At 40.2% G+C, this 72,089-nt stretch overlaps 2 protein-coding genes and 2 long non-coding RNA genes across 5 annotated transcripts in view; 1 reads left to right on the top strand and 3 right to left on the bottom strand.

The window, feature by feature from the left end:
- Positions 1-3,785, bottom strand: part of LOC120103708 (remorin-like) — a 6,466-nt gene extending 2,681 nt beyond the window's left edge. Inside the window, exons 1-4 of one of the 2 annotated variants that reach the window (XM_039126792.1) lie at positions 3,442-3,775; positions 2,210-2,254; positions 1,332-1,382; positions 1,149-1,236 (exon numbers count right to left, since the gene is read on the bottom strand). In XM_039126792.1, coding sequence (XP_038982720.1) covers positions 1,149-1,236; positions 1,332-1,382; positions 2,210-2,254; positions 3,442-3,601 — 344 coding nt within the window. In that variant the 5' untranslated portion in view covers positions 3,602-3,775. Of the gene's footprint in view, positions 1-1,148; positions 1,237-1,331; positions 1,383-2,209; positions 2,255-3,441 lie in introns of both variants that reach the window. The other variant, XM_039126793.1, reaches the window with a different exon arrangement.
- A 23,719-nt stretch (positions 3,786-27,504) lies between these two features.
- LOC103710299 (ascorbate-specific transmembrane electron transporter 2-like) lies at positions 27,505-39,379 on the bottom strand. Its single transcript, XM_008795966.3, has 4 exons — positions 39,101-39,379; positions 35,289-35,337; positions 34,987-35,186; positions 27,505-28,051 (listed from the first exon to the last, which is right to left on the bottom strand). Exons 1-4 carry the CDS (start codon positions 39,248-39,250, stop codon positions 27,752-27,754), a joined length of 699 nt encoding a protein of 232 aa, XP_008794188.1. The 5' UTR covers positions 39,251-39,379; the 3' UTR covers positions 27,505-27,751.
- Positions 28,048-32,397, top strand: LOC113462934. Its single transcript, XR_003386290.2, has 2 exons — positions 28,048-29,570; positions 29,763-32,397. It is a non-coding gene; the product is annotated as an uncharacterized LOC113462934 (long non-coding RNA).
- Positions 39,380-41,029: 1,650 nt separating the features above from the next.
- Positions 41,030-52,853, bottom strand: LOC113462935. Its single transcript, XR_003386292.2, has 3 exons — positions 52,533-52,853; positions 43,621-45,455; positions 41,030-42,433 (listed from the first exon to the last, which is right to left on the bottom strand). It is a non-coding gene; the product is annotated as an uncharacterized LOC113462935 (long non-coding RNA).
- Positions 52,854-72,089: the final 19,236 nt, after the last annotated feature.

Here is a 72,089-nt window from a genome sequence, read left to right as displayed (position 1 = left end):
CCATAACTGGCTTGGCTTTAAAAAATCCTTCTTCACCAATTTATAAGGACCTCCTCCACCTAGCACAAACTTTTTCACATCCCTACTCATCTAGGTGGCATTAGGTTGTCCCTCCTCTTTAGGTATTTCAAGATTGATCCAAGTCCCTCTCCTAGTGAGAAATCCATATTTCTTGCAGAAGGCTGTACCATTTTAATAAGTTTTCCATCTCGGTTTACATTTTCCTGAACATTGCTCATATAAACTTGATTTCTAGTTTCAACATATTCAACTTAGCAAGATATTTTTTGTGATACTCACCTCAAATACTAGAACCCTCTATATTGCTGAACTATCTGATCCATTTAAATTTGTAGGGCTTTACAATTTTTATTTTCATTAGTTGCAAGGCATGCCAGAAGCATGGAACACCCTTAAGACACACTTCAGTATCGACCAACAAAATAAAACCTGCACTATACCACCTTTTTTGCCTGAAAAGAACCTGCAGTATATCATTTTCAATGATCATTGACCACACATCCTTGATGCCAGCGAAGATGATGTCCCTGACAAAACAAAGATGGCTAGCTTACAGGAAAGGTAGGCATAGCAAGAAATGGGATGGGTTGGTGGGGAGAGACAGGGTTTTCACAAGCATTTAGAGAGGGAGACAAAAAGGTACCAGGGCAATTTTTTGAAATTGGATGAATGTATTCCAGTTCATCTCAAGGATTATCCCCAAACCTGCTAGCCTTTTGGGAGGGGATTCTTACTCTCAAGTTCATCCAAACCGGCATGGCGCAGTTCCGAACCTAATATGACCAATTGGTCTATATCAAGACCCAGCCAATTTGACATAGTAACTTCCCAATATTTCATAATGCTATTTGAAAAAGCATTCAAGAGCCATTCATCTATTGGTTTAATAGGTAAGAAGTTAATGGAGCTACGCTGTAGCGATTATATAAAGCCTTAAAAGAAGAACCCATATATGTTATAGCTTTTCAGTTATCTGGATTTCCACTGCAAGATGCATCTTTTCTTTTCTTTTTTTTGGAAAAAGGGGGAGGGGGGCGGCGGTGAATGCAAGATGTATCTTTTTGATGCTGAATAAGTAAATGGAGAATAATTTATAACCACTTGAATGATAAGATATAGTAACTTACTTATTTTCAACTTTAACCTTTTCATTTTCCTCCCATGCCTTTATTAAAGATATTCTCTTCTCCGTTTCAAGCCTTGCAAGTATAGCAACTGGAAGTGCCAGAATCAGAAATCCTTTCATTTTTCAGGTAGACAATACAGAACAGTAAACTACCAATTCAATTTATCATTTTCCAAACAGTTACCTCTCTCTGTCGAACCCCCTGTGCTTTTCTCTGTTGGAGTATCCGCAACCACTGCAAAATGAAAAATCCATGAAAGGTTATATAGAAATGATCCTCACAACTTGATGCGAGTTATGAGTAGAGGGAACACTGGCATATTAGGTGATACTATTCAGGAGACTTGTATAGGTATGTTAGAGGCATCTTGAGGGAAATTAACCATTGGGATATAGGTAATCCAACACCTTCCAAGTATATCAAGAAAGATCATATGTGCAAAGAATGAGAGCACATAGAGACATGCATGGACAATGAATGTAAAAGTGTAGACCTAAACCATGTAAATTAAATGCATAAATCTAATGATTTGCACTATTCAATAGAGAAAACCCATACCTCTCTCTCTCTCTCTCTCAATATGGTGGAAAGCCCAACTTCTGGATTTGAAGTTTGAACCTAGGACCTCCCCAGATGTTATATGGGAAGGGATGCCAACTATTGAACCCAAGTCCCAAGACAGCTTGCCTTTCTTTCAGATTCTCAAAACATAGTGGTCATTTCCTCAATCACCGAAAGCCAATGCCTTCCAACATTTTTATATCAAAAAAATATAAAGTACAGGTAGTAATAAAAGTGACCCATTGTATTAACGTAGTGAGTAGACACTTTGTCATTTTACTGACCTTTCATCCTTTAATATTGTAGTCTCCTAACACTCTTTCTTGAATGAATGGTTCAAAGAAGAAAAGAGGGGAAAAAAAACATAATAGGCCTCAAAATCTAGACTGCAACTTTAAACCTGGACTCTTAATCACTTTTCATGATATTCCACTCTACTAAACACAGAGAATTCAGTTGTACTGCACTGTATATAACAAGCACAAGAAATTTTTTCCCACCTTCCAGTAATAAGATGCTACGTAGACTCCTGCGCAAAGAATTCTCTGCAGATGCCCATGGAAATGACTAAGAAAGAAGATCAACTAAAAATCTAGTTCAAAGATTCATTTAATCAGACAAATCTTAGAGGTGAATGACTTAGCATCTTCCAACTTAATGATTGACGACGGTATCACATTCTTTAGGTTGGGGAAAAGGTGAACCAGGAAACAAACTAAAATATTCTTATAGACCATGCACACGGTTTGGTAGGTGCGGTTCACGCCAAAACAGAAGGCTCTGAAGAAACTACAAAGCTATAAAGCAAACATAATCATAATAATTTGCACTACCCCTCAAAATATCCCATTTATAATCATAAAAAAGGAAAAGGTACGGACCATATGATTGTTTTATTCCATGTAAAGGTAGTGCAATCCGTGAAAGCCGCAGGAGAGAACTTCCCTTTGACTATGATAGAAATTATCAGAAAAAAAACTTCTTTTTTATTAAATTAAAAGGTGAAGTTTGCATCAAATTAAACAGACTCTATAAATTTACACATATAAAGTAGTGAATTCCCAAACAAGCTTTGCAGGAGGAATCCAGCTCCAAATCTCAACAAAAAATATCATCAAGAATGAATAACAGTAGTAGTAGTAATAATAATACGAGATACTCGAGTCAGGCATGAAAGTGCACCAGAAACTACCAGTTGTCGGCAAGAAGGGGATAAGATAAGTCTGAATTAAAAATCAATATTTTATGATTCTATTGCAGATCTAAACGGTTAGATTAAGAGATAAAAATGCCAAAATTATCCTCTGGATGAAATGGAAACTTATGTTTAAATTTTATTCCAAAAGGAAAAGGAAAAGTGATTCAATTCGTACGTTTGTAAATAAGAAGTTTTTATCCAATATATAGAAGAACACCTTTTGAAGAAAAAGAAAGCAATTTTTTTTGGCAAAGTTACAGAAAAAGAAAAAGCAAATTATTCCAGGAAAAGGTAATTCCGTAAACTACATCATCTCCATGAGAAAAGAAAAGACAGATTAATAAACATCTTCTTCAAATTGTTACCAGAAACTAGACAAATAATTAAACAACGTTTACTTAAACCGCAGAAAAAGACTCTTTAAATCCTAAAATTTCACCCAAATTCACATAATCTTTCCAACTCTTCATCCAAAGCTAAAATTTAACTCGCGAAAACACAAGCAAACAGACAGACAGAGAGCAGAGGTCGTACTCTCGACGACAGCCAGAGCTTTGGAATCGTCGGCCTTCTCCTCTGAAGGCGGCGGGATCACCGCCTTCTCCTCAGAAACGTCCTTCGTGGGCTCCGTCGGAGGCGGTGCGGTCTCCGACGAGCCCTGCACCTCCACCTTCTTCGACTCCTCTTCCGCCATCCTCTCTTCTTCCTCCTCTAATTCCACCAACTAAAACGAGAGCTCGCTCCGACTCCACCAAACCAAGCAAGCACGCGAGCAGAATCACCGAGGCAGCTCCAACTCCCGCTAATTAGAGAGAGAAGGGGGCGTTGGCTCTCCTGTCCAAAGATTTACCAGATTCTGACGCTTTCTATAAATTAATTATTATCATAATTATATATTAGACCGGGAGGGAGGGTGGGAGAATTTTTAAAAAAGTGAAAAGAAATAGATTGTAGAATAAAATTATGCGGCCGTCTGCATGGGGCCATGAGGACCACATTGGAGCTTGCTGTTTGTGGCATCACATGCGGGCGCCACCAAATGTTCATCTGGACCACTCAATCGACAGACCGTTGGAGCGGTGATATTTTGAACGTTTTTTTTTTTTTTTTTTGAATCTGGTGGCGTTCCCGGTGAGCCAAACTGTACCGATGGATGGACCTGATGTTCCATCGAGATGGTGGAGTTTTCGAGCCGTCTGATGTTGATCAGAAGGTGGTATTAGATTGATGACGCACCTGGAAGCTGTCCCTTTATCCGAATTATCGCTGATATTTGAACGTCACCATCAGCGCTGAAATTGTTGAGGCAAAACTCTCCTTATTCTACCACGAGGCGGGAGGCAACGTACCAAGAAAGCCACTCAAGGGCATTTTGGTAACAAACTCGAAAGACGGAGAATGATTTTGATGAAGGAGATGATTGTGCCAGGGTGATTTTATGTGATAGTGATTCCAAGTCACTTCCATATTTTAAATTACAGTCCAACCCAGTGATAGAACATCTGTCTTTAAGATCCAGAATTCAAAATCATCCTAAAACATTGATCTTAAGTTAAAAATTGAAAACAAAAATACATCTCAATCTTATAGAGAAATTAGTATATCAATATACTATTAATATATTATAATAATATTATATATAATTATATTTATGATATAATATATTATTAATGATATTACTACCATATTATCATTCAATGATAATTATAGTAGACATATATTATTGTACTTTATATTTATATAATAAAAGTATTTAATATCTTACTTTAATTTGCCTTAATTTTCTAATCAAAATAATTATTGGTATTAAAATAAATATTATAAGTATAAATAAAAATATTATTTCTATAATAATAATTAATATATTTTGTAGGATTAATAATTTATAGGACTAATAAATATATTTTTATAGAATATATTAATAATTAGTATATAAATAAATATATTAATATTTTATTATAATATATTTTATATGATTAATAGATATATTTTTTAGAGAATATATTGAGGGTAATTTTGGTATTATATCATGAATGATCTTGAATCTCTATAAAATACCAAATAGGTTACTTGTAGATATTTAAGAAAATTTAATTATTAAAAATTAAATTATTTTGAAATAAAAATTATTGACAATTTAAGATCACCGCGATGGTCCTATTTAAGCCATCAAATGCTACCTAAACGTTGTGGTGGTTCAGTTTGGAGTTGAACCAAGGTGCGAAGAGAGAAAGTAAGTGCGGGGGCGGTGAGTTAGACGTAGGTCGACCGGCGGTGAGCGTTAAAGAGGCAACTACCTATGGGAGTGGGACCTCCTCCGACCAACGGGGGTGGTGGGACCGTTTGCATGCCATGCGATGGGTTGACGGCTCACCTTTCCGTGAGGCTGGAGATAACTGACGGATCCGTTGGCGCTGGTGGTTTTGGGATCCGGACAGCTTGTAAGGAGTTTACTTACAGGCAATCCGCTTTGATGGACGTGGGAGCCAGGGTCTGTCACCCACGTCAGCCGGAGAAAAGTAAAAGAAAAGGAAGGGTCAGCTGTCCTGTCGAATGCTCAGCTTCCGTGGTGAAATTGTTTTTTGCGGGCAATGTATTAACATCAAAGGTAGCACCTGTGCTCTTTCACTGATTTAAAAATTTAATGTATTATTATAATTTTATTTTTTTCTAAAAATAATTTTAGAATAGATAGAATACATATAATTATCAGGCACGCAAGTAGAAGTAGCTACCTTAGAATTTTGGAAAAATTGCTTAACCGCTCCCACCTCATTCTAATATCAGTTTCGCTGGGTGTCCTTTAAGTTTAAAAATATTTCAAACTAGTTCTTAAATTTAGTTAATTAGTTGAATATGATCCTGTTGTCATGTTCGTTTATTTAGACTCACGAGATTTCATCATATAATGATTTCCTAAGATTTAAAACTGAAATAGCTTTGTAAAAATTAGTTTATATGAAGAGGACGGGGTGCTGGAAGAGGAGGAGATAGTAAGAGTGTGTGGGGCCCGAGTAGATTAGATAGAGAGAAGCGATAGGGACGAAAGCGATGTTTAGAGAGAAGAAGAAGGAGATATACGAAAAGAAGGAGATGGTAAAAGTGCATGAGGCTTAGAACCAGATTAGATGGATAAGAGGGATAGGATCGACGGTAGGGTTTAGAAAAAAGAAGGACGTGGCGGAAGTGGGTGGAACTCATGCGAGGCTCAAGACTAGGTTAAAAAGGAGGAGGACGTGTTGGAAGAATAGATGGGTTCAAGTTAAGTGACCGTAAATCGAGGAGACAAGAGTTATTAGTCCAGGACAAGATCTTAGAGGACTAGAATTCAAGGATGGTGGTTGACCAGTAATTACCACTATCTATGGATAGGAGAGATGGTCGAACTACCTACAATACATGACAATAGCAGCCTATATGTCACACATTAGCAAGGACAAATGACAAAACTAATTAATAGCACCCATCTTACAAGTACTTAAGATGTGAGTGGAGGGGTAGCATGTTGTCGCACTTTCCGTCCTGATCTAGATGATTTAGAGAACAAGAGATTTCAAGAAACTCGGTTCATTATCAAAAACCATATCACCAAGCTTGTTTGGGCAAGAGATAGATACACACATGGGTGCGTCATCGCATAGGACTAGGCAAAAAGATTTTAATTGAAGGAACGTTAGAGAATAGTGTGGATCTAGATACCTTGATCTTCATGGACTTTCGCCACCGTCATACTATCATTTGAAGAAGATGGACTTAAATAAGGGTATAGTTTTAGTCTATGGTAGAGATGTACGGCCGGGCTACATTAAGGGTGTAGCACTGTGCTACAGAAATGGTGTAGCGTTGGGCTATAGTAAAGTTGTAGCACTGGGCTATAGTAGAAAATTTAAGTTACACCTACTCCTAGGGTACAAAAATAGGATAAAGTAATGTGATTGAATTGATTATCAAAGGAGAATCTTTTACAGAGTACAATTCCACTATTTTTACTAATGCATAATAACTACTCTCAAATACAATAATTGTCCACTCCGACAATTGCTTCACCCATCTAGCCTCCACTCCTTGTGGTTCTAGTAATCGATGCCAATTACCTTCTAACCAGTAAATGATCATCAAGATCTATCAACTACTAAAGTGATACTCATATTTATTAACCTTGGTTTATCCTTCACTATCTTTAGTCAATTTTTGCATAGCTTGTGTTGACCATTTCCTTGATCACCCTAAGCAAAGTCTTTAGTGTCTTGGAACTAGAGGTGGGCATTGGGCCGAGCCGCCCATGGCCCGGCACGGCCCGGCACGAAGCAGGTGCTACAGTAACGGGCCGTGCTAGGCACGACTCATAAAAGGGGGCCAGGCTGGGTTAAGAATTTCTGGCCCGCGGACCGAGCCCGGCACGACCCATAAGGGCCTAGGCTGGCACGATTCGTGGGCCAAGCACGGCACGGCCCACGACGAGCGCGGTTCCGTCCGGAGGACCAAAAAGGAGGAGGAAAGCCGAGACTTCTCCTCCGGTTATCCTTGCCTTCCGTTTCTCCAATCCCCAGAGAGAAGCAAGTAGAAGGAGACCGAGTTAAAGAAGACCCCACCAAATGAACCCTGCTTTCTCCTTCCTCCTCCTCCTTTGCAACACCCATCGATAGCCAAACCCTAACCCTCACCCTAAACCTAATCCCCAAACAAAAGGAAAAGGAATAGAAGAAGGAGAAGAAGAAGAAAAGGACGATGTTTAGGAGACGAGGAGATGCCTTCTAGGTCCTCAGCGAACCTTCTGAACTTGGTCGCCGCCGACTCGGACTTCCTGTCATTGCCCCGCCACCCGTCCCGCCTCCCTCGTGTCATGGCGGATCCGTGCATACTCTCCACCATCGGCGCCGCCGACTCCCCGCCGGCCTCGCCGTCGCTGCGGCCGCCGCAGCGCCGGATCATTGTTTCGCACCACCTCCCCATCTGCGCGACCCTCGACTCTGCCGCTCCCTCCGACTGGTCCTTTTCCTACGATCCCGACGCCCTCGTCCTCCAGTTCCACTTCGGCCTCCCCGCCGGCGTCGAGGTCCTCCACGTCGGCACCCTCTGCGGCCTCCCCGATGGCCTCGACCCCGCCCACCATGACGCCGTCGCCGCCCGCCTCCGCCGCGACTTCCGCTGCGTCCCCGTCCTCCTCCCCCTCGACCTCCACGACCGCTTCTACCACGGCACGGCATGGCCCGTCTCGTGCCGGGCACGGCCCGTGCTGGGCCCGGCATGGCCCGCCACCCCACGGGCCTAGGGCCGTGCCAGGCATGGCCCATTTAGTAACAGACCAGGCCAAGCATGGCCCGTTTGGTCTGTGGCCTAGTGGGCCTGATCCATCCTCCCTTATGTTATGGCTCCTCACGATTGTCTTGATCATTTGGCCTACGCATCCATATTATAGGCAAATTTTTCTCCTTTAGCCCATCTCATTATACTTGGTAGAATTTATCGTAGTTGAATCCAATCAACTACAGCAAGGATCTTGCAACTCTTACCCATGTAGCGCTTGCTTATTTGCTACTTTCTAGATTGTTGAGACGTGGTATAAATATAATACTACCTATTTGTACCCTATTTGAACAATCTAATTAGTGGCCATGAGCGAGCATCACATGGAGTCCTGCTAGACTAAATAGGGTATAGCTGTAATAAATCACACTAAGTATAGAGGCATAGGCTGAATAGTTAGAATTTGGCCATGACATGAATAGGAATGCCAAAAGATTAGGACCTACTTGTGATCAACTATGATGCACTAGTATAAGTCACTAGTCAAACAATATTGGATAGTGATCTATTTCGTGGTTATGCTACATGTGGGATCATAGGAGTGAACCTTCGAAACCGCTAAGGATAGTGGCAATGTGGGCAGTTACAGGGACCATCAGTTATGTTATAGTTATTTGGTTTCTTAGTATAAATAAGTGTACTTGTCCTATGTGATAGACCTTTCAACATCCAACTCATCAATATATTCAATTTTATCTTATATTACATTCCTAGTATATTTTTACCTTAGGAGTAGCTACGCTAAATCCATCTTCCCTGAATAGTGCTATAATGGTGGTGAAAGTCCATTAAGATCAAGACACATGGACCAACTTTACTCTTGCATCCTCCTTTTAATCACCATTTTTCTGACTATTTTAACACCGATAGCATGCCTGCCCACCTATCTATCTATCTTGGCATTGACTTGTCAAACAAGCTTTCTAGCACACCTATCCATAGGCAGCGAGAAAATCCTTGGTGTACAAAAAAGTTCTTTAGCATGCCCTATGGGATGACTAAATATCTCTCGTTATGTTACAATAGAAAGAGATCAACGAAGCAACTGCAGTAAAAGTGGCTATTGTGCTAAGGCCACTACTGAAACAATACACAACATTTTCAATTGTAGTGCTAGAATGGATAGAAAGAGTTGTTTTAATTATGGAGAGCTGGTATTACAAGCCACAGTGCATTTTGAGATATACTGTGGTGAAATTAGCCGTTCCTATTTTCGTAGCTGATGAATTGATCTCATCGGTTATTACATCTTGGAAATGTCAGAATTTGCAAGAAGCCTGACTATCAAGTTTTGGCCTATCAAAATGAAAAGGCCAAACCTTATCTTGTGAAGCTCCTAGAATCTACAAACTAAGGTGTTGGCCCAGAGTGGAAAACTCAAGAGGAGGGGTAAATTGGGTTTTATGAAATTTTGCAAAAATAAAATCAAATCTTCTCAAGTTTTTAAATCTACTGAAATAAACTAGATGCAACAAGTATAGCAAGTAATAATCACAAATACACAACTAAGTATAGAAAAGTAAAGAGTGAAAGGAAGAAAAGTGTTACACGACGATTTATAGTGGTTCGGTCTCCTGGTGAGCCTACATCCACTCTCCGGGACTCATTTACTAGATTTAATCTACTATGTTTATCCAAAATTTTATAAAATGCTTGTCTTTCGGGTACAAGTAATCTTTACACTTAGTGATATCTGAGCTAATCCTTAGTTAATCTACTCTCTCAAACACTTTCTTGTTTATCTAAAGTATGATCATTCCAAGCAATCGTCTCTATCACTCAAGCTAACAAGAGCTCAACAACTTTCTTACAATACTTAATCAAAATAGCAAGAATGAAAGCACTACACTTAACTTCTCAACAAGAAAGGCTTTTTACTTGTAAGCATAATATTCTCTTGATTTCTCTTCAATTCTCCTTGTGAATGTTGATAAAGATACTCCTATTTATAGGCTTCAAGAGTTCATAGCCATTGGTGTTGATAAAATACCAAAATATCCTTGAACTGGGCTTCAAAATTTGAATTTCAAATTTGAAAATTCTGAGTTTTAACTTTCTAATTTGATATGACAGATTGGAGCCTCTATTTCTCCCTTCAAATGATTTTTTCTGCATAGTCCACAGAAGGATGAAAAGTAGATCTATGAGTTTTCTACTTGCTATATTTGTTTCAGATTTTTTCTCCATGTGGTTTGAGAGATGTAGTCCAAATACCAAAGCTAGTTCTAAAAAGCTGTCTGCTGAAATTACTCCATTTCTAGCCTCTATTTACTCCTTCAAATAATTTTTTTTGCACAGGCCATAGTAGGATGAAAAGTAGATCTATGAGTTGTCTACTTTTTATATTTGTTTCAAATTTTTCCTCCATGTGGTTTGGGAGATGTAGTCTAGATACTAAAGCTGGTTTTGAAAAGCTATCTGGTGCAATTACTCCATTTGCAGCCTCTGTTTACCCATTCAAACGATTTTTTCTGCATAGGCCATAGCAAGATAAAAAGTAGATCTTTGAGTTGTCTACTTGCTGTATTTATTTCAAAGGGCGTTTGGTAACACCAACAGGATCACCATGGTGATCTAAGATCCTCGGTGATCCGAATGCTAGGATGATTTGATCTTCAATAATTTAAGATCAATATGTTTGGTAGGCCATGGTCTAGTAATTAAATATTTTCGGGTATCCATAAGTAACTTGTTTGGTATGGTATGGAGATCCAAGATTACCAACCACATAATACCACAAATATCCCTGATATATCTTAGATGGATTTTTTATGTATTTTTAATTCTCATGAATCAAAAATGTAAGTCAATATGCTAATTTCTATAATAACGCCATAATTTTGTCACATATTCTACTTTTAGTAGGCCTTATTATATATTAAGTAATCATATAAAATATATTATAATAAAATATTAATATATTTATTAATATATTCTATAAAAATATATTTATTACTCCTATAAATTATTAATCTTATAAAAATATGTTATTTGTCATTATAGAGTTAATATTTTTTATTTATACCTATAATAGAATTTTTAATACTAATAATTATTTTGATTAGGAAAATAAGGTAAATAGGAGTAATATATTAAATATTTTTATTATATAAATATAAAATATAATAATATATTTCTACTATAATTTAAAATTATCCTTTAATAATAATAGGATAATAATATGATTAGTAATATATTATAATATAGTATATATATCATTAATATAATATATAATATCAACATAATATTATATATATATATATAACATTGACATAATATATTGATGGTATATTGATATATTAATTTTTCTGCTAAATTGAGTGGTATTTTTGTCTTTAATTTTCAACCCAGGATCACTGCCCTAGGATGATCTTGGATTTTCGACCTCAAAGACGAGTATCCCATCACCGAGTTGGATGGTGATTTGAGGAGTGGAAGTGATTTAGGATCACCACCACATAGGATCACCGTGGTGCAACCAAATATGGTGATCTCATCACCTCCACCCATATCACCCTTGATCGTGGGACGATCACCCCATACCAAACGCCCCCTCAGAGTTTTCCTCTACGTGGTTTGGGAGATGTAGTCCAAATACCAAAGCTGGTTTTGAAAAGTTGTCTGCCGCAATTACTCCATTTGTAGCTCTTATTTCACCTACTAGAAGTTAGATCTAAAAAGTTTGCAAAACATAAAACTTATAGATATATGAGTCTAGTATAACATAATCAAATTTCATAGTAATTTAATTGGTACATCTCGAGATATACCAAAAATACTAAGATAATATCCAAGAGTGTATGTAACAATCATGTTACTAAGAATGATTCATTTATTTGAATGTATACCACTTTTATTTATACAAAAAGTAATATTTTAAAAAGTATAAATAACTGCTAAAATATTATTATTAATTATTAATCCAATTCAATATTAATAACCAACTTTATGAAGTGCAATGCCAAGATATTTATGTATGCATATAAAACAAGGTAATATGCAACATACTAACAATAATTTAAAAATTTTCTTAATAAATATTCACATAATGTTTGTTATCATCAAAATCAACCTTATAAAAACTTAGTCTAACATAAGGAAATAATGAAGATATCTTGCAAGCGAATATAGGAGCAGATCAAACCAAATATGCGTTCGCTCATATTTTGATCAGCATTAGGCCAACATTCAAGCACAATGTAGCCTTTGGCCATCTCGATCCATGGATGGATGTCGAAAGAAATATTGGTGGAATCACGCTGACACAATTTTCTACTATTGGAGACGGTTATCTCCTAAAGGTAATGGATGGTGTGTAATAATTCAACTAACCTACAGCAAAACTTGCCTCTATTCCAAGAATTTGAGGGCAACAACCTTATAGTCCATGACCTGCTCTTTATTAGTAGCCATATATAGCAATTTTCTATACTAGGGGCAACTTTCTCGATGGAGGTCCCTAAGGATATGCAAATTGATGCATATATTGAGTCTCTATGTTGGTGGGTAAACATGATGATGGATCTTATCTCCACCAGATCCTCTATAGTTTCTACAACTGCTCAAGTTTTTCATCTCTACCAGATCCCTGTGGTTTACACCTGTTGCTCATGTTCACCTCTCCTAAGAGACCAATGGATGAGGTGTCAAGTATATCCCATCACCCTCTTGATTGTTGACTGATGGGATACGTAGGGGGCATTGTTTATAGCATATTCAGACCAATGTCTGTGATTCAAAGACCAATCAACAGCAAGTCTTAAAACACCATCCAATATAGACAAAGCAAAGCAAGTCTTCAATAAGGATATCTTAGACAGGTCGAAATATCAAGGGTGTAGGCCCATTAAGAATTGATCAGTAGATGAAGCATTTGGCCAGTAAGCTGAAATTATACTTAGTTGAATGATAAAGCAAGCTAAAACACCGAGGTTTCAGGATGAAATACCAAGGTGCTAGCCGTGGTGACTGTAAATCGAGGAGGAAAGACTTATCAACTTAGGATGAGGCTTTAGTGGACCAGAGTCTAAGGATGGTAGTTGGCTAGCAGCTACCACTACCTATACATGAGAGAAGTGGTCGAACTACCTGCTATGCATGGCAATGATGACCTATGTGCCACACACTAGTAAGGACAAGTGGCATAACTAATTAATAGCACCCATCTTAATATTATTCAGGGCATGAGTGGAGTGGTAGCACTATCTATTTACACTTTATCTCAATACTCTAGTTGCCGGCCATGAGCGAGTGCCACATGGTTCAAGCTAGATGGAGTTAGGAAAAATGAATATCACATAACCCATGTTGGGTTGGATAGGATTCAACTATAATGAATTATACTAAGTGTGGAAGCATAGGTTAAAATGGTAAATTTCGACTATGACATAAATAGATAGGCTAAAAGATTGGAACTTGACCGTGATTAACTGTGATGCACTGGCATGAATCACAAGCAGAAAAACACTGGATAGTGATTTGATTTATGGTTATGCTACACGTGGGATCATGGGGACTAAGCTTCAAAACCAATAAGGACAATGGCGACATGGGCAGTCATAAGGAGTAGCAGTCATGATACAGTTATTTTGTAATTGTAGCTTATGTTGGATCTTTCGACATTCAACTTATCAATGAATTTTATTTTATCTTAGATTATCTTATCAATAGATTTCTATCTTAAGAGTTATGTTAATTTAGATTTCTACTACCGTAGCTTAGCCTATCCTTCTATCGTTACCAAATTCATCTTTTTTGAATAATGGTGTGATGGTGATGAAAGTTCTTGAAAATCAAAGCATCTGAACTCACGCGATTAGTATCCTCCCTTTGGTCACAATCTTTCTAGATGCTCTAATACCGTTGGCACACTTGCGCACTTATCTCTTGTCTTGCATTGACTTGTCAAATAATTTTTCTAAAACATCCATCTCTAGGTAGCAGGGAAAGCCTTATGTGCACCAAACAGGTAGGAGGAGATTATGTAGAGAGGAGGGATGAGGATGATGGTGGGGTTTAGAAAGCAGGAGGAGGTAGAGTAAAGATAGATGCAAAGAGGAGAAGAAAAGATATTTTTCTAATCAATAAGCCATTTTGCTGAGAGCAAAATTATTCTTTAGGATAGTACCTTAATGGCATTGGATGCTAGATAGGACTCGGAACTATACAGAACCACTTAAATAACTTCAGAGTACTTTGAAATTTTTTAAACTCGGGAGGTATTAAATCAAAATAGCCTTAAGTTGAGAGGATGTTAAGTAATTTTTTCTAGAATTTTTATGCATCAATCGTTTTTTTTTTTCCTCTAAAGATTAGGTGGAACTAATATCCACCTATTATCCTATATCCACCTCACCCATCCCAATGGGACCCTACTCTCTGAGATAAATTGGGTCAAAGCTCATGGATTTGGGATTTTGTTAATCAAGATCAAAACAAGAATTGATGTCATGTGGAATTGAACCCTTATCTCTTTGGGGTGGCAAGGGATGGTACCATCCATACAAATACTTAATGATTAAAAAATATTAATAATAATATCAAAATAATAAATAATAATAATTTAAATATTAAATTGCACGTGAGTACTAAACGTTGTGGAGATTGTGCAGCACGTGCGAGTGACCCCTTGCTCTCTTGCTTTACATGGCTGGGGAGGCTTTCGCTTTGCTTTAGGTTTTGACATGCTTTTGGTGGAGGGTTTGTGGGAGGTCTCTTAATCGTTGTCAGTCCGGCTACTTGGCTGGTAGTCTCCTATTTTTTTTTCTTTTTTTCGTTGACTCCGGAAAAAAAAAGTGAATAACTTATACATTTTCTGAAATGACCTATAAATTTAAACTTTGATATTTTAATATAGTATAGATTTCGTGTGTTGGATACTTGGATGTGAATGATATTTTAATATAATATAGATTTCTCATTGCAACAAGCCACCAACCACATGAGAAATTCCACTACTAATTGCTAGCATTGGGTTGTTGTGAATTAATTGCTTCAGGAAGCAATTATATGGATGACTGTGTACTATGCAATTTTTTTATGACTTAATTGGTTTTCATAGTTTCTTTACACTCTATTATCGGTTGATATGATAGTTTCTTTAGTATTATTCATCAATGAAGTGGGGCCATGCGATTCAAAAGCCCCTTTCATACAGGTGATTTGGCAAAACTAGGTTGGCTTTTATGACTACTCGTAAAGTGGATTGAATTAAACTGTAGATAAGTGTTGCATCACTCTTTTTAATGTACTCCTCGCATCTAATGCAACGCAAGTACCCATAAAAGCAAGGAGGATTTTGTTTGTTCAAGGTTCATCTATGAAACATCTAAAATGAAAGTTTGGTATATTTTGAGAGAAAAGCATTTTAAGGATTTTGCCACAGGAACTCATCCTCAATTGTCATATTTCTAAGCTAGTATTACATATACGTGATCCTAGCACATACATAGATATGTTATGCATGTGATAATTTTATAGTATTTGCAGCATTGGAGATGCGCACGGGAGACAATGGATTGTTTGTGATCTTCTAGTGTATTAATTTTGTTTATATAATTTGATATATATATTCTTCTAATTTTGAGAGGTAAATTTATCTTCTTTCCCTCTCTTAAGAGTTAAGAGTAAGAATTAGTTTGTATTTAATATAAAAGTAATTATAACAAAATGGAGATATTAAACCAATGAATACACGATAATTAATTAGGGGTTTTGGTTTTATGATATAATTTATATTTAGATATTATAATGAAAATATTAAAATATCGTTATTTGCTTAGTTCCTATATGACTAAGTAGTTTAAAAGTAAACAATGATGAACTATAACAATTATTGTTAGTGATTATAATAGAACCTAATTAAGGAGTAAAATGATGGCTATATTTGACACCACTATTCAAACATCATAATGTTAAATTTTTATTAGTGCCCCTCTCTTTGTACACACACCGGGTAGACAAATATAACTTAAATAATTATTTATTTTAAATATCATGAAAAAAATTAATTGACCACTATCACTGCCCTTGAGTAATGGCTAGTTTAACATAATAGTAGTTAATAATGGAAACTATTATAATATCCACTATATGTCTGTTTCTCATAGAAAGAGGCTTTCTAAATTTTAACAGCCGCTATTGTGATATTGCAATTTGAAGGCAGGCATTGGTGCAAACTATGAGACTGCTTCATTCTGACTTGGATGTCATAGATTTGAAATATGAAAATAACCTCTTCACATAAAAGAGTAAAATTGTGTATATCTCATTTTCAATGACCTTACCGTTGTGAGAGCCTTGTAAACTAAGATGGTCATTTTTTTTATTCTGATGCTACAATGATATTTATTTTAAACAATCAGGACCCATGTGGCTAGAGAAAGGTCACATGGTGGGGTTTTGAGACAACTGGACAAATAAAACACTTTTATGTATTCTAATGTTACAAGGACTTTATTTGTGAAAAATCAGGATGTGTCTATAGAAAGGTCCCATGGTTGGGTTTTGAGATAACTAGATAAATATTTTCAAAAAATAAAATAAGAAAATAAATAGCTAATGTCTAGCTTTTCCTAGGTTCTTTGTAAATTTGTCTAAAAATTATCTATATTTATGTATTCCTTATAAATTATTTAAAAATTATCGTAAAGTCCTTTATTTGTATAAATTGATTCTTTTGCTAGTTTTCATTAATCAAATATTAGTTAAGATTAATTAGAATTACCAAATGACAAAAATGCCAATTTACGAATGGTGATCTTATCGCTGGGGAGCTAGCAGCTTAGCGACCAACTATGGAGGGAAATGGTTAGCTAAGTTGGAGGACTGGGACAAATATATTCAGAATATATGAATTAATATTGTTAAGAGAATATAAGTAGAATATTTCATTATCATAAACTAACCTAACGTAAGGAATTAACATACAAATAATAAGTTGAAAGATTTTAAGAATTAAAATACAAACATACAAAAAATAGAAATTAAAATATAAGTAAGAAAAAAGGATTCATCTATAACAATTTTTTTCGTTTCCAAGAAAGAAGAGAAAAAAGATAAACAAAGAAACCAACATATAGACATCAACTATCTGATTCTCCTGCGAATGTTGGCCCTACCACTGTCAGAAAACAGCGCCCTTGCCTTCGCTTTGCCGTTTCCAGGGCTCAGCTTTGCAACTAGATTGGGAATACAGGATCCAATAGTTTTTTATGTGGGTAACCCACCTTTATCTTTTGTTCTCTTTCTCCTCCCATCCTTCTCTTTGCTTCAGTTTTCTTTGCCATCTCCATCCCGGATTAGGTGAGTTGTCTTGGGAGCTAAATTTGAGCTAGGAGTCCTTGTCAAATTATATTCAAGCTGGGACCACGGTCTTTGGTGGCTTAAGGATGCTCAACCGCTGTATCTGTCTGTTGTTATTATTATCATCACCCTCACCTTGCCCCGTCCTTTTGTTTGCCAAACAAGAGTTAGGTTTAAGATTTCACCAACTAAAATTAATAAACCACAATCCCTTCCAAAGATTAGATGAAGAGAAGCCATCTCTGTCTGAGTTTGAAGATATTTGATATTAGATAGTGGCAGGTGATAGAAACCTATACACAAACTCGACTTGGTAGTGGATCCTGACCGGAAAATATAGCAGCGGGAGACCAGCAGCCTGCGATATATGGCGTTATTCTTCAGTGGGACCATGAAAGTTACTCTTTAAGTCAGAATGGTAACTTTAATTCAAGTCTCAATTGAAACAAGGAAAGCAACTTACAATTATATGTATGAAGCAAACTTCATCTTTTCTTCTTTTTTGTTCAGACAAATCATCTACTTTGGATATAAACCCATACCAGAGGTCGTAACAAGTTATCTCCAAACTCCCTAAAGAACTGTTTCTATGTCAACATTAGTTGCTTCCAATGTTAACTTGCTCAACCTTGCCAACAAAACAACAGCTGAATTGGCTTTTTGAAACACATATATAAGAAATATTATTGATTTCTGAAACGCGCCAATAAAATACATAGAGGAAACGACACTTGAAGCATCGCCATGTGCATTGAGCCTTTTGATTGTTGAAACAAAACTGGGCATACGTTACACCTTCGTTGCATATCGGATACATGGCCTAGCGTACGTACATCCATCTCATGTTAGCCATGCATCTCGTGTTTCTTGTTACGGAAGGGTGCCAACGCTGCACTCCATGTACCAATATTTATTAATTGGACAATGGTGGATAAGAGGGAGGAAGCCTTTGCCTCTTCGAAATTTATCTAAATTTTAAAAATAGAGAAAAAAATCAAGTCCCATTTAGTGTCGATATTATTTTTTCCAATGTCCTATTAAATTTAGATAAATTAAAGAAATGGTAGGATTTCTAGTTGTCGGCACTATCTTCATCTCAACCACATCTCAAGGATCCATAATTTGAGGAAGTTTAAATTTTGAATTTTAAATTTTGAATAACACTTACTCCATTTTACTTCACCTTGGAAAAAATTGTTTAATAAAAAGGCAGATTATATTTTTCTTGGTGTTTTTAACTCCTTATATGTTTCTTATCTTCATTCCTATATTAAAAAATTAATTAAAATATCGTTCTCATTTATGCATCTTTTCTGGTTATCCTACAAGTTTTCATGGCTATTGGTGCTATTATCATTTTGAGCGTATTTTTGTATCTCACGACACTATAGAAAAAATGGTAATTTCCGACTTTGATATGCCAATGTTAGAAAGAAGCATCGGTAATTTGACTCAGGTGCCAAAATTTGCCAACGTTTTTTCACAGCGTCATGATATTAAAGGCTATGCCGACCTTTTTTGCTAAGCGTCGTCGGAAGCCAATACAAGACGACGCTTATAAGCGTCGTCAGGCTCCATATTTACTTCCAAATCTCCGACCGACCCACTCCATTGTCTCAGCCCCAAATCCCTTTCAGCCCTAAATCAATCACTGCCGATCGAGCATCGCCTCTGCCTCTTTCCGCTGGTTTCCTTCTCCTCCTCCCCTCTCCATCGGCCTTCTTCTCCTTCGCCAACTTCTACCTCCTTCTCCTCCTCCTAGCTGCCCGTACCCACCACCAATCTGCGGTCTTCCTCGAAGCTCCAGCCAACCACCCTCCTTCGGCCGACTGCCCTCCTCCGATTGCAGATCTCAACTGTCCTACCTCCATGCTGGTGATTTTCTATTTTCAGAATATTCTCCTTTTGAGCTATTGCGTCATGCCCTAATATTCTGTTCTCCTAAGATTAGTGAAAATCCTATAAGAAAACAGTTATTTCATATTTGCTATTGTATCAATTTGATTAAGAGGAACATGAGACTGTTTTCTTAAAAAACTAGTTATTTTTTCTTTTGAGCAAATATTATTTTCATATATTGGATGTAACTGGCCAGCGGGACCTAGAGTTTGTATCCTTTATTCATGAAAACAATACTTAATATTAGTTCACAAAGGTACACAGTATGTTTACACTGTTCACCATTATGGAGGCGGGATTTGATGAAGCATCAAATGGTTTACCCTATGTAGATCTCACCCAAATAATGTCAACTCCATTATGACAATATTAGCATTTTGCTAGATTGGTTTTACTTTTCCTATATATATTGATTTCTGTATACATCGCTGCCTCATTTGTGGTTTCTTTATATTCAAAAATTAGGTTTACTTGAGTGAAATTATTTGATCACATATAGAAGTATGAACTTTAAAGCTATGTCTGAAACTTGAAAGAAAGTATTTTGAGTGAAAGTTTCCATTGGTTCACGATGATTTCAAAAATTTGTGTGTAATAACTGGACCTTTTCATGTGTTAATTGTTGAAGAGTATTTTAATTTGAGATAGATTGTAAGACAAAAAACATAACATCAAAAATAGATCAAAAAGAAAAGAATAGATCAGTGTCCTGCATGGCTAGTGTAGGAAATAGTCTTATTTTTTTAAGTATCAATTTTCATAATTTGGAATTTATAAGCATACAACTTCAAGATCATTATTTCAATGGTTTAAGCCACCATGTATGTTCCTAGAGTGTTAGCCAACAATTACCATTATAATGCTACAATTATGAAAGATTAAAAAGAGCAGTTTGATATTTTTAATCAATCACGATCAATTATAATGTTAGAATGATTAAGTCATCGCCATGAAGCATCTGACATGAAGTTGGCTTCAGATAACTTGATACATAGAACTGCAATTGTTAACAACTTGGTGAATTTATATATTTCTGTTCCTCTACTTTCTTACTTAATATCTAATTTTGTTTATCTTTTGTAGATAAGTTACAATTCAGTCAGTATTTTAATATAATGGACAAAAGTTAGATAAATAAGTCGAGATCCAGCAAAGCATATTTGAATGGAGTTTAGAATTTCATATATTAATTCCTCTTTCAATCTAAATATTTTAATTCATTTGCCTTTAAATTTTTAATGCATATTTATTACATTTTCATGGATGGATAGGGAAGAGTGACGACGAGACAGAGACCTACTCGAGCAAGGGATGTGTGGCAACTTCATGAGGGTGAGAAGATCGTTATCGGATGCAATGAACTTGGACAATCCAAAGCCTTTTAACAGGTTTTCTAGGATCAGTTGCACGGAAATATCAGTTGTGTCCACTCAACTATGCAAAGTGGAATGATAAGATTGAGCTTCTTAGAGTTATACAGATAAAGAATTGCACTTGATATTATATGTTAATTTGCTTACTATCATGATTATAATTTTTGATTTAATATTGTTATAATATTCTTTACTTTGGTATAGAATAAGTTTATGCCCCTACAAAGAGCCATAACTAGGTGCTAAAGTTCCTTAACCGCAAATGAAAAGAATATAAGGAAAAGTTGAAGACGGACTACAAGAGTGAAGGTATGATAGAGCAGGAGATTGCTCGTAATTGTCCTCCTGATGTATACCCTCATCAGTGGAGGGAGCATGTTCACTACTAGTTTTTCGAGAGAGGAAGTTGTGTATACTCTTTCAATACATTATATTATATTTATTATTAATATAGATTGCAAATATATATATATATATCAAATATATTACATTGTTTACTTTTTTTGGCAGATATATTCTGACATTCGTAGAGTTGCACGAGCATCTCAGAAAGTTTCTTAAACATCAGGCTCGAAGAGTTATGCAAGGCGTAGAGATAAATTTGTAAGTTTCTTTGAAACTCGTTGATACTCTTCCATCATATATCATATATCATGGATAATATATAGCTTGCCAATATACTTTTTGTTTTAGATGGAAAAGCATGGGAGAGAGCCTAGTAAAGTGGAGTTCTACAAGATGACTCACATCCATCGAAATAGCAGCTTTATCCGAAAGGAATCGAGAGATATAGTTGTATGTATTCATCTTTAATTTGTGCAATAATTTTTTATTAGTTTCATATTTTCAAACATTAATATGTGACCATTTTTTCTAAAATATAGGACAAGGCTACATCTATTATTTTAGAGTGTGTCAGGGAGTCATCATCATCCAACGAGACCTATTGTGTTGAAGCTCAGGTGTTCGCCGAGTTCATGGGCCTAGAGCATTATGGTTGAGTGAGGGGTTATGGCATTAGAGTTACCCCTACTCAGTTATCTATAGTGAGCAAATATACCCAAGATGCCAGACAAAGTGGTAAGACTGTAGTAGATGTTTGTAGTCTGAAAGCAGTGATGGAGGAGATGAGGTAGAGCCATCATACAGAAATGAAGGATATGAAGCAGAGCCATCAAATAGAGATACAATCTTTGAGGGCTCAATTTGACTAAATTGCATCTATGTTGCATAGGTTTGTCCCTCCTCAAGCAAATAACTACATTCATTTGAATATTTTACATAATTATCATGTATTTTTGTATGAGTATAATGATTTTCGCATTCTTAACTTATAAAGTTTCTATTTTTCTTTTGTAGGTTCCTCATAGCTCTTAGACTATTTATTTAGGAGTTTTATATGTATATTTTTTATGTTTTTCGAAATACATTGTAAATGTAAATAGACAATATAAATGTAATTATATTTGCTAATATGAATATTTTGAATGATCTGTTTGATTGTAATATATGTTATTATATAACTTTTGTTGTGTATGTGCTTGGTAAATGTATACAGAGTTTTTAAAAAATTTAAATATTTTTTTTTTAAAAAAATAACTCTTACGACGCTTTAAAATGTCATTAAAAGATATCTTAGCGACACTTATTGGCATCGTTAATTAGAGATGCTTCATAACCGACACTTATAAGCGTCAACAATTAGCAACGCTTTCAAAAAACGTCCAAGTTGATTTTCGATGGTCACATTGCCGACGTTGTTGCGATGCTTTAGAAAGCATCGGAATAAAACTACTGATGCTTATTTGCATCGATATATAATTAAGAAGCATCGGCAATGCCTGATTTTCTTGTAGTGTGATATTATCTTCGATGAGATAGTATTTACTTATGCACATAACTCTTTTAGTGACACTCCCAAGTGAACCAGTAGCCCTTCCAATGTCTCTTTTTTATCATGGCTTGCACCCAAGCCTAATGATCAATTAACATCAACCCACATCGATCCACTTATATCGTTAGCCCCAAGTTCTCAAACTCAGCCTAGTTTTTTAAAAACACATGACAATGACCTAACTACAACATGCGACCAACATTCTATGGTCACTATTGAACCCGTTGCTCATAAACTGATGATTTCTTCTTCTAACATCGGTGGTCATCATATGGTCACATGCTCCAAGGATGGCACATTCAAGCTCAACGTGACCACTTGCTCCAAGGAATGACATGTGATCAACGCTCATCGGTTTAGCACAAAATACCTTTTGCATTTATGGCTTCCACTGCTAAGACTACTTGCTTCACTCAAGCTCAACGTGACCCTTAATAGCATGAAGTGATGGCTGATGAGTATAATGCCTTGCTCTTTAATAGTTCCTGATTTTAATTCCCCCCCTCTCCTTACAATATATTATTAGCTACAAATGGGTGTTTAAAATCAAAAGGCAATCTGATGGCTCTATCAAGCAACATAAAGCCCGTCTGGTTGCTAAGAGCTTCAATTAATAAAAGGGTGTTAATTATGATGAGACGTTCAACCCAATTATTAGGCTCATCATAATTCATACTATTCTTTCCTGTAGTTTTCGAACATCGGCCCATTTGGCATCTAATGTCAGAAATGCATTCCTCCATGGACATCTCACTGAGAATGTTTATATAAAACAACCTCCTAGTTTCACTGATACAGACCATCTCACTTATGCTTGCAAGCTACAATGTCCTCTCTATTGTCATAAATAGGTGTCACGTGCTTGGTTATAGTGGTTAAGCTCTTATTTATATACTCTTAGCTTTCATGAGTCTAAGGCTGATATATCACTTTTTATCAAGCGCATCCAAGAATATGCAATACTCTTTCTTATTTATATTGATAATATTAGTCTTATTGGTACTCTTACTACTTCATTGGATGCCCTTATTGCTTCTTTACAAACTGAATTTACTATGAAGGATCTAGGCTCTCTTCACTATTTTTTGAGTATTGAGGCTAAGACCACTACTTCTGGACTTTATTTGACCCAATCAAGGTATATTTTTGATCTTATTTTCAAAACCAATATGGATGGTTCTAACCCTGTTTTGACATCTATATCTACTGGCTCCCAACTCTTATTTTGATGGTTTGTCACTTCCTTATCTAGTTCAATATTAGAGTGTGGTGGGTGCATTTCAATACCTTACTTTTATGCATCCTGCTATTGCTTTTGCAATTAACCAAGTATGTTCATTTATGAATAGGCCCACTTACATACACTATTTTGCAGTCAAGCATATTCTTTACTACTTGAAGCATACTATTGAACTATAAACTTTACTTAACCAAAGGCCCAAATGCTTATTCAAACACCAATTGGATTGGTGATCCTGATTTTTACTGGCATTCTATAAGTGGCTTCGATATTTTTCTTAGCCCTAATCTCATATCCTAAAGTGCTAAAAATCAACACATTATGATATGTTCAAGTACTGAATCCAAATACAAATGGCTTGTCAATGTTACTGCCAAACTAATTTGGATTCAATCTTTACTACAAGAATCGGATATCTTACTTTCTCAACCCCCTATACTTTGATGTGATAACTTATCTGCCATATATCTCATGCCAAGTCTGTGTTTCATGCTCATGCCAAGCATAGCAAGTGGCTCGTCGTCAGCTTCATATCCGATTCATCTTCTCTAACGACCAAATAGCTATAATATATCCACAAAAGAACTTGCCTCCCAACACTTTCAATAGTTGCATTCAAGTTCTTGAGGGTACCCACTACCTCAGCTTGCAAGTGGGGGGGTGTTAGTAGTATCTTCATTAAGGCTGCAAATGGGTCAGGTTGACCCGTGACCCAACCCGATTCGACCCACTTAGATCCGATCTACCGAACACCAGAACAACAACGAACTTATTTTGAAGTAAAATGGAGCATTAAAAATTTGATAAGCCACTTTTTCGACCAAACCTAAAGTAAACTATTTCACCATATAAGATTAGTTTATTCTAAAATACAATGGGTTAAAAACTAATCCATTGGCTTTAGGTTAACTTATTCTATAACCAAATGCATCCCTAGTAGCACTTTAGTCACAATTGCTTCCTGCCATGTCTATTCCTCCATTGAGTGCCTCCTCCTCCCCCTCAAATTATAGCCAAAATTACTTGATTTTCACTATTTTCCCAAAACTTGCTACCTCTATTGACTCCTTGAGCATGATTTACCGAAGCCATGGTTGCCACCCACTATATATGATTGACATCTTTAGGTAATTCATCTCAACTGCTTTATCCTTGCTGAAATTTTCGGCTCTAAGTTCACAGGAATTCACTAACCTGCATCTTGAGTTGATTACATGTAGGTAGAATCTCACACTATTTTGCTTAAAATAATTTAACAAGCTGTAGACGACAATGTTATCCTTCATCCATTGGATTGGTGTAGCAACGTTTGGAATGCTCTTAACGTAAATAAAAGGCATGCCCTAATTGGAAAGATTTAAATGGAAATTCTAACTTAATGCATGGCATCGTGATTATTTAAAAAGTCGCGTGCAGGAACGTAGCAAAAGCAAAAACATTTAATCTCTATATCTTGAAATATGATGATAAATTTTGGTTGATCAACAGACGCCATTGTCTGTCCAGTTATGAAGTAAATAGTTTTTTTTTAAGCTAGCAGCTCGAATTTCTTAACACCAAGATACACATCAATGCAAGCCTCCGTCTTAGAATGGCTAATTTGCAAGAGAAAACCAAAGCACTTAGAACATGGATGTACTTATAGTTTTCTTTAAAATTTCAAAAATACTAAATGATGCATGATAAGGTAAGCTTGCCCCATCAATCTCTCGAACAAAAATTGCTATAGATGAACAAATATATTGCTTAAGGCACCATCTCTAATATCAGTATATTGACATGTTAGGATTTATATGGTAATTGGTTATAGAATTCAAATTCCTTTATTAACAAGCATTTTGAAATTTTATAAAACATATTTTAAATTAATATGAAGTAAATTCATGGGTGGAGCACATGAATAGACTAGTTTGTTATTATATCTTTCTCCTTTTAGTAAATTTAAGCAATTTAGAAATACTAAATTCACAATAAAGCATTTCAAAATTTCATAAATAACATATTCTTTACACTAATTAATAGTAAATTCAAGTGCAAAGCGCGTGCCTAGGCTAGTTTGTTATAATATCTTTCTGCTTTTAGGAAATATCATGTGCAGCACCTATCCCTATTTTGCAACATAAAGAAATCCATGATTGCAATTATTTGATTTGTTCATTTTTCTGAAGTTATTTGATAAGTGCATCAAACTGCTAATACTTAGAGCATTGAAATTTGAGCAATTTAGAATACCCAAATTGCAAAGTTCCGCCTTTATTGTTTATTCTTGGAAATGCCCTTTCCAGTCCAAAGGCCAAGGGAACGAACAGCAAATGTTGTCTCATAACAGAAAAGGCTCCATATTTATTCTTCATTAATATGATGGTGGAGTCAACTGAGATAGAAACGAGTTTACTAATAGAATAGTCATTAATAGTTTGCATATCATTCCTGAATTCAAATTCACTCTTTCCAAATACTTCGAAATATTTGCCAAGTACTCCTATTTAGGACCATCTTCGATGTTATGGTAAGCTTCTCCATATTAATATGCTAAATGGTTTCATCTCACACTAATATCAATCCTAGAGGTTAATATCTAATCCTCATACAATCAGAATATTACACAACCTCACTTTGCTTGTGTAAAAAATACTTCTCACAAGCTAGAGGACCAAAGTCTTGTCTTCTTGTATATGAAAGAACGGTTCTCTGTAGTGGGAATTCAAATAAACATAATCTTGGTCTTTCTTTGAACTTTTTAACTACCAAATCCATGACTATCAAGCCTTGTCCCTGCCACTCGGCTTTACCTTTATGGGCCTTCATTCACCATGCATTTTGGGCTTCCTTCTGATATCATCTCAACAATTTTTCTTAAATTTTCTCATAATTTTCATCCACATATTTTAGATCTTCTCCCTCCTTTTTGTACTTCCTTCAACAACTATGAAAGTACCATTCCTTAAATATGTCTATTCCATCTCAATCAATTGTCCATCCCTTAGTTCTTAATTGTTACAACTCCTCTAATAATACGTATTTTTTTCTATATTTATCCTTGTTTTACCATATATCCACCTCAAAATCCTTGTCTCTGCTACGTTCACCTTAGACCCTCTTTATTACACAACATTTTAAACTCTACAATATTTTCATTTAAGCTATGAAGATATAATATTAATCACAATACCAAAAAAGCATTTCTCCACTTGATCCAACCATCTCTAGTTCCATTACATCTTCATATCCTAGGATATTAAATCTATAGAATCTATCGTGCATCATTTATATTTTTACTGACATTTCATTTTTTTAGTAATTTGTTTTTGTTTTGCTGATTTTTAAGCCATATCCATTAAAGAAGTCTTCCATAACTCATTAAATTTTTATCTGAAAAATCAAATTAGTGTGGGAGCAAAAGAAAAATAAATTTCCACAACCAAGAAACTTACATGGTATAGCATGCAGTCATAAATACTAATACCGCTAGAAAAGAAGTTGCAATGCTCAAAATATTGTACTTATGAGCCAAGTATGCAAGCATTTCCCAAATAAAGGTCAATTCGAAGAAAAATATAACTGACAGAAGACAACACAGATTGCACCAGCAAATCATTTAGTTAGATATTTGTTATTCTCAGCAGGATAGAAACTTTATACATATAAAAGAGCCTATACAAATCCCTCTTTCAAAAAACCGTTCAACCAGAAAATACTTAAGAGGGTGCCATAAAAGACTAGTACAGCAAGATACGCAGACTATAAAGTATATGTGCAGAGAAGTGATGACATTTCAATACCACAGAATAATGGTTATAGGAGAACTGGTAATATATACAGATTTTCTTATATTGCAGAATAACTAAGGGAATCTTCAGTGTGGGCAGGAGTAGCAGCAGATATCACAACAGTGACTCCCAACAATATCACAACAAGAGCTGTAAAATTTACCAGAAAGGCTTCTGGACCATACTTGGGAAGACCTGTGCTCTCTAGGAAAGTCAGCTTCTCCAGAAAGCCTAATTCTGCATTGGCTATGGCCAAAATGTAGACAAAGAGCCCAAAAAATACATGCAAAGGAAGAACATTACGTCTGACACTTGGCTGAGCACCAGGAAAGAAATATGTGACAAACCCAAAAATCCACTGGAAAAAAAGAAAGCCGAAATGAATGCCAGATATAGGTGCAGCAAAGCTTCATGAATAGAGTGCATTAGGAGAAACAACAAAAATACCATGACAATATGCATGTGTCTGTGGAAAATTATTTACTGATGCAACTACGCTGCTCCTTTTCGTGCAAAAAAAAAAAAAAGAAATAAAAATTCTATGCCCTTGACTGCTGATCTATAGTTATGGCTCCAAAAATACTTGTGCTATTCCAATAGCATGATGAAATTCTACATTTTTCACTTGTCTTATTCAAAATATTACGTCTTCACCAATTTATTTAAATTTTCCTTTAAGTTCTTGATGGAGGACCATATAATAAGATGTCTAGGTGCACTTCTGCTAGATGCAGATATTGAAATTTAAAAAATATATTTTATTTAAAAATTAAATATATATATATATATATATATATATATATATATATATATATTTATATGGACTATTGGGCTAGAATTTTATGAGAATTTTAGTATTTTATTTCTATGTGGACAGTTAGTAGAATTTTTGGTTGTCTATATAAATCTATTGTTGTGTTAATTAAGAATATAGTTTGCATTATTGAGATTTGAGAATATAGAACATTGAGTTGCTCTCACTCTCTACCTTCTTCCACTCTTTTCTTTCCTCTTCTTCTCCTCTTCCTATCCTACATCACTTTGGTATCAGAGCTTATTCTATCCTACGTCAATTTGATTTCAGAGCCATTCCTAACCCACCACCACTACCGCATCCTTGTCTCTCCATCAATGCCAGCCCTAGCAACCTCTCAAACCACCCTCCCGAGATCCACCATCCACACCGCACCACAACGACATTGGAAATAAAACAAAAAAGGAAGAAAAAAGGGGAAGAAAAAGGGAGAAAAAATAAAGAAAATAAAGGGAAAAAACAAGAGAGAAAAAAAAGAAGAAAAGGGAAAGGAAAGAAAAAGAGAAAAAAAATGGAGCTCGATCTCTTCCATAATCTTTTATTGCTCCCACCTCCATCATAGCCACTGGTGGCCTGCTGCCCTTTTGCGCGAGTCTTCTCTCACTCACAACCATACCGGACTCCCACACCAATCAGACACCCGAACATGTCGCCTTATCTGTTGGAACCGGCTTATTATCCCTCGAACCCATCTCCATCACCTACTTGAGCTTGTACACTGAGAACCATGCCTTTTGCTACCTCCCACTGGCTTCCCATGAGAACATCGACTCCATGCAATGTCACCGTCTCCTTATGCCTCTACTTTGGCTATCGTTGTCGTGGCTAGAAGCTTTGAAGGTCTCCCTTTCACTGTTTCAAGTCGTCACTGTCCTAGGCTAATTGCTATTCCTAGCTCAATCTCCACCGCTGAGAGGCCTCCACTACCATCCTCACATAATTTCACCACCACCTGCTCGGGCACCGCATCCCCATGATTAGGGATTTGGACTTGAAGCCTCACAATTCAGGTTCAAACCCATCAGATCCAACCCGTTTCAACTTGATCCGACATGTGGATTCAGTAGCTTTATCTTCTCTGGGGGAGGAATAAATAGGTAGATCAATAAGTAGAGTCTTACCCGAACCCACTCACTGAACTATTCGCCAGTAGGTATGCGTAGGACTTATTCCGAAGGCTACCGACACACTCCTCAGTAGAGGGTGATGATATGAGAGATTTCTCTTTTGATATGACAACCTGAAGGAAGCTCAGATATAATCCGATCCAGGCCGTTTTGGCCCTAATTAGACCCATCGTTACCAATTAGATCAGGATCCAGTCAGTGCTATGTCAATTTCCTGCTAGTGGTACTACGTCAGCATCCACTCAACACCATGTCAGCACTCAGTGCCACACCAGCATCCACTTAGCACTATGTCAGCAGCTGCAGAATTTTCTAGAAGCTTATCCCTAGCTAATTTTGATGTGTCGATTTCGATTTTGGTGTCTATTTCTGCAAATTCTACCTTTATAATAGTTTTCTTTGCTATAAATTGAAGTAGTGATTTAAAGTGCTATTTGTGAGGTAAGAACTTTCCCTTTGAAAACTTGATTGATATTTATTTGATTCAGTGATTAGTAAATTGCTTTAGTTCTGGGTTTAATTTAATCTCTTTTCTTCCACAAAAGAAAACCCTATAATCTGGTTCGTTGCGCCTAACCCTTTTTGCATCCAACTTTCTAATTTATTGCATCTACCCTAGTTTCTGGAGTTTGGCATATCATTTGCATTAAACATACTAGTCTTGTGTGTGTTCATCGTCGTGGTTTATGATTTATACTTATTGCAACTTTTAGTCTATCTCTATATACTTTCATTGCCCTACATTTGAGTACATCACACTATGACCAAGAACAAGTAGAGTGACTATGCATCCACAATGGACAAAACTACCACAAATGTTGTTCCCTCCACTTGTACACTATAAGTTGACCCTCAAGCCTTTATGAACTCTCTAGACCAGAATTTGAGCGAATGAGTCAACAATATGAGCAATTAAGTTAGCAGGTAGCTCAAGCACTAAGAGGTCTAGAGGTAGACGAGTCTGTTATGCAATACGATGGATCCCCTCATTCAGTTAGGTCAGTCCAGGGTAACCTCCACACTTCCGGATTAGTAGCAGCTACTGATTGGAAGAGTTTTGCCCCTAGACATGCTACTAGAGTCTTACCTAGTGATCCTCATTATAATATAGAGTCTAGGTTTGATGAGGATGTAAATAAGGAGTATGATTTTATAGAAGAACAGAAGATCCCTAGGCATCCGCAAAGACAGGACCATAGGCAGCCAGTCCATGACTGTCCAGGAGGAGTCTATCATAGGCCAGTTGATCAGTGTGCTAGATATCCTAATAGGTTAATAGGCATTTCCCTCTATCTCATATATATAACCAGGAGGGCATTGATGGCATTAGTAGGTTGGTTAAGGTAGATATGTGATCTTATGATGGTAAACTAGACCTTGACACCTTGCTAGATTAGTTTGATGAGCTTGAGGATTATTTTCATTGGTTGATATGACTAATAGAGAGAGTTTGTTTTACTAAGATGAAGTTGGTAGGAGTTGCTAAAAAATGTTGGAAGAGTGTATAACAAAACCTTCAACGTCTAGATGAACCACTTATCACCCAATAGGCAAGTCATGAGATAGAAGTTAATGGAGAAATATTTACCTTCCTACTATAGGAATCAATTGTTTGATCAGCTTCTAAACCATAGGCAAACCTCAATTATGTCCAAATATATGGAAAGATTTGATGAGCTTATGCTTAGGACCAGAATACAGGAAGATCCATTTCATGCAATTAGGAGGTTTATCAATGGGTTTAGGGAAGATATAAAGAAGAAAATAGAGTTATATGCTTTTAAATTCTTTAGAGGAGGCCTATCAAAAGACAATCACTATAGAGAAGTATCTTAAGACTCCTCCTCAGCATAGGTTCATCAGTCTATACCTATTTCCTCATCGAGATCTGCTACCTAGTCTAGGGTTGCTTCTTAAATAGCTTCTAGGGATAGTATTGCTAGAAATAGGGAACCTCGATCTGTTACTTATCCTATTGGCTCCATAGGTGATCCCCGTCCTAGTGGTTCTTTAGTGCAGTGTGATCACTATTATAATAGAGGTTACAAGACTATACATCCTTAGCAAGCTTTAGCTTTTGAGCAAAAGTCTAATAATCTACAAGAGGTTGAGGACTAGGAAGTGGATCCCGTAAGATATTTAGAGGTAGAGGACCACCATTGTAATGTTGTGACGCCCACTATTGCGGATAGTGATACCAGAAAGCATACTAGTATCTTTCACCCCTTCATTAGATGCAATGAGAGATCTGGTAAGTTGGTCATTGATGGGGGAAGTTCCATGAATCTGGTTTCTATGGTTGCTATAGCTAAATTCAACCTTGAGGTAGAGCCACACCCTAAGCTTTTTAAGGTAGCCTAGGTTAAGACAACCTTGCCTATAACTAAGAGATGTCTAGTGCCTATTAAAATGAAAAATTATGAAAATGAGGTGTTCCATGATGTGTTACCTATTGATGTAGCATATATTTGTTAAGATGCCTAGGGCCTTAATGACTTAGATGTGACTAACCATGGTAGGGAGAACACCTATATGTTAAGAGCAAGAATATCATCTTGATCCCGCCGAAGCCTCACATAGAGAGTCTAGACTTAAGAATAAGCCACTGCCTTGGGTTCCAGTTAGAAAGAGTATCTATATCTTCAACCATAAATTTAAGCGCAAAATTTGATTACAAATTTGCTATTGATGTTCATCATAGGACTGAGGAATTTAATATAGAAGATAATGTTATGGTTCGCGTTCATTCAGAACGTGTCTAATTCCTTCAAAAAACAAGCTCGAGCCATTGCCCTATGTTCCATATTAAAATACTTGAACCTAATGCATATTTACTTGCCCAATCATTTGAATATTAGTCCTATTTTCAATATGGAGAATTTATTACCTACTGAGGCACCTTTGAGCTTCTTGCTTTGCTATCTAGGGTTCTTGGAGGTACTTCCTAAGGCACCACATTTTGCTCAGAGGAGAGAAAAGATTGAAGCTGTTTTGGATGATGAGATTGTTAATTCTTCCAATGATGGCTTCCATGGAATGCCGTACCGGTCCGGTCCTAGACCGGTACTGGAACGACAAAAAAACCGGTATTTCCCGATTTTTTATCTGAACCGGCCGGTACGGGCCCGTACCGGCCGGTACCGGCCTCGTACCGGTGCGAACCGGCCGGTTCGCACCGGTACGTTTTTTTTTTAGAACCACAGCGCCGCGCGCTGTGGTTTTTGAAACCACCGCGTACCGGCCGGTACGTACCGGACCGGACCGATACCGTACCGGTCCGGCCGGCCACCGGTACGCCGACCGGTACCGTTACGGCGGACCTTGATAGCTTCTATTACTATCTTGTCCAATGAAAAGGCTATAATTTATTCGATACTTCTTGGATTATAGAGGATGAGTTTCACTCCTTGGATTTTGAACTTTTCAAGTGGTACTTGCACTTAAAACTCTCAAGAGTCAAATTTTTTCCAACCGAGGAAGTATGACGGAGGGACCGTCTAACAAGAAATCTACACGCACTTCTATTAGATGCAAAAATCGAAATTAGAAAAATTAATTTCATTTGAAAATTAGAGAATTTTATTTTTACGTAAACTTTAGAACTAGAAGTTTATGAGGACTCTGGTATTTTATTTTTATACAAATTCTTATTAGGATACCCTTTACTATGTTAATTGAGAATATAATTTATATTATTGAGATTTGAGAATACAAAATATTGAGGTGCCCTCTCTCTCTACCTTCTCCTCCTTCCTCTCTTCTTTTTCCTCTTATTCTTCCTCTTCCTCCTCCTATCCTACGTCCGCTTAGTATCAGAGCCTGTCCTATCTTGCGTCAGTTCCATCTTTTCAAAGCTGCCATCTATAGTTCCAGGTCACCCCTCAGTTTATACCGCTCAATGGATTTAATCTAACCCTCTTTTATTTGAGCCTTCTCGGCCGTCAAAGCTAATAATCAAAAACAGCCAAGACAGTTCTTCATATTCTTTACTACAGGTATCAAAAATTTCAGTCTTCTACATGTGAAAGTTCAAGTTCTGTTTTTAATTTTACAACACCCTCCTTGACTTAATAACCAAAACTCCAAACTGCTCTAGGAGCATTAAAATTTATGTGTTGTCAAGAAATGAAAATTATACTAGTAGTGAGTACTAATAGACAACGATGTTTTGATGAAAATATATAGTTATACATGTTATGACGATAAGATAGGATGAACACAATACATGAGGAGCACCAGGACACCTGCTGTTTGTGTTGCTTAAAATGCCTCTCGTGAGTCATGCTGGTATAAGTGTCGCCAGTTTGAACATTATTTTACAGCAAGAAGCACAGCAATATCAGCAATAGTTGCCACTTCTATCAATATGATCTCTGCCGCTTGTCTTGCTATTTCACACTGCTACTGGTACTTATTATAAGCAAGGTTTCTATTTATTCTAGTTGTAATCATAAACCCATGTCTATGGAGCGTGACTATGTTACAGGATAGGGACAAGGAAACAAAAGAATACCAAGGTTTTAAGTATCAATGCCAGCGAACAGGCGAGATACCCTCAAACATGGTATGTGCCATGCCATGCTCAGCTCCATGATGTGCTTAAAAAAACTTTTTTTAATTAAAAATATTAAAAGAGTTAGGTGGTTGCTGTGCCGACCAATGCTAGGTGCCAGTACTAGCTTGGCACACAATGTGTCGACCAGCAGAGCCAGCACTTGAAATCATGCACAATACAGCTACACCAATATGAAAAATTTTGGAAAAAATGGATATGATACAATTAGGATATGACAATAATAAATTAATGTTTTATATAATGCAGAAAGTTTCAGATACCATAATGGCTCATCACCATAACATAGTTGATACTCAACACAGCAGCATCAACAAGGTCCATGACCATACTCCATATATATTCATCATTCAAATCCATCAACCATAGTCCATATTCCATATAATCACATCAGCATTGCAAGCTCTAATACTAATAATCTGTAATATTCATCACATTCATCCAAAAGGAAGAAAACAGCAGCCATCCATGTCACACCAAAACATTCAATAAGTATCCTAAATGTATGGAGCCTTTTTCTTAATTTTAATAAAAAGAGGATGCATAGGATAAGTATCTAACTAAAATATCCTAGCCATATCAAAAACCATAATTGCGATCTGATAGATATTGAGCATGCAGTTCGCAGCATCTGCGTATCATAGATTCATGTGCTAATGAAGTAGGAGTCCATGTCTTACAAATGCACCACCAGTATTCTCATCTGGATTCAAATCTAATATGCATAATAATTTAAAATATTTTGTCACAGGACTAAAATGTAGGTTATTGTAATTTACCTGAATGCCATATAAGCATATTGTACCAAGCCCAACCCAGGAATGCAAGCTGTACAAATTAGCAATTCCACTTTCATTGTGATTCTTGAAAGCAAAATATATTCCAAAAGCTCCAAGCACCAGTGCAATCGCATGAAGAATCAGATGAACCATTTTATTTACTTCACGACTCCAAGGAAAAGATTTATAACTCATTATAGCTGCAAATCAGTTTGAAAAAAAAACAGAAGAGATTCATCCATTGCAAAACGTATTCAAACTAAACTAAAGGCTAATGACTGATATATTTTAAGCTTGCTTACCTTCACTTCCCATGATAATGAAGCCAATTATCATAAGAACTGGATGAACCTGCAAAGATAAAAATATAACAAAAGCCAATGATCAATCTTTAAGCAATAAGAAAATATTCCATATTTCCTTGTTTTATTAAATCAGTTTGGTCTGACAAATAAAACAACACCATAGTTCTACAGAAAATGGAAGAAACAAATTCCAATCAACATCATAGAACTGCACACTATATGGAGAAGATGATAATTGTAGTTGGAATGAAGTTTCCTAATACCATCTGATATATCTTGGAATGGACCTGTGCTGACAAAGCGAACTGATCAATGAAAATTTGCCACCTAGCCGCTAGCTGACCATTCAAAGCTTGCCCCATGTTTCACCCAAAGGGCGCATGGAGAGTCCTCTGCAGCTCAAACTCTCTTCATAGATGGCAACAACTCAACCATATCACTGGTTGTTTCCTAACAGACATGGTATCCAAGTAAATCCCACTATCAAGAAACACTAGCGCAGCTTTGTTGCCTTATCGACCAGCATATCTCCCTAAAACTACACGGCGATTGGGTCCAGCCCTCATCTCTATATATTGCATTCCCGAAAGTTCTCTAAGTAAGCTCTCTTTTGACTCTCTCGTGCTCTCTCTGCTCCTTTTAGGCTTCCGTCTGTTCACTAAGAGTTATATCTGACGTAGGCATCGAAGGGTCCCCGCCGGACATGCTTCGATGGGTAGACTTCTTTATTTTCTGATGTTTCAAGTCGGAGCTAGGCATTGGATTACCGCCCAAAGATGCTCCGCCATCCAACTCCACCAGAGCATCGACACGGAGGTGTGCAGCAATCCTATTCGATCTCTTCGATCCAGACAACAAACAAACCGAGAACTCCAGCAACCACTACCAACTCGGTGCCCGAGTCAGACCAATTTCCAGCAACAAATAGACGCTAAAAGAAGGGTCCTAATCCCATCTCTAGAGGTTTGGTGGATCAAGTGGATGACCTACAACCATGAAAACAAAAACTCAAGTGGCAACTACAGCCTCCCAACAGGACGCAACCATGGAGTTCGATGGCTCTCTATAGAGCCCCCAGAGGGCTCCTCTCCAGCAAGAGCCACCCATCGATCACCGCTAAGCAATTCCATCTACTTATGTAGCAGATCCAGATGCTTACTGCCGCCGTCCAAAACCTACAGCAGATGGCTACCAAACAGCAGCAACAACCGAAGTCGCAGCAACCATCACTGCCTACTCTACACCGAGAGATCAGGACCAGTGCAGCCGAATGTCATTCCCATCCTCGAGGTCCAGGATAAGCCCGACGTTCGCTATTCTCACCCATGGAGTACAAGGTGAGGGGGATGGCGTCAATCCCCAAGTGTAGTCTCAAAAGGAATCGATGTGAGGGCATTCATCCCACCATCATTCGAAGAGGATCTCCAGGAGGAAGGTCGACCTCGACCATAGATTTGAGAAGATGGATCGATGTCTTGAGGCCTTAAGAGGTTGCAATGCCAAGCTCGAGGACAAAGTTGATTTCACAACTGCCCCTCCATGCTTGCAAAAACCATGGAGGAACCCCTTTCTCCTTGGTTCAAGATACTCCAGCTAGAGATATATGATAGGACTACTGATCTCCTGGACGTTCTAAAAAATTTTAGAGCCCTCATAATACTCTAGGAAGCCACCAACATAGTGCTTTATCAAGCCTTTAGCTCGATTGTGGTACACCGGGCTACGACCGAACTCGATTCATTCCTTTTAATAGTTCGGCCAATTATTCATGATGCACTTCGTCAGCAGCCATCGGTACAAAAAAGAATTGAAGTACTTGTTAACCATCAAGCAACAGGATAGAGAGTCTCTTCGTGACTACACTGCTTTAATGTGGCAACTTTGGAAATGAGCGATCTGGATCATTCGGTCGTGGTGTCCGCATTGAAGCACAAGCTAAAGACCTCTCCGTTCCTCTTTGCCCTTAAGAAGTTTCTGAGAAGCCGTTCGGAACTTCTTGCCTAAGCTGAAAAGTATAAAAATGCAGAAGAAGCTATGATAGCTTGGCGAGAGTCGGACGAGAACAAGTCCAGGAAGAAGAAAAATAAGTAGGCTCTGGAGAACAAAACTAAGTGTAGGAAGAAGCAAAGGATGGGTAATCGAGGTTCCCATCGATCGAAAGGCCCGCCTCGATAGTTTGAGAGATACACCCCTCTTAATAACCCTCAAATGTAGATCCTGATGGAGATCGAAAATCGAGATTATGTTACGTGACCCCTAAAGATGAAGGAAGCTGCCAAGAAGGATTAGAGAAAATTCTGCAAATTCCATCGAGATTTCGGTTATGATATCGAAGATTGCCAGCAACTCAAGAACAAGATCGAGGCCCTCATCTAGCGACAGTACCTTGGACGTTTCATCGACAAGCCGTAAGACTGGAGCAATACTAGACGGGAGCTACCTTCTTCTGAGTAGGACACTAACAACTGGTCTACTGCGGGCATCATCAAAATTATCTCAGGTGGTCCAGCGGTAGGTGGAACGAGCTCATCTGCATGAAGGAATTGTGTGCACTCTTTCCAAGTAGGAAGCTCGAATCCGAAGAGGAAGAAAACAGACGAGGTCATTTCTTTTCTAGATGCTAACATAGAAGTAGTACAGACTCTACATGATGATATTGTTGTAGTTTCCTTAACTATTGCTAATTGTGATGTAAAACATATTTTATTAGATAATGAAAGCTCAATGGATGTATTATTATGAGGCTTTTTGCAAGATGAACATGCCTACTAACCGATTAAAGAGGGTAAACTTCTCTCTAATTGAATTCTCGAGGGATCCCATCTCCACACAAGGGATCCCATTTCGTTCTCGCCTTCCAATCAACAATTTTTTGGTGAGACTAGGTGTCAACCTAGTGTGAGGACCGTAAATATGAACTCGAGATAGACTGTTGGTCAGAACCCACCAAGCAAAACGCATGGGCCATTTAATATGATCAATATTCTTTAGGTAGAAAACTTATTTAAAAGGACTTTTTAAGCTGAAAACAGAAAGGATGGGAAAACAAGAAAAGGAAAACAGAGAAAAACTTGTCTTTGGACACAGAATAAGTTCTTTGAATATCAAACTTATTTAAAAGGACTTTCTAAGCCGAAAACCAAGAGGATGGATGGGGAAAACAAAGGAAAATAGAGCAAAACTTGTCAATGGACAAAGAATAAGTTCTTTGAATATCAAACTTATTTAACAAAGCTATTTTGAGTTGAAAAACAGAGCAAGCATATCCTTAGCAACAACATTCATACTGTCATGTTCGGTGTATATGCCATAATTATACTCTTCTAAGAAAGGAAAATTAATTCAATTGGCCTTGGAATTCAGCTACTCACCGGAGGTCCATCCATGCCCATACAGCATTGTCTAAAAGTACTTATAAAAGCATAAAAAATTACAGAAAATATGCAAAATAACATAAACGCCCATAAAGTAAACAAAGACTAGAGAGCATCAATTATCTCCAATCAAGTAATACAGACAAAAACAAACACCACAACTCCCTCCAGAAATAAGCACCTGCGACCAGCAGACAAAATTGCAAATTTCTTTTACCACTTTCCCTGCTTAACAAATAAACAAACAATCGCAATACATGAAACCCCGAATCAAAACAACGAGAGAAACTACACGAATACGTCGCACCACCAATTTACAACTACATGAAACACTGTTTGGGACAGCCCTCCCCGGTAATTTTCTCTCATGGAATACTTAAAAAACCTAGATAGAACGCAAGCAAGCAAAGAAAAGACAAATCAAAGACAACGTACATTAAAGATGAGGTTTTTGTTGCTGGACTCGAAGGCGAGCCCTCCCCGGAAATGGATGTTCCACACGAGCACCATCACTGCCGCCGCCGCCGCCAGCACGTGCGCCGCGAAAGTAAACGGCAGAGGTCTGACCCCTACCGACCCTCCCATCTCCGCTTCCCCTTCTCCTCTTCTTCTCTTCTTCTTTCTCCGCACGGACGACGAGCACGCGATACCAGTAGCCGGCCTTCTTCTTTTGGCGATACTGGAGTATTATAACCTGGGAACCGGATGCCGCCAGATCTGGACCGTCCGATTTCCATCAGTCCAGGAGCAGTACATCCGTTCACTTGTGTGGGCCCACATTATTATCTGGTTTGTTCGGGAACATGCGACGTGGGGTTCGGAATCGCCGGGTGAAAAATTCTGGTTATGGATGAGGAAGCGTCCGCTGGGAAGGTGACAGGTGAGTGATGAGCGTGCGGTCGAGAAAGATCGCATCGGGATTCGATCTTTTCGTATGACAGTTATGGCGTTGAAGGAGTTTCGCGTCTCCTTGAATGATCTCGTGGGGTCAGCAATGACGTAAAGCTGGACTTTTTTTCTACATCTGACGGTGAGAAGAAAGGATATGCAATGACCCGAGGTATCTGGCACGTGTCTCAAGCGGTGTAACAAATCCTACTGGAATCTCCAGTCTAGAGCTGATCAAACGTCAGGCCGCATCAGACTTGGACAATTAAGTTCGTGGTTATGCCCCAGCCTGGTCTGACTTTATCCCAACCCTAAAAGCTTCTTTTTTTTTTTTTTTTTAAGTCAAAACAGCATTTTATTTTTCATATAACTCAAACATGAGCATAATTTGCCATATCAAGAATCCTGAAAATTCAATATCAGGCTCAACAAATCTAATATTAATATATTCATTAACATATAACACAAAAATTTACTACTATAATATATAATTTGTTAATGTAATTAATATATTGAATATATATTAAATGGATATAATTATCAACCGGACTAATTTTAAATTTTTTCAGGCTCTAACCTATTTTATAATCGGGCATATTTTTTTGCCAAATATGCCCAATTTTGGACTGGGATTGGCAGATGAGGTCATCAGGCAAGTTGTTCAAATATGAGTGGTGAATATTTAATGCTTCCGGTTATGCGCGAGAGTAACGTGTAAAGTGAAAATTTCTCCAATTTCTCCACCACTCATTATCAAGTGGTCCTACATAGACGATTTTTCATGACCCATGATATGTCTGCTGTCTCTCTGTCACTTATTATCAAGTGGTCCTATATATGCAGTTTTTTATGACCCATGATAAGGATGTTCTGCGACTCACGCAATGCAATGCGATTGTAGCGAAATTAACAGAGGTAGCCCTAAAAAATCCAAGGCAAATGTCCAAAAATTGTTGTTTATAGAGGAATACTCCATCTATCCAATTATATAATTTTCAGAAGGTGCACCATCCTATCATATAGTTTTTAAAAAGTGCCAGTAAATTGATAAAAATCTCTTAATGTTGATATAGAAAATCTGGAATCAAGTCCACTCTTTGAAGCATAATCAGATACGACTCTCATGAACATATTCCTCACGCCATTTCTACATATGATCAGTACTAGGGATGTTATTCCTTCATCAAATGAGCCCAGATATGATTCACTTGCGAAATTTTCACCCTCCTGTGCAAAATTATGACCCATCTACTGAATTTGTGTATGCTACATCTTTTTTTGACTCATTTTCTCTAGAAATCACTAGGAACTCCATCATCATGCTTAAACAAAATATTTATATTCCATATTTTGTTCCAAAGAGAGGATTCCAGGTTAGAGATTATAGTTACTCACGCCCATCAAGTATTTTGATAGAATTAGGAGGAGGCAAGTCGCCTCCCCCAAATTTATTAAGATAGGAAGAAGTATGTACAAGAAAAAGGGGTGAGGGGAATTAGACAAGGAATGTACAAAGGGCCCGTTTAAGATGGAAGAATAGCAAATAAGTGAGTGGTTGCCAATGAATATAAGCTTTCCAATAATTTGCAATATCCTTCTTCCGATTTCGAACCTGAGATGACCCCAAAGCTTGAAAGTGGGGAGTGTTTTCTGGAGAATGGAGAAGATATAGCACTGTCCATGAAGAAAGATCCCTCCGTTTCTTTCTTGCCATATGCGTCAAAATCATGCAATCACAAGTTGATCCCAGGATGTGCACAAAATAAGCCGAGATTACTTCTTCCTCCAAGAAGTCCAAAGTGCATGTAGATTGGCGGGCCATCCTCTAATATAAAGACAAGTTTTAGAGGTGGTCCAAATGCTTTTGGAGAAGAGGTATTAAAGGAAGAGGTGTGACACTGTTTCCCTATTGCAACCATAAAAAGGACAACCTGTACTTATCGCGCCTCCTTTTCTAGCAAGCGCCTCCCCCGTGTGAAGTTTGTTTTTCAAGATCAGTAATAGAAAACTTAATCTTTTCAGGTACTGCTGCTTTCCAAATGACCTTGGGGTACAGCAAAGAAGATCGCCGTTGCTAATGAACTTGTAGAAAGAATCCATCAAAAAGATCCATTGCTGCTAAGCTTCCACACCAACATATCAGCAATTCTGGTGGGTCGGAGGAAAGGAGATCATATAACTTCTGCAATTATTCCATTTGTTGGAAAGAAAGCGGGCCCCTTAATCTAACAATCCACTGAAGATTCCTCCATCTCCATGAGGATGCCACTAATACATTCTCTCTAGTTGCCATGGAGTAAAGGACATTGAAAAGCAAGGTAAGAGGTATCATACTGATCCAAGATTTGATGTCCCCGCCATCTGTCAGTCTGAATAATGTACAGTCCCAAAATGCATCTAAATACTTGCATATGTCCTTCCAAATAGGGGATAGCTTCACTAGGTTCTTCCTCACTCTGAAACTAAATCTTCTTTGGTGATAATAAGAGCTATTTATCAAATTCCTCCATGAGACATCCGATCTGGAAATGAGTTTCCAAGCCCACTTGGCTAGTGGTGCATTGTTCATATTCTTGATATTTTTGATACCAGGTCCTCCTTCCTCTTTGGCTTTGTATACATTGTCCTGACTGATAGGGCATTGAAATCCCTTCACAGTCTCTTTTCCTTTCCGTAGGAATGATTTTCTCATTTGGTTAATCCTGTGTAGAACTCATCTTGGAAGTTTGAAAGTCAACAAACAGTAGGAAGGTAAGGTTGACAGGATAGCATTAATCAGAGAAACTCTTCCAACCCATGATAGAAATTTTCCTTTTTCAGGAAGTTAGAGATGCACTAACTTTATCTAGAAAAGGCATCCAAAGTTGCTCCGGTAGCTTCCTGTCATGAAAAGGTAGACCGAGGTAAGTGAAGGGAAGGTGATGCGACTTATCAAAAGAAACAAGCTAAGTCAAATATATCAAGTGATCCTTTGCACATTCCAAGTGGGCCTATTACAAGGTCCCAGGCTAAAAGACTTAGAGAAGCTCTGATTGGGCTTGTTCTAAACATATGGGCTAGGCAAGCTTCGAGTGGATCTACAGATATAAAGCTGGGCTTGAGCAATTCACAAGAAGTCATCAATGTCATTCAAGTAGAAGATGGGAGCTATTGATGACACTTGGGCTAAATCTACCATAAATGAAGAAGTCTCGCTGAATTTCATACATGGGCTGATTCATTTGAACCTGGACTTCATTAATTTGAGCTCAACATGGTGTTTTTATCTTCATTTAATGGGGTGCACGAATTTATGAACATTTTTCATCATTTGAAACTTCTCATTAGTTGCTTTGTCTTTTCCATCCTTGGAGGGATGTTCCAAGGTAGTTAATTGATGCTTTGTGTTTCCTATGCTTGGAGGGGTGTTCCAAGATAGTTAATTAATGCTTTGTGTTTCCTATACTTAGAGGGGTGTTCCAAAACTAGTATTTATATTTCAGGTCATGTAGAGAATGAAAAACAATGAATTTGTTCTGAATTTCAGATTTGAGAAAAGCTTTCTCTTATGTTCTTCATTGAACTACCTAAACTTATCAAGAATTGATCAACCTTGTGGCGTTTCAGCACTTTGGGTCTTTGTTTCATCATATTCAAGGGTTCTAGTAGATCATCCAAATCTAGTTTTAGCTTTTTTGGAGTTAAAATACCATCTTGTTCGTGGGTTCTAAGGATTTAATCCTTATGGGTTCGCATCAGAAGGGTTCCTTGCTTATGGTTCATAAGAGTGGTCATATTTGCTGCTTCAGTTTCACTCATGTTGAGGTAGAGAATCATGCTCTTGTGGATATCAATTTTGAGTTCCGAAGCTCTCTCAAAACCAAGAAGAATTGCCATTGTTGTCAGAATGCTTTCTCTCTTACTTGCACAAAATGGAAGGGTGTTATTGGCAAAATAAAGGCTCTTGATACCCTAGAAGTGGATGTTGTTGCCAATGCCTTCTAGGTGACCAAGAGCGCCTGCCTATTTCAAAATTCTTGCAAAGACATCAGTAACCAAGATAAAGAGGGATGGGGATAGTGGATCACCTTGTCTTAATCCTAGTTTGCATTTTAATCTATTTGCAGAGGACCCATTCACCATAACAACAATGGAAGCTGAAGAAATAAGAGACTGTATCCATTCTATCCACTTGAGAGGGAACTATCTGGCACGAGGGTCTCAACAAGAAACTCCCAATTGACCTTGTCAAAATTCTTCTCAAAGTCGAACTTCCAGAGAATACCGCTATGCCCTGTCCTCCTACAGTAAGCAACCATGTCACGTGTAGATAAAAAATTCTCTATATTGGAACACCCTTTAATGAAAGCCAATTGTGATTCATCCATAATAAGTGGTAGGAAGCAAGCCAATCTGTTAGCCAAGACTTTAAAAATAATTTTGTAAAGGTTGTTGAGTAAACTAATTGGTCTGAAATCCCTTGGCGATAGAAGACCCTCTTCTTAGGAATGAGTGAGATATAAGCATACTTCAATTTGTTAAGGTCAAGGGTACCTTTGTGAAACTCCTCAAGCATAGCCATCAGATCATCCTGCAATAAGTCCCAGAATATCTAAAAGAAGGCAAAAGTGAATCCGTCTAGTCCCAAAGCTTGCGAGCCTCCTAAAGAGAAAGGTGCTTTCCTGACTTCCTCCAATCTGAATTCTTCGTTGGGGGTGCTAAGGCCGTAGGGGGTATCATCATAGAGCATATTCCAGTTCATTGAGAGCAAAGGAGAGAGTATGACCAAAGAGATCTTTGAAGAAATTATGAAGAGTTCTAGAGATATTTTCTTGGCAGTTGATTTCAGCACCATCCTTCAAGATAGAAGAAGTGAAGTTTAGTCTTTTTCTCCTAGAAGCAACTTTGTGAAGATAGGTAGTATTTCGATCTCCATCTTTAAGCCAGCTCACTTTAGAGCATTGGTGCCAATACACCTCTTCTTTTTCATAGATTTCTTGTAGAGAAGCTTTCAAGATCCTTCTGGTGTCTAGCTCAGAGGGCAAATTTTCTTTTAGCTCTGTATTCAAAATCCTCTTCAATGAAGACAGACACTTTTGAGAGCCATCCTCAGCTTTCTCAAATTCTCTACCCACACAGCAGCTTTGTTCTGAGATCCTCTAATGTTTTGCCAACTATCCATACTCTCCAAATCAGCTCCTTGATCCGCCAATTTTCGAATCTGAAGATTCTAAACTTTATGAAACCGGATATTGCAGTCCACTGCAATAGGAATGTGATCTGAGGCTGTACTTGAAAGAGCTTTTTCAAAAGAAGCAGGAAAAATATCTTCCCATTCCTAGGAGGACAAGAAATAGTCCAATTTAGCAAGAGAGGGGTGGTCCCACCCATTAGACCAAGTAAGTTCTCTTCCTTTCAGGTCAAGATCAAAAAGACTGAGAGAAGAAATGAAATCCATGAAAGAAATATTATCTCTGAAGCACTGAGCAGTTCCCTTTCTTTTAGAGCATGATTTTGTGATATTAAAATCTCTGCAGATTAACCATGAACAGGCAAATTCATTTCTGATCTCCACCAATTAGTCGAAGAATAAAGGTCTTTGATATCTTTAATTAGGCCTGTATACCGCTGTGAATACAAGGTTCTTCTTCAACCGAGTACAATGGAGTTCCACAGTAACAGAGAAAGACCTTGTTTTCAATCTGACAACTGAAATAATCTAGAGTTTCAGCTGATTATGATTCCACTAGATTATCCAATCGCATTCAGACAACTCCATTCATCAACTTTAGATTCCCTCATAGATCAAAGGAACCTCTGAGAAGGGTCAGCGACCTTTGTCTCTTAAATGAGAATGACCTCACAATTCAAGAGAGGATAAGATCTCTTATCGCTTGCAGGAGCTCCAGAACCATGGATGTTCCTAGATGTAATGATCATCAGAAACTGTAAGTAGCTGCATAATGATGGAGCCCAGCTACTAAATCAGTCCAAAGAAAAATTACCAACCAAGCAAAATCACTAAGAAAATTTTCAAGAGAGATTGTTTCAGTCCGAAGCAGAAGGGTGCGCCTCATAAAATCAGCTCTATTTCAAAACCAGGAAAGCTCAAATCCTTCCCGACATTCAAGTGGAGAAACAACAAAATAGCCAGCCCTAGGCTTTTGTAAACAATGGACACCAACTGCATAACAATAGGGCTTAAAAACAGAGGAACAAGATAGGAACAACAGTTAACAACAGACAATAACAACTCACAGACATAGGATACTCTTCAGCTTCAAACTTCTACAAGGGAAATAAGATGATCATTGGGCAAGAGTAGCGGCCTTTGCCTTCTCAAGAAGCAAAATGGAGTCCACAATCTCCCTTGCATTCTCCTCCGAGTACAGGAACCCACGTGCCTTTCCCCAATTCAAAAGAAATTTGGTGCTGGACTAGGCTCAATGGCATGGGAGTCTCCGACGGAAGCGAGACAGAAGGGAAGGACTTTTTATTTCATCAGGGGGGAAGAGTTTTTCTGTAGCCAACTTGATGGTTCTGATGGCCTCGGCTAAAGGTGGCCGTCTTGCTTCAAAAGAGGTGGGGCACGGGTTCCATAGTCTGAGAGTCCTGGGATGCAGAGAAGTCATAGTTTTCCTCAAAGGATTCACCGGCTTTAGGGCCCAGCATCATGGCTTCCACCTGGCTTCCAAATAGGGTCTCCTTCAACTTGGTAGGGCTTTTTGTGGATGGCGGAGGAGATTTTGGTAGATTCTCAACTTCATTTATCGGATCTTTCATAGTTCTTGCAAGCATAGGTTGAGGTGAAGTCGGCGACCACTCTTGCGACTTTGGATGGATCATTAAGCCACAAAGGAGTGAGGAATCCGGTACTAAGACACCTGAATTTCTAACGTCTACTTTAAAGGGGACAGACTTTCGTAAAGATTCAAATTCAGCATCTCCAGCTTTTCAAGGGAGAGCAGCGCCAAGTCTAAGTCAGAAGGAGAAGCTAAGATTGACTCCGAACTTAGGAGACCACAAGTCTTTCTCAGATTGGAAAAGGTTGGATCACCTTTACTAGAGTGAAAGCTCTCTTGCATAGCCCCAGCACTCTCTCTCTCTCTAGGAATGGCTATCGACCCCATGCCTCTTCCCCCAATGTTGTCCAAGAAATTTGAATTCTCCACAACCCGATTCTTGGTTTGGTTCCCTAGGTTGAGATCGACCAGACTGGCTTCGATCTCCGATTCAGGAGGGTTTGCTGCCATCCCCTGCAGCATCAGAGGAGAGGATGATCAGGGGATGGATAAAAGAGAGGGGTCAGGCCTCAATAGCTTGCTGAAGCAAGCTCTTAAGGAGATTGAGATGGTTGGACTGCTTGTCCAGCTCCACGACATTTGCAGGCCAAGAGCACTCTCCCGGTCCTTCAAGGAAGAAACACAAGGAGGCTCCTCTTCAACAAGGGCTTTATCTTTAAAGGATGGCCGATGCGAAGCAGTTGTTTCTATCTCCGGTAAAGGAGCATCACCAAGGAGATCAACAGGAAAACATGCTTGATTTGGTTGATCTCCTTGGCCTGATGAGTCTCCTATCTCAAGAGAGCTGGAGTTATGATGAAGCTGGCCAGAACCGTTGTCTTGATCATCAATAAAGGACCTCTTGGTGGCTAGCTAGCCTCCCAATCTAGATTTGAGACCAAGGATGCATGGTGAAGGAGAAGTTATGTCTTCTTTCACCTTGCAAGTGGGCACAGAAAAGGCATGCCCTTATTGGAAATGATGCAAGAAAAGTGTTGTAACCACACGACACCGGGTCCCAATAGGTGATTTGGCACAACTCTTCTCAGGTCCATCTTCACCTGTTGAGATTTTGGAGGCCGAACCCCACTTCTTACGATATGCATTCAAATGAGTCTTACTATTGCTAGCTCTTCATATCATTGCAGGAAGTTATTCTCCATGGAGAGGAAGACAACAACGCTCTTCGGCCTGCCAGGGATGAACATCAATCCTTTGCTGGTTGTAGGTTTTTGGTTAGCTTGGCACGATCTAGAGGAATGGCCTATTCGCCTGCAAAGCAAGCAAAGAAGGTTGTTTCCGCAGTCCCTTCGAAAGTGATCGGGCTCCCTACAATGGAAGCAACCTTGTCTTTGCTGAGAGAAAAGAGTAGAAGGCATACAGGAAGGGAGGGCTGCTTGGGATTTAAAGTTTTTCTCTGATCGAATCAGGTCAGTATCAGAGCCATGCTCTTATCTAGTAAAAGTCCAACTTGATCTGATCAGATCAAGCTGGTATCAGAGCTCCGGTCCTCTATATTTGTCAGAGGTTTATGTTCATAGTCTAGATGCATAAGCAATACAAGCAATCAAGAGAAGGAATATCCTTGCTTTAAGTATATCGAAGGGCAAAGGCGAGTATGGTTGTTAGTTCTTCCTCAATAGATGATGTGAGATGAAAAATGTCTCATACAACTAAAGAAAAAGATTGCCCAACTCACCGAGATCGTCTCAAGATTGGCAATACCTTCAACACAAACACCAGCAACTCCTGTTGCGAAGCTGTCTCCTACGGCTCGAGATAAAGAACCATCCAGCGAGGATGAGGATGAATGACCTACTACAGGTATGAAAAATCTCTCTTCAATTATTTAAAGTTGAGGCACGAATCGAGATCCCTATACATGTGGAGTTGTTGATGCAGAAAAGCTAGATAACTGGTTAGCCCAGTTAGAGGCATACTTTACTATTTATAAATACTGTAGTGTCCAAAAGTAGCTTTCGCCCGTCTCAAGCTTTTTAGCTATGCTCTTACTTGGTGGAATTTGTACATAAGGAACAACGATGTTTCGAATCTAATATGGAGCAAATTCAAAAGCCTAATTAAAAAAGAGTTCTACCCAATCAACCAAAAGAAGGATTGGTGGATCAAATGGCAGTAACTACAGCAAAAGTATGAACAATCTGTTCATAACTACACCACCGAGTTCTACAAGCAGGCACTCTCACTCAGAATTTTCATCGACGATCATGTAATTTTTAAGTACATTGGAAGTCTTAATGAGGGTATCCACAAGGAACTGAAACTCTTCAAAGTTGAAGACATCGGCAAAGCCAGCGTGAAGGCCATGGGATTGAGGAGAATAATCAGCCTAAGGAAGGTAAAAAAGGCGACAAGTTCAGAAAAAGCGACGAAAATCCATGTCTTCTCAAGCATTGAGTGTTGTGTCTTGGTGTAGGAAACTTAATTTTAGTTTTCACAAAGCTTGAATGAATATACGTGTATCATGAGTGTTGCCTTCCCACCTAGCTGTACACATGTAAAAAACATGTCAAACCTAAATACTGCCATAATATATATGGCATTTGCTTATTCATAGGAACCAATGTGTTCCATCAATAGTACCAATAAAATCTTAAGCATTATGTAACAAATAGAGATACTAATAAATGTAGAAAATATATAATTCAGGTATATAAGAATAAGATATTATATTGAATCCTTAATTTAAAATATGGATAAAATTGTGGTCTTTGTCGAATATATTCAGGAATGGTATCAATATAATTTGGCGGTGGCTTTATTATGTCAAATGCTTAATTTCTTTGATGCTTGAAGAACTCTGTAAAATTGCCTGCTAATAGTCTTCTCAAAATGTTGAAATCCTTCTTGAACAAATCTATTAACAACTCCATAGCCCGAGGTCAGCCAAAAAATAGTCATTATTTCTTCAACACTCGTTTCTTTGGTACTCATCAAACTATAATTGTGCCTAAATAGACTGCAAAGATTTTGAAGACTTCATTCGAAATTGCTCGTAGCATCTATTGCCAAGTCTATGCAAGATATCCATAACCCACATATGACCAACATATAAAGAATCTCTATACATCTCCTTGTAAACATATTTTAGAAAATTATTAACACATGCAGCTGTATTAGCTAGTACAAATGCATCAAGCTCTATATGACTTTCATTATTCTCCTCTTCAATACCATCCTCTAGTTGAAAAGAATCAACCCATTCATTCCCATCTATACCATCATTTAATGAAAGTCAAAATCATGATTAATTAACAACATTTTCCAAAGAACATAAATATAAAATTGCACGACTATAATTATTAAGATGCTTATAAAAATATGAAAATAATCATTCATCTACCATAATATCATATAGCACCGCATCCATATTCTATAAAATTATAAGAACCTATGTCCAAGAATATAAAGATGCTCAAATCATCCAAGCATAAAATAATACTTTCAAATTTGGCCAAATAATTAGTCAAAATATAATATTCATCATATAACAAATATAATAAATTTGTTCCAATAACAATTCAAACAAAGTCTTGAATAGTCAAGTATGTACTATAAAGCCAAGAAATTAGACAATCTAAAACTAAGAGGTTAGGTTGGTAGGTGGATGGTTGTTCTTTTTTTTCATAAAATACTATAAGCCAAGCAAGTTATACAATTAGGTCAGCCAAGGCAACAAATATCTTTCAACATTCAAGGTGCAAAAATAATTGGATCCCAAGCAAAAAGAGATTGTTCCCATACTCAATTCTCAAGAGTGTGCCAAAGTAAGTTTCTTACATCTAGAATGCTAGAACCAGAAGAATCATGTCTAGCTGTTGTAGTCGTGCTACGACTCACCATGACATTGACTAGCCAATTAATTATATTGTTCAAAGTGGAAGCTGTTGATACACATTTGCTACCATTGGAGCTAATTCTCTTGCCTCCCTTGTTCTCTTAGGAGTTGGGATCATTGATGAGGTATCCCTACTATCCAAGCCAGAAGTCATACTTTCTAATTCCGGTGTATCCTCATGCCTATCATTATCTTCAACCTCCTCACTTATAGCATTTTCTGATAGCCCAAGTGGGACTCCTAGTGACTTCTGGCTTAAAGCCTCCTAGTGACTACAATGTCCATGTACAATTAATCCAAGTCAAAATAATATGCAAGCCCTTTGTCCTTGTTTTTGCCCAATCTTGTTTCCTTTGCATGATATTAGAAATATTAATTAGCATAAGCAATATAGCTAAATATATGTATCAAAATATATTTATATATATATACACCACAATTTTCTATTCTCACCATTCGTCTGGAGCATTTAAAGTTCGCTTTTCATGATCCCAACCTAACCCAGTTTCTTTATCCACTAAAGCATTCTAACTTTGCCATTCCTTATTCACATTATCCAAGTAATTTTTCAATTGGATTCCTTTTCATTAAACCTTTTCACCAACAAATTCCACCCATCCTTTATAAAATGGGAACCAAGTCTACATCCAACCCTTACAAGTTCTTTATAATGCTTAACAAAAATGGTGTAGCTTTTACTATCCCAGACTGCTTTCTTCCTAATCCCCTGTTCATTACTATCATCAATAGCTTTGCTTTTACATTTTGTTGTTTTGTCACTTTGTCCCTTCTATCTGGGATATATTATGCTCATTTGTCACTTTCAAGACTAACAAAATATTTCAAAATTTAACATTGGTATAGAAAATTGAAAATTGAACAACTAAAAGTATTTGCAGATGATCAGCATAAACATGGTTCATACTATTACTCAATACAAGAACTTTTTATTAGGTTGAAAAAGATAAGAAATGAGAAAATAGCAAGCTAATGCATTTAAATATGGAACAAGGTTGCAGAAATTCTAAATATCAGAACCAAAATTCAAAAACAAAGCAAGGTTACTCAAAGTCTCAGTCTACAAAAACTGTGATTACAAAATTTAACCAGTTGCTTTACATGTGATTCTCTTGTTCAACTTTGTAGCTCGATGTGCAAGGACAACGGACTGTGGTATGCAAACACAAGCATTTTATATGATATTGCAAGTAAAGTATTTGGAAATCTAACCATGATGCACATTATGAGTATTGCGCAATATGTTTATACATGTATCAGTGTATGATGTTTTACAAGTTTTTTGTGTTAATACTTTGCCCTTGAAAAACCAAATCAGCTTATATCTCCTAGATCTAACTCTTGGTTGTAGAAATTCATGATTCCTTTCATAGGAAAAGATTGTAAATGGAAATTGAGAAAAATAAGATTCTATTTCATTTAATTGATTTCAATAAACGCGAATGAACCATATATGTGTCGCACTTGAGAGTTGAAAATGAGTTAGAAGGGTCCAAGTCTAGAATGGCCTCCATTTGACCCGAATTGGCACTCTGTTTGAAGTTTTAGAATAGATAAAACCTCTTATCACCATAAAACCTCTTATCACTTGATGATGAACTCTTAATGTTCCCTTAATCATCAAGCCTAAACCTACTATACTATGTTTCCTGTAGGGTGCATATCAAAGTTCAGTTAGAAATTGGAGTTCAGGGAGAGAGGGTGCTGATAATTGCAATGAATCAGGTTCTAAAACACATCATTTGTTAACCAACATTATAGCTCCTGGCCTTCACATTTCTTTTGCTATTATGCATCCTCCAGACATCTTAAATTTTCTCTTGTAGCAAATCATGGAAATCCAAAATGCTTTACCATTCTCTTGCCAGGGGCTTGGTAATGGAGCAATATGCAAATTTTTTTATAGAAAATCCCTCCTTGAATTTGGTAGCACAAAGGCTAGAAATGCAGGTGCTAAAAAATGGCCAAATCAAGGGACGACCTGTGATATTCTTGAGCTCAAAACAAGCAAATCATTTGAAACATACAATGTAAGCCTATTCACAATCTAACCAACCCCAAGAACAATAGTCAACACCTCAGATCGAAATTTAATTCCCCTATCACCATAATAAACCAAAGACTCAGAATTGAAACAACTGATTTAGAAACTGTAGGAATGCAATCAAACCAAAAACCAAATTTCAAATCAAAAAAAGAAAGCAATTAGGTAAACAATTGAGATCAGAGCAAACAGATAAAGAACAACGATGCTTCGGAGCATGATCGAATGAAAGAAAGATGAAATCAAGCCCTAGGTATGGATCAAAATCCATGGAAACGAGAAGAAAAGGAGACGAACCTGGATCGAAATCAATCCGAGCGGGTGAGGATGGGGGCGAGGGTTTCATGCTGGGAGCTGCAGGTTTCAGACGACGGAGGGAAGAATTTATCGCCACGAGAGGGCGGGAAGGAGGATGGCTTTGGAATCTGGTCAGTTCCACCACCATGCCGCCACCACCGATACAGAGGGAATGATCCTCGACCTGGTCTTGATTTTTAGAGGAGTTGATCCTTTTGGGAGGAGATTAATCTGAAGAAAAGGAGAGTTCTGATTCATTGGGGAGTTGAGAAGACGCAGACGTGCGAGGGGTGTGGACGGGTAGCATGCTATTTTCTGAAAATAATAACTTCCTGCAAATACATAAAATTTAATACAGTCCAAAATTACTTTTAATTGTAGCCAAATATTTAAAAAAAAACAATTACATGAATATCTTTCTCAATAACTAATTTTACATAAATATCTTTTCAAAATTAATATTTACATATATATCCTTATAAAACACTTATTTTATTATTTTATTCTTTTTTTCATTCTTGTTTTTACATATGTACCCACGTCATCTAACATCATTAAAAAATTGACAGTTTCAAATTAAAATGACTAAAATAATTTTAATGAGTAAACGTGCAAAAAAAAAATATTTATAATACGATCACGATGAAAAATAAAAAAATAATTTAAAATTTTTATTTTATTTTTTATTAAAATAAATATAGTTTTTATTAACGATATTAGAAGAACTATTATATTATAGGCATTTGTGCAACAAAAGTATTTTATGAGGATACAAAAATAAATATAAATTTTAAAAAAATATTTATATAAATATATTTTTTAAAAAAAATATTTATATAAAAAATTTTATTTAAAGTTATACTTTTGGACTCAGAATCACTTTCAATGAGTACACGAATAGGCCAAACGGGGCCTTAATGTTTCTGGTGTTCTTTTGTTAAACTTAATAATGGTTATGGTTTCAATAATTGTCGAATAAACTCTACGGAAAAAATCTTTAGAAGTACTACTCAAACATCAATTATTCTAGTGAATCAAAAATAGCTTGTTTTACATATGTATTACCTTTGATAGATATATTCCGTAGATTTAATATTTTTTTATAACTATATTTCATATTCTAGGTAATGAACAGTAAAAGAAAAATCATGTTACTTTATATAATTTGTGAACTTGGGCTTGGAGGTTGGTGGCCATGTCCAAAGAAGTTGGTGGCCTTTATGGTGGATTCACTTAGGAGAAGACTTGCTCCTCCACTAATACTGATGGTGATGCTATTAGGTATGCATGAAGAAGAATTCTAGCATGCGTCTGTTCTTCATGATTATTGAAGGCCAGTGGAACCATGGGAAGCAGGTCGTACACAAGCACATTATCCTTAGTACACTTAAGATAATAATATGCTTAACTACTTCCCAATATTTACTCCCTAGGTTGCCCTATTATCTGGATGTTAGTCCAACGACGTAGCATATGTATGTTCTAGTACACAATATAGCATACATTAGACTTCCTATAGCCGAAGAAAAGCATTTATTTTTGAGGTATAACCGATCATTGTGATTTATCTAGAAATAAAGATCAACACTATTTGTTTTAAAAATATTTAGAGTTTATAGAAAAAATCTAGTGAAAGCCAAACTCTTTAAAACCACCCAAGGATACTTCTTCATGCATATTGTTCGATTGCTTTTCAATCTAATTGAGAAATGCTATATCATAGAGCATGCTAAAGTTATATATGAGTGTGACAAGTTTTTTGTTTGTCTCAAAGGACTATGTGGCTAGGCTTGTTCAAAGCTGTTTGATCAAAAAACCGACCAAACTAAATTTTCCTTTTTTAGCGCTCAATTTATAAGACAAACCTAGAAGTAGTCATCTTGCAAGTTAGGGCATGTCGTAAAAATCATGTTGTTCATGTACATGTCTCAAATCAGCTTGGCCCTGCGACTATTTAACATAGCAACAAACGCAAGCCGAGCAAAACCCTCTTTTGGCAAAGGTAGCTCAACCCCTCTGCCCTAATGAGCATGAGGTTTTAGTAATTTCATCATGTGCCAGGCAGTTACAGCATGTCCGTAGGTTATTATGCTACATCAGTAGGTTGTTATAGCATGACTCCGAGTTTGTTAAGATATAATCCTCATATGATTAAGGATATTAGCTATTATTGAATCTAGATACCCTACATGGAAGGTAACCATTGAGCCACTCTTTCATTAAAAAATTATTGAATCATTGTATGACTCAACTACTAAATAGCTCTATCACTCAGTCATTTTCTAATATCAACAATACTCTATCTTCATCTTCTTCTTTCTCTCTCACAAAAAACTCTCTTGACTTAAGCATCAGAGAGCCTGGCCAGAGCCAATCTGATGAACTCTTTGACCTTGTTTGTTATCTTGCAAAGCCATGGCAGCAGCCTATATCATTGTTCTAGGATCGAAAACAATAGATTAGCATTGTCTGTAGAAATGAAGGAAGGAAAGCTATGAAGCTCAGAAGAAATAACACCAGAGAGCTATTCAGCTGAAGTCTAATGGCTCTATGCACAACTCCCAAAGATCTTGGCATAGAAGACATTCCGCTCAGGGACATAAAGCACGAAGTAATGAATAGTGAATGTGAAGAAAAAAGGCTTCAAAAACTTTCTCAATCATCAGTCTAGTCTCGTTGATAGTCACAAGAGTCAAAGTAGTCGCTCTGTCAGCAACTCTGAAGTATTGTATTTCTTAATTGATACAAAGAGTTGAAGTGGATTTTTCGAAGAGAGGATGGATTATGGGAGTGTGTGACTTGAACTATTAATTGGGCCATGCAGATATATGATTTTCTCCGCCACATTGAAATTCATGGAGGCTACCTATGCTAGATAGCTTAGCCTGCTTATGCAGCAGGTACAAGCTCTCCAAGCGATGATGCAAGACCTGCAACAACAAGTTGTCCCTCCCTTAGCAAGCCAGTCAGATTGTTGGGATGGTTTGGCTTAAAGCAACAGCCACCTCTATCCCAAAAGTCTTAAGAGAGGCCAGAGGTGAAGTTGCTCCCATTCCCCCTCTAAAACCAGTTCCGACACCAGCGATCTTTTCCTATGTTAGCCAGGAAGAGTCTCCAAATGGGAGACTGACCTCAATCGCATGATTGAGGAGATGAGCAACCAAATCAAGACTTTGCAAGGGTGGAGGACCAAAACAGTAGATGATTTTGAGATGATGAATGAATCTTCCTTCACTAAAGAAATTATGGAAGAGCCTCGGCCAAGAAATTCAAAATACCTCACTTCAATCTCTATGATGGTACCTCGGATCTGATGCATCATCTCAAGTGCTTCAAAGCTTACATGTTACTACAAGAAGCTTTGGAAGCCATGATGTGCCAAATATTTCTGGCCACACTTAAAAAAGTAGCTTGGCTCTGGTACTTGAACCTTTGATTGAGTTCAATTGGCTCTTCCATTAACTTAATCGCTAATTCACCAACCACTTTATCAGTAGTAGAAGACGAAGGAAAGCTTTGACCAAACTATTAACTGTCGAGCAAAGTGAAGATGAGTCCCTCCAAAAGTACATCAGTTGGTTCGATGCTGAAACATTGAAAGTGCATAAACTAGATCACTCGATCGTGATAGCTATGGTAATGAACTGGCTAAGGATCTCATGCTTTAGCTTCTTGTTAGATAAGAGGCCTCCAAAGGATTTGGTCGAGCTTTTGACAAGAGTAGAAAGGTATATTAGCATCGAGGAGGCTATTGTGCCCAAAAAGAAGTAACAAAAAAAGGTGGCAACAAGCACAAGAGTAGCTAGGTGAATGACGAGCTGAGAAGAAAGCATAGCTAAGAATAATAGAGCACCATAAAACCTTCCACCTCGAAGGTTAGAGAGGTGTACTCCACTCAATGCTTCGAGGGCCCAAAACTTGATGCAGATTCAGGACCGAGGCTACTTGTGCTGGCTTCAGAAGATGAAAACTTCTACTAAAAAGAGGGATACAAGCAAATACTATCGGTTTCATAGAGATCATGGACACGATACCATGGATTGCCTCCAACTGAAAGATGAGATTGAAGCCCTCATCCGACGAGGGTTCCTTGACCGATATGTCGGCAATCAACAAAACTTGGGTCGAGACATGCAGTCCCTTGAAAGGCGAGACAACAACGATTGACCACTTGTCAAAATGATTGCTGCTATTTCCAGAAGGCTTAACCCAAAGAGTCCTATCCCTTTAGATTGATAAGGCAATGATCAAATTTCATCGAACCGGAAGTGCCCATGTTGAATCATTGAATTTGAGAAGCTCTCACCCTAACAATGGCAGGGTGTAAAATTAATAAGAATCATAATTTGGAATCTTTATATTTCTAACTATCAATGGAATTATGTTTCAATTTTCCTCCAAAAGGATCGAAGTATCACTAGTTGTACCATTCGTGAAAGCTACCAACCTCAAAGAAAAAGATCATTCTGTCCAAAAGTTCTAGCTCAACATAGGAGGCACACTCGAATCAATGGTTGTACCATTTTATGAAAGCTACCGACCTCGAAGGCAAAGATCATTATATCCAAAAGCTCTAGCTCAACCTAGGAGTTACACTCAGTTCAACCATTCAAAGTGTTCACGAATCAAGGTCTGTTGGCTACTGAGGATCAAGAAGACCGTTGGCACTATCTCATCCTCGGACAAGTACATTTTCAAAGCCTATTGGCCACTGAGGATTGGGGAGGTCCACTGGCCACTATCTCATCCTCAAATAGGTATATTCCCAAGGTCCATTGCACCGAGGATCAACGAGGTCCACTGACCACCATCTCATCTTCAGATAAGTATGTTTTTGAGGCTCATAGGCTATCGAGGTTTGAGAAGGCCTATTGGCCACTATCTCATCCTCGGATGGGCACATTCTCAAGTTTCGCTAACCACTGAGGATTTAGAAGGCCCGTTGGCCGTTATCTCAACCTTAGTAAAGTACTTCTTCTCTCTTAAAGCTTAAAGGCCAATAAAAGATAAGGCAACATCAAATACTTTGTGTATGTATAAATGATATTCTTGCTTACCTCAAGCACTTTGTGGAATTCTAGCTTTATTTTTATATTGGCCTATCTATCTGATCTTTGTAGAGAACATTCCAAACTATCTCCTCCAATCACTCTTTATCATAGCTATTTTGGCCGATTCTTCTATGGTATTTTGATTGTATTTAGCCTATCTCTAGGAGGCATTACAATGTATTCTGATATATCACAGAAGTGCTTATAGCTATCTCAGCTAATCTCTATAGGTATTTCGGCTCTATTTCAAGTTGGCTAATCTTACTATGACCTCATCTTATTATAATCTTATCTCTATCTCAGCCAATCTTCAAAGGCATCATGATTTCATGGCTTTATCTCGAAGCATTCAGCCAATTTCAAGCACTTGAAATTATTTAATTATAAATCTCTTCAGCCAACCTCAAAAACATGCATCTGCATCTTTGCATCTCTAGCCCAATCTAGCTCATCTCAATGACTTTGAGATGACCTCAAACAAGCATTCGGACAATAAACGAAAGAAAAAAAGTATACTCAAAAATGATTTTAGTTCATTATTGTTGCCCAGAGATGGTCACCCAAGAGGGGGGTGAATTGGGTGTTTTAAAACTTTTCGCCTAATTAAAAATAAAACACACAAATATATGCACTAAAGTAAAGAAGGAGGAATGAGAAAAGTCAATCGCAACAACAAGGTTTTATAGTGGTTCGGAGCTTCCACTGCTCCTACATCCACTCCCCAAATCACCTTTGGGAATTTCCACTATAATCCAAGATTACAGTACGGTAGTTTTGCGAGTTCACTACCTAACTCGTTGTTTTACACCGGGCTCACAACAAACCCTAACACCCCCAATTTCACTTAGGCTTGGGACGCCTTTCCCTTGTTCCAAGTCCCTTGACTGGAACAAGCACCACAATGAAAGAGTTTACACAGAAAAGAAAAGCTCTAGAAAAGCAAATATGGCAATGATGAACAATAGAACCCGGAAGAATCCTTTTGCCGTTGGAAGCGTGGAAAATGGTGATTCTTCCGATGTGGATCGCGTAGATTTGAGTGTGAGCTTTGAATGCACGAGCGGAAGAGAGTGGTTGAGCTTGAAATCACTTGGGAAGCTTGAAAGCACTTGATTTCTTCACTTGAATGCACTCACTCCCTTGAACTTCTCTCTCTTGCTTCTCTCTTAAATGATCTAGCTTTTGGGTTGGTGAAAAGTTGTTTTGAAGCACTTAAGAGCTCCCTTTTATAGCCCAAAAAGCAAATATAGCCGTTAGAGATAAAGTAAAAGAGATTTGAAATTCAAACCAAACCTGTAAAAGTTGTCAGTCGCGTCCCAGGCGTTCCGGGGACGTCTCCGCTTCAACGAGAGACGTCTCGGCTACAAGATTTTACTTTTTACGTTGTCTGGGGTCGACTCGGCACTTTACGGGGACGACTCTGCTTGTTTGTATTTTTTGAATGGGGACGACTCCGCTGTCTCGGGATCGACTCCGCTTCTTTATCTCCGAAAAACATGTCCTCTGGAATTCCCTGAGAGAGCCGACTCCGCTCTTTCAGGGGACGTCTCCGCTGCCTTATCACCGAAAAAATCATTCTCTGAAAAACCCTGAGAGAGCCGTCTCCGCTATCTTGGGGACGACTCGGGAAGTCTCCTTTTTACTTGTGGGGACGACTCTGCTTGCGGTGGGGACGTCTCGCGCATATCTCTTGAAAACTGCCTTTCTGCCGCCACTGAGAGAGTCGACTCCGCTACTGAGAGAGTCGACTCCGCTATCGTGGGGACGACTCGGCAGGTGCCGGGGACGTCTCCAAGTGTGCCAGTTCTTCCTGTTTGTGCCAGAGACGTCTCTGAGACTATCAGGAGACGTCTCGGCTGTCCCTGAACTTTTTCTTTTATCTCAAAAAATTCTTCAATAAATTCATAAAAATTATGGGAACTTGCCTAGACATTTCTTAACAATATTCTTAATAAAACACATGAATTTCTCAATTAAATTGTTAAGATAAATGGAATTATACTCTAGTGTTTTGTATTCATCAAAATCCATTAGGGGGTCAACAATCTCCCCCTTTTTGATGATGACAAAACACTGAGTATATGCAAAATTCGAAATTTAAACATATACACAGTATTTGCTCAGATGTACAGGTATAAAGATAATTGAAAGCTAAGTTCTTTTTGACTCCCCCTTTCTTTTCCAGAAGGGCAATTATCTTAAAGCCAATATTCCAGAAGAGCAATTATCTTAAAGCCAATGTATCCATATTGGTTCTACTCCCCTTATCCATATTGGTTCTATGGTTCTACTCCCCCTTTTTGTCATCAACAATGAAGGGGACAAATTATCTGTAGGTGCTTAAAGCATACTTCCTAGTAAGATTCAGCATATTTCCATGAACGACTCAAGAATATTCAAGTTGTGCTCCCCCTGTCCAAGTCATTTCTATTAATGAATTCAGTCATTCATATCACTCCCCCTTTGTTTTGGAATTCATTTCAGACTCATCTTTTTGTTTAGTATAGTTATCACAAGATGTGCCCCCTCTGTTTTATATGCATTGTTTCTTTGTATCAAATTTGAACACTCAAGGTATGTGATAAGATTTTTATAGCACATCACAAACTCACATACACAATCACATACACAGAGTTAGAAATGTACACAGGGTTTCAAAAGAGATTGTATGTCATTCATATGTCATTGTAAACCTTTGAAGTCAGTACATAGTCAAAAGAAGAAATCATTACAAGTATTGATTTCTAATACAAAAAGTGTTTCAAAATAGCCTAGGGTTTACAAAAAGAAGATTCCTAGATGTTTACAAAGCGTCCCTTATCGGCGACGTTGCTCATAAATCCTACAAGCTGCATCTATAAAAGCATTGATTGAATCCATTAGGGTCTTAAATTGATCTCCCTGTGACTTGTGGAAGGCTGCCACAAGTGCTTCAAATTCTTCAGTTGCCATTTCAATCCTCCCTCTAAGTTGGGCAACTAAAGTGCCCACATTGCCTCCTGGGCTTGTCAACTCTTTGAGGCTCTTGGAAATGGTCTTCAAGCTGTCCTTGAGCTCTATTGATCTGAATTTTTGGGAGGCATCCACACCAATTATTTCATGTGTTGTGGCTTCAATTTGACTTCTAATGTCCTTCAGCTCTTGTAGAAGCACTTCATGTGAAGCTCTGAAGGGGGCCAACTCTGTAGAGATCATGGATCTCATCTCCTCCCTCATTTGTTGGCAAATGGCAGATGCTAGGGTGCGCATCTGATCTTCTGAAAGAAAGGAGGGCCCGCTAACTGGAGGAGGTGGTGGCATGGATGTGGAAGGTCCAGCTGAGCTGGAGGGTATATCAGGGATATCCAAGTGGCTAGGTGGAGGAGAGTGATGGTCAGACTCATGATGTGGGTTCTCGAGCTCTAGGATTTGGGCTTTTCTCTTTGGTACCTTCACCCACGACCCATCTATCTTATGAAATTCCATTCTTCTCATTGTGCCCTCATTATAATAGTCGGTGTTTCTCAAGGGCTTTGCAGGTTCATTTGTTGGAATGGGAACTTTGAAGTGTTTGAAAACTAAGGTAAAGATCATGCCGTAGGGTAAACTAAACCTAGAATACCTATGACATAGGGCAATGTAGTTTAGCATAAGTCTAGGGAGGTTTAGGGGTATCCCTAGTAGGATATGGTGCATTATAACTAAATCTCGCTCCGAAACAAAATCGAAGCGACCGGTTTTGGGAAATAGGACCCGGTTGACAATACTTAAAAGAAGTCTCATCTCTGCATTTAGGTCCTGGGAATTGACAACATCAAGAGGGCCGCAGTCCTCTCTTCCTAAAAGTAGATTTAGGGCTGATTCCCTTTGGGAATGTGAGGTTGGAGCCTCACCGTCCTTAGGGATTTGTAAGACAGTGGATAGGACATCTTCATTGACTTCTACTAATGTCCCCCGGACATATGCAGTGTACCCTTGGTCCCCTAAGGCCATATTGCTAAAAAGTTCTCTAACTAGGCCGGGGTAGGTCGAGGTATTTAGGGTACAAAGGTGCTCCCACCCTTGGGCTCGGAGTCTCTCTCCAATAGAGAACCCCTCATGATCTAAAAATGAGAAATCTATGTACCTTCCGGTCGTGACTGTGCGATTTGCACAGGAAATAGTCGTGGTTGGCGGAGCAACCGGAGGAGACGGCGGGGAATGTTCTTCCCTCCGTTCCTCATCGTCGGCCGCTGCCCTAGGTCGCCTTCCACGGGTTGTCCTAGCTCTTTTGGGTGCCATGATTGGAAATCCTAAGAAAAAGTGGAGAAGGAGGCTAGGGTTTGTGATGGAGAACAAATGGAGGCTAGGGTTTTCATTTTTGGTCGGGGATGAGAGAAGATAGCTCGGGTCGGCTCGAGCTGTTTTACTTATTTTAAAAACCCTAGTTCGGTCCCCGAGACGTCTCCGCGACTAAGGCGAGACGTCTCGCCTGGGGGGACGTCTCTGCGACTTGCCAGAGACGTCTCCGGCACTGAAAAATTTCAGACTGAATTTTATCTTTTTACAAATGTTTATTTAATCGCCCTAAACAACATGATTTCTTTTGATAAACACAGAGTGAATTTGTTTGTGATCCTCCCCATTAATAATACACCCTATAATAATTTGGTTATGATTTTTGAATTATTAATATTGAAATGAGGAATGTTTGACCAAATTTCGAATACCTATGATATAGGCTCTGAAAATATCTCTATGAAGAGTCCAAGGGAGGATAACCATCCTCCGGAAAGTCAAACAGTTCGTCATTTAGATTAGATGGATTCATGCTTTCACTTATATTGACCTTGAGATGGATTACTAGTTTGAGTAGCAAAGCAATGCAATACAAATTCAATTCATTTGCTAGGATCATACAAGCTTAAAGCATTCCTCAAGAAATTGAATCTATCTTTACAAAGGGGCTTTGTAAAGATATCAGCCAATTGATTTTCAGTACATACATATTCAATCATCACATCATTTTTCAGCACATGATCCCTAATAAAGTGATGCCTAATCTCTATATGCTTTGACTTAGAGTGTTGGACAGAATTTTTTGTTAAATTAATTGCACTTGTATTATCACATTTAATTGGTATATTATCCATTTTGATACCGAAATCTTCAAGTTGTTGCTTAATCCAAAGAACTTGGGCACAACAGCTTCCAGCTGCAATGTACTCAGCCTCAGCTGTGGACAAGGCAACTGAATTTTGTTTCTTGCTAAACCAAGAAACCAAATTGGCACCCAAGAATTGACATGTGCCACTTGTGCTTTTTCTGTCGAGTTTGCACCCAGCAAAATCAGCATCGGAATAAGCAATTAAATTTATGTCAGATTGTTTAGAATACCATAAGCCTACATTAGATGTCCCTACTAGATATCTAAAAATTCTCTTAACAGCTTGCAAGTGTGATTCCTTAGGACATGCTTGGTATCTAGCACACATACAAACACTGAATAATATATCTGGTCTACTAGCAGTAAGGTAAAGTAGAGAGCCTATCATACCTCTGTATAATTTGCAGTCTATACTTTTACCTTTTTCATCTTTGTCAAGCTTGCAACTTGAGCCCATGGGTGTGCTGATTTCCTTTGCATCCTTCATCTTGAATTTTTCCAACATTTCCTTGATGTATTTGGACTGACTGATGAAGATGCCCTCCTCTGATTGTTTTATTTGTAGCCCAAGGAAGAAGTTGAGCTCACCCATCATGCTCATTTCAAATTCTCCCTGCATAAGCTTGGCAAACTCTTGACAAAGACTATCATTAGTAGCACCAAAAATTATATCATCCACATAAATTTGTACAAGCAATAAGTCATTTCCTTTTCTTTTAATAAAGAGGGTTTTGTCTACATTTCCTCTCTTAAATTTGTTTTCAATTAGGAAATTACTTAATCTTTCATACCATGCCCTAGGGGCTTGCTTAAGGCCATACAATGCTTTATACAATTTATACATGTTGGGGGAAATAAAGTTTCCCCCAAAATGACATAAATGCCCCAGAGAAGCCGTACAACCTCCGACCCCGGACAGCAGTAGTCGGCGTCCGACCTCGGAACGCTCGGCCACGAGACGACCGACCCCGAGACCTCCGACCTAAGAGAAACCCCGATGTCCGAGGACCGTACTCTAACATCCCTCCGGCATTTATTGCGCATGGCCGCTGTAATCTTCCGGCACACTCAACAATAAATGCGGATCTCCGGCTTACTCCACCATTAATGCGGATCTCCGGCTTACTCCACCATTAATGCGGATCTCCGGCTTACTCCACCATTAATGCGGATCTCCGGCTTACTCCATAATAAATGCGCGTGGCTCCTGACATCTACGGATCCCCAGCTCTCCACGGCAAATCGACCCAGCAGGGTCTAGTCGACTATGATAAGTCTCTGATCTCGGCCATACCGCCAACATCAGTGCAATGATTCGCCTGACCGAGCACCGACCTGAACAACATGCCGAGCCATACTACGGCCTCTCCCTGTTACATCACAGGTAAACCGACCCCCGCATATAAAAGGGAGCCTTGGCCTCTCAAGGGGGAGGAAACATTGGTACCCCCAAAAATTCACTGTTTATCTTCCTTCTCCATAATATTTGCCCCCCTCACTGACTTGACCGTCGGAGGGCCGGCGCCGGAAAATCCGGCCACCGGTTCGTGTGCAGGCACCCAGACAGAGGACGCCGCCCGCCGACGGACCACCGCCCCGCCGTGAGAACTCACATCCGCTCCCTCTCTTCGACCGAAGATTGCCTCCGGGTCTAATTTCCAGCAACAGTTGGCGCTAGAGGAAGGGCCCGAGTAGCAGTCATGAAGTTGAGAAGTAAGGGAGCCTCTAACATCTCCCGGCGTCCCCCGCAAAGTCCTGGACACTCCGTCCAGAATTCTCCAACTCCAGCTGATCCAGTTCCTCAGGTCCAGCCGGAACAGTTTAACGCCCTGGTGCAGCAAGTCCAGGCCCTGGCCGCCGTCGTTCAAGGTCTACGGCGCGAGGAGGCTTTACCCTCACTTCCCCCGCAGGCCCAGGCCCCGCCGGAGTGTCTCCCCAACGGCCCGGTTCTCCCCAGCCAAAATTTGCATGGCTCCTCCAGAGCCAACAATGGAGAACGAGCTTCTCCCCAGAGAGAGTCACCAGAAGAAGGTTTCGACCGGAGACCCCAACTCTCTGAGGCGGAGTCAGCCCCGAACCGCCGTGGGCTGGCGCAAACCACAGCGACAATCCCACGGGTGGGGGAGCTTGACCGAAAAGTTGAGCATCTGGAGCGCCAGATCGCGGCACTCCACAGCAAGAAGGCAAGACAGGAAGGGGACTTTGAGTTCACTACCAAGTCCCCCTTCTCCCGCCAGATCGAGGACGAGCCAGTTCCCGCGAGGTTCAAAATGCCTCAGGTGGAGCCCTACAGCGGAATCACCGACCCCCTTGACCACCTGGAGAGTTATCGGGCCCTCATGGCCCTACAAGGGTCCTCGGAGGCCATACTCTGCAAGGCCTTCCCAGCAACCCTCCGAGGAACCGCCCGGCTTTGGTTTTCTGGACTGAAGCCGAACACGGTGTCCTCTTTTGAGCAGCTCGGCAGGCAGTTCGCCACCAACTTTGCTGCCAGCCGGCGCCAGCGACGGACATCAGACTCCCTCCTGGACATCAAGCAGAAGGAGGGGGAGTCCCTCAAAGAGTACCTGGACCGCTTTACCGCCGCCACATGGGAGGTTCGCGAGCTAGACCAGTCGATAGCCATGTCGGCTTTGAAGACTGGGGTTCGCTCTTACCGATTCCTCTTCTCCATCGAGAAAAGCTTCCCGGCCGACTTCACCGAAATGCTGGCCCGAGCCCGGAAGTACGCCAAGGCCGAGGAGGCAGTCGCCTCCAGGCGGGGAGCAATTGAGCCCGCCTCGAAGAAACAGAAGAAACGCCGCGAGGAACGCGGCCGACAAAGGAGCCGGTCGCCCCGCAGAGAGAAAAATCTCCCCAGACTGAGGAGTCCGCCCCGTCAGCAGGGGCGACCTCAGCAGAGGACACCTCCTCGTCCGAGGTCTCCACCACGGCCCCGGATGTACCAGGCGAGGTACGAGAACTATACACCCGTTAATGCTCCCCGGGCCGAGATCCTGATGGAAATTGAGGGTCGGGACTTCTTCCGACCCCCGCCTACTATGCGAGACACGGGATTCCCCCGAAATACCAGGAAGTATTGCCGCTTCCATCGAGACCGTGGGCACGACACGGAGGACTGCTTCCAACTCCAGGACGAGATAGAAGCGCTCATCCGACGGGGAGTACTCAACCGGTTCGTGAGGAATCGACCTGAGGAAAGAAGGCCGGCGGAGAATGTCGCACCAACCGAAAATCCAGGCGACAACAGGCCCATCGCCGGCACCATCAACATGATCGGGCGGGCCTCGGCAGGAACGGCCGCCCAGGGAACACCCCCGAAGCGCCCACGTACCGATGAAGTCATCTCGTTCTCGGACGAGGACTTAGAAGGGGTCGAGACCCCTCACGATGACGCTGTGGTCATCTCAATGATTGTAAATAGGTTTGATGTAAAGCGTGTCCTAGTTGACAATGGAAGTTCAGCCAACATTTTGTACTACCATGCCTACCAAAAAATGGGGTTGACAGAAGGACATCTCCGGAGAATCAGTGCCCCGCTAGTCGGGTTTACCGGAGATGCGGTCTCGGTTGAAGGTGAGGCTAGCTTCCTTGTCACAGTTGGCCTCGCCCCCCGGGAGAGCACTGTGAGGATGGACTTCCTGGTGGTCCGTCTGCCCTCGGTCTACAACGCCATCCTTGGGCGCCCAGGGTTAAACACCCTTCGAGCCGTGGTTTCAACTCGCCATTTACTCATGCGGTTCCCCACCGACCAAGGAGTAGGCGAGGTCCGCGGAGACCAACTGGTCGCCAAGCAATGCTACATGGCGGCCCACACAGTGAAACAACCAGCTGAGGCGCCAGACCGCCCGACGCGCCCTTCACTCCCCATAGAAACCCTCGATGCGAGAGACACCCCCTGGAAGAAGCAAGTAGAGCCCGGTGAGCTCCTTATTCAAATCCCACTACGAGAAAATTTTCCCAAGCTAACCGTGCAGGTCGGCTCCGGCCTCGGCGCCCATGAGAGGGATCGCCTCGTCAGCTTCCTGCGGGATAATGCCGATGTCTTCGCCTGGTCGCCCGCGGACGTGCCAGGAATTGACCCTGAGGTCATGGTCCACCGACTTCAGGTGAAACCAACCAGCAAGCCTGTAAAGCAGAAGAAAAGAGGCTCCGCCCCCGAGCGACAACGAGCTGCGGCCGAGGAGGTGGACAAACTCCTCGGAGCCGGCTTCATCCGGGAGGTCTCCTACCCGGACTGGCTCGCCAACATAGTCCTCGTAAAGAAGGCCAACGGAAAATGGCGTATGTGTGTGGACTACACCGACCTGAACAAGGCCTGCCCAAAAGATAGTTTTCCCCTCCCGAGCATCGACCAACTCGTCGACTCCACCTCGGGACACCAACTGCTAACTTTTATGGACGCCTTTTCAGGATACAATCAAATCCGAATGGCGCCAGAAGACGAGGAGAAGACGGCCTTCATCACCGACAAGGGCACCTACTGCTATAAGGTGATGCCCTTTGGCCTGAAAAACGCTGGGGCCACCTATCAGAGGCTGGTCAGCCAGATTTTTAAAGACCAGATCGGCCGGAACATGGAAGTCTACGTGGACGACATGTTGGTGAAGAGCCGAGCGGCGGAACACCACATAGCCGATCTCGACGAGACGTTCGCCAAGCTCAGAAAATATCAAATGAAACTCAATCCGGCAAAGTGCGCGTTTGGGGTCACCTCGGGCAAGTTCCTGGGTTTTATAGTGACCCAGCGCGGAATTGAGGCCAACCCGGAGAAAATCCGGGCACTGCAAGAGATGTCGCCTCCAAAGACAGTTAAGGAGGTGCAGCGGCTCGCGGGGCGGGTAGCCGCCCTGGGAAGGTTCGTCTCTCGGTCGGCCGAGCGTTGCCTCCCCTTCTTCAAGAGCCTCAAACGGCCGAAAGATTTCCGGTGGACAGAAGAATGCCAGCAGGCCTTTGAAGAGCTTCGAAGCCTTCTGGCTTCTCCCCCGCTGCTCACCAAGCCCCGGAAAGGCGAGGTCCTTTACTTATATCTGGCCGTCTCCCCAGCCGCAGTGAGCTCAGTTCTCATCCGGGAAGAGGACAAGCTCCAAAAGCCGGTCTATTACACCAGCCGGGTTCTCAGGGATGCCGAGACCCGATATTCTAAACTTGAGAAGACCATCTTCGCTCTCATCATCTCGGCTCGGAGACTCAGGCCTTACTTCCAAGCCCACACGATAGCTATATTGACCGACCAGCCCATGAAGCAAATATTGCAGAGGTCGGATCGTGCGGGGAGGGTCGCCAAATGGGCGGTCGAGCTCGGAGAATTCGACCTCGAATATCGGCCCAGGCCGGCTATCAAAGCTCAAATACTCGCCGACTTCATCGTGGAGTGCACCCTTCCGGACGACCCCGAGCTGCCATCTGAGTCCGTGGAGGAGACCCCGAAGCAGCCATGGGTCCTGCACTCGGATGGGTCTTCGACCCCGGGGGGCAGCGGGGCCGGACTTATCCTCACCAGTCCAGATGGAGTGGTGGCTGAGCAAGCTCTGCGCCTCGAGTTCCCGGCCTCGAACAATGAGGCCGAGTATGAGGCTCTCATCGCCGGGCTCAAGCTGGCGAGAGAACTAAAAGTGGGAGATCTGACGGCCTTCAGCGACTCCCAGCTGGTGGTGAACCAGGTCCAAGGAGATTTTGAAGCTAAAGGGCCATCCATGCAAAAGTATCTCCAAAAGGTGCGGGAACTCACATCTGCCCTGAATTCTTTTAATATTCGGTACATTCCCAGAGCGGAAAACCTCAGGGCAGACCAGCTATCCAAACTGGCCACCTCCCGCATGAGCGAGCTTCCCAAGGGAACAGCGCTCGAGTATCTTCAGACCCCCAGCACGGAGGAACCCGAGCCTACCATGTACGTCGACTCCGAGCCAAGTTGGATCGATGGGCTCATCTGCTACCTTCAGGACGGAACCCTACCTCATGACGAGACGGAGGCTCGTCGAATCAAGCGCCAGGCTCCCCGGTATGTCTTGTACGAGAATAAACTCTATCGACAATCATTTACTTCTCCCCTTCTCAGATGCCTCCGCCCCTCCGAGGCGGACTACGCCCTCCGAGAGGTCCATGAAGGGATCTGCGGAAATCACCTAGGGGGTCGAGCCTTGGCCCATAAGATCCTGCGGCAGGGATACTACTGGCCCACACTCCAGAAGGACGCAACAGATTTCGTCCGCAAGTGCGATCGGTGCCAACGAAACGCCAATATCCAGCGCCGACCTTCAGCTCTGCTGACCTCCATCATCGCCCCCTGGCCGTTTGCCCAATGGGGGATCGACATCCTGGGGCCCTTTCCCCTGGCCACCGGACAGAGAAAGTTCCTGGTCGTCTCCATCGACTACTTCACCAAATGGGTCGAGGCCGAACCCGTTGCCCGGATCACCGAGCAAAAGATGCGGGACTTCGTGTGGAAGTCCATAATCTGCAGATTCGGACTACCCCGTATCCTTATATCTGACAATGGTCGACAATTTGACAATGTTCATTTCAGGGAATTTTGCTCTGAACTTGGCATTGATCACCGTTTCACCTCGGTCGCTCACCCCCAGACAAACGGGGAAACTGAGGTAACTAACCGAACTATTTTGCAGGGACTTAAAGCTAGGCTTGATCGGTCCAAAGGACAGTGGGTCGAGGACTTGTACAATGTCCTTTGGGCGTACCGGACCACGTTCCGACTACCCACGGGAGAGACCCCCTTCAACCTAGCATACGGCACTGAGGCCGTCATCCCGTTGGAGATCGGCCTGCCTTCTCCCAGAGTGGAGCATTACGACCCCGACACCAACTCTTCCCAGCTAAGGAGCAACTTGGACCTTGTCGAAGAAACGAGAGAGATCGCCCGGGTTCGCATGGCGAGATACCAACAGCGAACGGCCCAATACTACAACTCCAGAGTCAAGCCCAAGCTCTTCAAAGTAGGGGACCTCGTCCTCAGGAGAGCCGAGGCTTCTCAACCGACCGAGCAAGGAAAGCTCGCCCCAAATTGGGAAGGGCCGTATCAAATCGCCCGGGTACAACGACCAGGGGCGTACAAATTGAAGTCCCTGGAGGGGACTCTGATCCCACGAAGCTGGAACTCCGAGAATCTACGGATGTATTACCAATGAAACCCTAAGGGGTTCAAAACAATCAGGACAATGGACTCAGCTCCTTTTTCTGCAAATATTTCTCTCACCTTGATAACTGTAATCCTCTTTTAATATTGGGTCGTCTGTGATCCTCAGATTCCCCGGCCAAAATCGGGATGCCTCGAGGCTCGACCGTAGAGTCCCAAACTCCCTCGACCTCGGGAAGAATCGCAAGAACGATGAGACGTGGAATGGAGCAGGATTCCTCGACTTAGGCCGAGATGCCCCGAGTGTCGACAGTGCGTGCCCAGACCCCTCGACACTTCGGAAAGACGGGGTAGTACCTTCGCGGCCCCCCGTGGCGCTCATCACCAACAACGGGGTAGTACCTTCGCGGCCCCCCGTAGCGCCCCCTCGACTAAGGTCGGGATGCCCCGAGGGTCGACCGTAGAGAACCAGACTCCCTCGACCTCGGGAAGGCGCCGTGAGGGGTGGAAAGGGTGGCTCCACCTGGGGCGCCACGAAGTGGACCCCCAGGAGCGGTCGACGATCCCCGATCCCCGAAGCGAGCGATCCCTCGACTAAGGTCGAGATGCCCCGAGTGTCGACAGTGCGTACCCAGACCCCTCGACACTTCGGAAAGACGGGGTAGTACCTTCGCGGCCCCCCGTGGCGCTCATCACCAACAACGGGGTAGTACCTTCGCGGCCCCCCGTAGCGCCCCCTCGACTAAGGTCGGGATGCCCCGAGGGTCGACCGTAGAGAACCAGACTCCCTCGACCTCGGGAAGGCGCCGTGAGGGGTGGAAAGGGTGGCTCCACCTGGGGCGCCACGAAGTGGACCCCCAGGAGCGGTCGACGATCCCCGATCCCCGAAGCGAGCGATCCCTCGACCAAGGTCGAGATGCCCCGAGTGTCGACAGTGCGTACCCAGACCCCTCGACACTTCGGAAAGACGGGGTAGTACCTTCGCGGCCCCCCGTGGCGCTCATCACCAACAACGGGGTAGTACCTTCGCGGCCCCCCGTAGCGCCCCCTCGACTAAGGTCGGGATGCCCCGAGGGTCGACCGTAGAGAACCAGACTCCCTCGACCTCGGGAAGGCGCCGTGAGGGGTGGAAAGGGTGGCTCCACCTGGGGCGCCACGAAGTGGACCCCCAGGAGCGGTCGACGATCCCCGATCCCCGAAGCGAGCGATCCCTCGACTAAGGTCGAGATGCCCCGAGTGTCGACAGTGCGTACCCAGACCCCTCGACACTTCGGAAAGACGGGGTAGTACCTTCGCGGCCCCCCGTGGCGCTCATCACCAACAACGGGGTAGTACCTTCGCGGCCCCCCGTAGCGCCCCCTCGACTAAGGTCGGGATGCCCCGAGGGTCGACCGTAGAGAATCAGACTCCCTCGACTTCGGGAGGTACCACAGGTCAGCAAAGCGTCCGCAAACCCGCCGACCTGACACAAGACCCCTCGACCAAGGTTGAGGTGCCCCGAGGTCCGACCACAGGGTCTCAAACTCCCTCGACCTCGCAAAGAGCTACAAATCAATAAAGTCTCCCCAAGCCCTCTCAACCTCGGCGGGTGCTGTCGGGTCCGTGAGAAGTCCGAGCCCCCTTAAAGTCAAAAATGACTCCGCAGGTCGACGAGGAAGGGAAGCAGCCTACTCCACCATGCGAAGCATAACTCTGAGAATGAAAGAGGTACATTCAACTGGACGCCCTCCTTGTCAAATTTTATTTACATATTACTGAGCGGAATCTTAATGTTGGAGCCTTATCTCGCCCCAAAGTCGGGCCTCTCTAACGGGTCGGCTTAGGATCGACCTCCTAATTACATTATGCATGCACCGTTCGTCAAGCCTCCGAAACTGGTACAGAGGATTTCATAAATTAGTGCCCAACTCGGCTCTTCGACGTAAACTCCTACGTCCGGCTGAAAAAGTGGTCCCGGCCACGAATGTGCCAGCCAAACGCGGGTACCAAGGCAATCTCTGGAAACCCAGCCTTGCTCACCGAAGCCTCGGCAGAGTCCGAGAACAATAACTACGAAAACCGTCGGTAATAACCTGCCTATTGGCCCGCGCTCCCTCTGAGGGGTTTGGAGTTAAGTTCGGAGACCCGACTAAACTCCCCGATTAGCGGCACGCACAGACCTAGTCTGGTCTTAGTTAAAGGGCTAAGGCCCGACCTCGACGCCTTGGGACTCCCCTAAAGGCTAAACGCAATGACCTCCACGACTCCCAAATCCGAGCTATAGGACTTAGAGAAATTTTCTAAAA

Source organism: Phoenix dactylifera, chromosome 5 (genome assembly GCF_009389715.1).
Source record: "Phoenix dactylifera cultivar Barhee BC4 chromosome 5, palm_55x_up_171113_PBpolish2nd_filt_p, whole genome shotgun sequence".
In the NCBI taxonomy this organism is placed as follows: Eukaryota; Viridiplantae; Streptophyta; class Magnoliopsida; order Arecales; family Arecaceae; genus Phoenix; species Phoenix dactylifera.
Note: the sequence above shows the minus strand (reverse complement) of the source record. Positions and strands in the feature narration are given on the sequence as shown.

Coding starts and splice junctions, on each gene's coding strand:
- LOC103710299 (XM_008795966.3), bottom strand. CDS start 39,250: ATGGGAGGGTCGGTAGGGGTCAGACCTCTGCCGTTTACTTTCGCGGCG. Junction 35,338..39,100: donor ACAAAAACCTCATCTTTAAT/GTACGTTGTCTT, acceptor TTATCTTTGCAG/GTTCATCCAGTTCTTATGAT. Junction 28,052..34,986: donor TATGCTTATATGGCATTCAG/GTAAATTACAAT, acceptor CTTTTTTTCCAG/TGGATTTTTGGGTTTGTCAC.